Source organism: Hyalella azteca, unplaced genomic scaffold, assembly GCF_000764305.2.
Source record: "Hyalella azteca isolate HAZT.00-mixed unplaced genomic scaffold, Hazt_2.0.2 contig10672, whole genome shotgun sequence".
Classification (NCBI taxonomy): Eukaryota; Metazoa; Arthropoda; class Malacostraca; order Amphipoda; family Hyalellidae; genus Hyalella; species Hyalella azteca.
In genome coordinates this window covers 696,103-767,418 of record NW_025940701.1, presented here as the reverse complement: position 1 = coordinate 767,418, position 71,316 = coordinate 696,103, and the positions used below count along the sequence as shown (strand labels likewise).

The 71,316-nt window shown below is 38.9% G+C and overlaps 6 protein-coding genes across 12 annotated transcripts in view; 1 reads left to right on the top strand and 5 right to left on the bottom strand.

Annotated features, from left to right (window-relative positions):
• LOC108671480 (rho-related GTP-binding protein RhoU) overlaps positions 1–10,244 on the bottom strand; it is an 11,756-nt gene extending 1,512 nt beyond the window's left edge. Inside the window, exons 1-3 of the mRNA XM_018159035.2 lie at positions 9,716–10,244; positions 8,564–8,622; positions 1,024–1,212 (exon numbers count right to left, since the gene is read on the bottom strand). Coding sequence (XP_018014524.1) covers positions 1,024–1,212; positions 8,564–8,622; positions 9,716–9,938 — 471 coding nt within the window. The 5' untranslated portion in view covers positions 9,939–10,244. The remainder of the gene's footprint in view (positions 1–1,023; positions 1,213–8,563; positions 8,623–9,715) is intronic.
• A 9,786-nt stretch (positions 10,245–20,030) lies between these two features.
• LOC108671186 (beta-1,4-glucuronyltransferase 1) lies at positions 20,031–25,668 on the bottom strand. Its single transcript, XM_018158683.2, has 3 exons — positions 25,334–25,668; positions 20,527–21,651; positions 20,031–20,228 (listed from the first exon to the last, which is right to left on the bottom strand). Exons 1-3 carry the CDS (start codon positions 25,334–25,336, stop codon positions 20,031–20,033), a joined length of 1,326 nt encoding a protein of 441 aa, XP_018014172.2. The 5' UTR covers positions 25,337–25,668.
• A 6,449-nt stretch (positions 25,669–32,117) lies between these two features.
• On the top strand, positions 32,118–35,858 carry LOC108671654 (40S ribosomal protein S12, mitochondrial). Its single transcript, XM_018159229.2, has 4 exons — positions 32,118–32,277; positions 33,234–33,481; positions 34,169–34,275; positions 35,515–35,858. The coding sequence occupies exons 1-4, from the start codon at positions 32,181–32,183 to the stop codon at positions 35,699–35,701; spliced, it is 639 nt and encodes a 212-aa protein (XP_018014718.1). The 5' UTR covers positions 32,118–32,180; the 3' UTR covers positions 35,702–35,858.
• Positions 35,859–36,698: 840 nt separating this feature from the next.
• LOC108671264 (dehydrogenase/reductase SDR family member 7) lies at positions 36,699–44,550 on the bottom strand. Of its 2 annotated transcripts, none has more exons than XM_018158764.2 (8): positions 44,313–44,550; positions 42,455–42,519; positions 40,782–40,934; positions 40,301–40,404; positions 39,097–39,240; positions 38,629–38,724; positions 37,738–37,857; positions 36,699–36,950 (listed from the first exon to the last, which is right to left on the bottom strand). In XM_018158764.2, exons 1-8 carry the CDS (start codon positions 44,414–44,416, stop codon positions 36,786–36,788), a joined length of 951 nt encoding a protein of 316 aa, XP_018014253.1. In that variant the 5' UTR covers positions 44,417–44,550; the 3' UTR covers positions 36,699–36,785. The 2 variants fall into 2 exon arrangements, with proteins under 2 accessions (XP_018014253.1, XP_018014261.1); XM_018158772.2 differs by lacking the exon at positions 44,313–44,550 and adding an exon at positions 42,802–43,073.
• A 1,892-nt stretch (positions 44,551–46,442) lies between these two features.
• LOC108671530 (pre-mRNA-splicing factor CWC22 homolog) lies at positions 46,443–60,637 on the bottom strand. Of its 6 annotated transcripts, none has more exons than XM_047882544.1 (7): positions 60,371–60,637; positions 51,551–51,619; positions 49,416–51,115; positions 48,985–49,170; positions 48,565–48,733; positions 47,281–47,473; positions 46,443–47,244 (listed from the first exon to the last, which is right to left on the bottom strand). In XM_047882544.1, exons 2-7 carry the CDS (start codon positions 51,573–51,575, stop codon positions 47,118–47,120), a joined length of 2,400 nt encoding a protein of 799 aa, XP_047738500.1. In that variant the 5' UTR covers positions 51,576–51,619; positions 60,371–60,637; the 3' UTR covers positions 46,443–47,117. The 6 variants fall into 6 exon arrangements, 4 of the variants coding, with proteins under 4 accessions (XP_047738500.1, XP_047738499.1, XP_047738497.1 ...); XM_047882543.1 differs by having other exon boundaries at positions 46,443–47,268; positions 47,305–47,473; XR_001930817.2 differs by lacking the exon at positions 46,443–47,244 and adding an exon at positions 47,708–47,817 and having other exon boundaries at positions 47,407–47,473; positions 60,371–60,634.
• Positions 60,638–64,631: 3,994 nt separating this feature from the next.
• The window catches only part of LOC108671609 (pre-mRNA-splicing factor CWC22 homolog), an 11,639-nt gene continuing 4,954 nt past the window's right edge, over positions 64,632–71,316 (bottom strand). The window contains exons 2-6 of the mRNA XM_018159186.2: positions 69,524–69,592; positions 67,530–69,229; positions 67,051–67,236; positions 66,644–66,803; positions 64,632–65,379 (exon numbers count right to left, since the gene is read on the bottom strand). Coding sequence (XP_018014675.1) covers positions 65,180–65,379; positions 66,644–66,803; positions 67,051–67,236; positions 67,530–69,229; positions 69,524–69,548 — 2,271 coding nt within the window. The 5' untranslated portion in view covers positions 69,549–69,592 and the 3' untranslated portion in view covers positions 64,632–65,179. The remainder of the gene's footprint in view (positions 65,380–66,643; positions 66,804–67,050; positions 67,237–67,529; positions 69,230–69,523; positions 69,593–71,316) is intronic.

The window sequence follows — 71,316 nt, the reverse complement described above, 5'->3', positions numbered from 1 at the left end:
ATTTCTAATGCAATGTAATGTTCTAAGAAAGAGATTATCGGTTAAACTGTACCCTTAACATGTTCTGGGTCATATAATAAGCACAATTAAAATAGGAATATACAACATTTAATGCTATGCATTTCAACCGCAGTTCCTCTTCAACAGGCCATAGAATGACAAAAATCCTGTGATAATATCGTGTAGGATTAACACATCATAACTGCATAATTAACTTGCTGCCATGTCCACCCCTACAGATCAATATCACTGCCAGTTCTATCTACTCAAGTTAGTGGAAGCAATGTTCAAGGATGAAAAGTAGGTATGTATGATAGGGGCAGAATTGTAGGTGTACTATTTTGTGTAATGACATGAACGCTGAGTGCGAATGGTTCCCATGGGAGAAAGAGGTTTGATCAGAGGGGAAGTAGGATGAACAAATGATGAGTGTTTTATGTTCGTTATTCGTTATTAACAAAGCTGTACAAAAGGCACAATAATAGAACATCTTAATTTTTAAAACGACACAAAGCTTCCTAATTAATATAAGCTAAGAAGAAGCTTCTCAGGCAACATAGGTGATAGCAGCGATTGTTGGCTTGTCGCAGGAGCAAGAACTGTAGAGGTGCAAAGGCAGAATTTTCAATCATTATTGAGAATTCTTATTTTATTCTTGCAATGAGAAATCCAAGCACGGCTAGCGTGTGACACCATCGATGGTGAATGCCATCATCATTATAAGCACGTACGAGCTTATGCTTACGGAAGATGAGTCAAGAGAATGAGTTATTCTCAGAAATTTACCAATAGCAAGACTTTATTCAGCAATTTGAGAGTTATGACTAGAAAAAAATTGCGTATTAGATAAGGTATTAAAAACTTAAAACCTTAAATTACTCAGAAGTGTATCGAAGTTCAAACGATTATATAATCAACAATGAATTAATAAGGATCATTGAATCAATTAATTAATCAACAATGAATTAATGAGGATCATTGAATGACTTAATTAATCAACAATGAATTAAATAATTAATCAACCTTAACGTCAGTACGGAGATCACTCTGTGTGCCGACGAGCAAGACGGGAGCGCTGGGCCAGTGTCGCTGCAGTTCGGGCAGCCATTTCTCCTTGACGTTGAGGAACGATGTGGGCGACACGACGCTGAAGCACACTAGGAACACGTCGCTGCCGGGGTAGCATAGCGGACGCAGCGAGTCAAAGTCGTCCTGTACAAGGGGTTTAATTTAGTAGTGGTTGTAACATTGAGGTGATTTAAGAGAGTATAGTGTTAGTAAAGAGCAGATAAAGAGAGTATAGATAAAGACGCTGAAGCACACTAGGAACACGTCGCTGCCGGGGTAGCATAGCGGACGCAGCGAGTCAAAGTCGTCCTGTACAAGGGGTTTAATTAGTAGTGGTTACATTGAGGCGATTTAAGAGAGTATAGTGTTAGTAAAGAGCAGATAAAGGGAGTATAGATAAAGACGCTGAAGCAAACTAGGAACACGTCGCTGCCGGGGTAGCATAGCGGACGTAGCGAGTCAAAGTCGTCCTGTACAAGGGGTTTAATTTAGTAGTGGTTACATTGAGGCGATTTAAGAGAGTATAGTATTAGTAAAGAGCAGATAAAGAGAGCCCGATGTTAGCAAATAGCAGATAAAGAGAGCCGGCTAATCAAAGAATGTCAGTTAAGTTTATTAACTAAGAGGCTGATGGTTAAAAAAGACGCTAGCGAGCATAACGAGAAGCTGTTAGGCAAATAGAAGCGTTATTAAGTAAGAAAGTCTGTGAGATGCCGGTAGGTAATAAAAATAAAGGCAAGTAGGGAAAGAGAAGCCTAAAACTAAAGTTAGGTAGGTAAATAAAGAAAATAATAAAGGCAAGTAGGGAAAGAGTTGGCGCTTCAAGTATAAACGCGTTCAAGAACAGACTAGACTATGGAAAAATTCAGACTTGAAATGCCTAGCACCATATCGTACCTGGTGGAAGTCTAGTAGCTATTTCAAACTATCGTTAGTCATGAAAAGATCCGGTCAAATGACACGATTTTAAATCTTCTGTGAACAAGGCACGAAAAATTCAAGATTCGGCGACAGGCCACATCAGGCCTACACATACGCGCCGACATCACTATGTTATGTTATGTTAAGAGAAACCTAAAACTAAAGTTAGGCTGTGAATAAATAAAAACTAAACCAAACAAAAGGAACAAACAAATGTAGCATGAGAGAGGGCGACGAGTACAGCTCTGCTACACCAAACGCAGCCCACGAGCAGGAGGCGGACCACAAGACCAAGTTAGGAGCGGTATTCCTTTTAGGGATACTGCAACATTCTTTATTATTGTTCCTCGCCTTTATTTATTACCATTTTTGTTCATTCTTTCTCATGAGAACAATCTTTAGTATTTTTTCTTGATAAGAACATTAGTTATTATTCTTCCTTATGATAACATTCTTTGTTATTTCTTCTTGATAAGAACATTAGTTATTATACTTCCTTTAAGTTCATTATGATAACATTATTTTTATTTCTTCTTGATAAGAACATTAATTATTATTCTTCCTTGTGAAAACAGTCTTCATTATTTCTTCCTGACATGAACATTAGTTATTATTTTCCTTATGATAACAGTTCTAATCATAGTCGGGAAGGATTAGAGCCATGATCTTCGGATATTTTGTAAGATGTGTAGGTACGCACAAATTCTCACGGCAATCCCACAACACAAACTAAAACCATGGACTCGCTTGAATTGAATATCTTCTTTTTTGTTTCTTAGCAAGTGAATATTCTACGATATTTCATGGATTATAATGCGAACTTGAGAGTATAAATTCTCTTATATAAAATTGAGAATTTTTAGTCATCAGAAGACAATAATAATAAGGCATTAATAGACGAAAATCAAGATCCAGCCTTTGATAACTTTATCACCCACTCCATTGAGTGTTTAAAAATGAATAATAATAATAAGAAAAATACGATATGTTCTTTTCTTAATATTCTTAATTTTAATAAGAAAAATACGATATGTTATAGATATGTTCTGGTATAGACTAGACACCGCCTCCGCATCGCGGCGCTCGCGTGACCTTCGCGCGACAAACGAAGCGCTACACTCAGTCGGGGCAACCGCAGCTCTCAAACAATACAACTTAGGGTGTCAAACACTCTAGTCTAAGAGTTATTTAAGCTTTAAATTCTCTAATTCCTATTGCTATGAATAATTTAAAATTATATACATCTAGTCTAAGAGTTATTTAAGCTTTAAATTCTCTAATTCCTATTGCTATGAATAATTTAAAATTATATACATCTAGTTTAAGAGTTATTTAAGCTTTAAATTTTCACATCCCCATTGCCACTAATAATTTAAAATTATATACATCTAGTCTAAGAGTTATTTAAGCCTTAAATTTTCTCATTCCCATTGCCATTAATAATTTAAAATTATATACAGCTCTTGAAGTGGCGGCTGGAAGTCATTTAGATATAATAAATAAAATTTAAGATGGAACATTATGTCTACTAATTCTTCGTTCTTTTTTGGAACTGTTTTTGTCTCAATAGAAGATACAAGAGCTTATAGTAAAATCGATTATTTAAGTTCGTTAACACACGCGACATACGAGTAATGTATTAATTAACTACTCTAGTCTAAGAGTTATTTAAGCTTTAATTTCTTACATTCACATTGCCATTAATTATTCAAAATTATATCCAGCTTTTGAAGTGGCGCTTGCCACTAATTTAAATAGAATTAAATAAATCAAATTAGTATTAATAAATAAATAAAATCTAGGATGGAACATTATGTCTACTAATTCTTCGTTCATTTTGGACAGTTTTTAGCTTGTGAGGAGATATAAGAGCTTATAGTAAAATCGATTATTTAAGTTCGTTAACACACGCGACATACGAGTAATGTAGGTATCAACTAAACTATGTCTTGATTAATTATTTATTTACTTACTGTCAAGATTAATTAGTTATTTAACTATAGCTTAAAGTTTTGAAGTTTCGAGAATAAAATTCATAAGACAATTCTTTGCAGAAATTAGCAATTTTTACATTTTTAAAATTGACCAATTTAGGCAAATTTCTGATTGACAGTGAAATCCCGATGAAACAAGCGTTTCATATTGAAAGCCAAATGGTCTCTTCCTAAACATTTTGAAAAAAACGTATCTCGCATAGGAACATCGTCTATATTTAACAGACATGTGAAACTCGCTTCAGTTACAGTGACGTGTGAGACTCACGTCAGTCACAGTGACGTGTGAGACTCACGTCAGAGCTGTTCGTCATGCTGTTCGTCATGCTGTTCGTCATGCTGTTCGTCATGCTGTTCGTCATGCTGTTCGTCATGCTGTTCGTCATGCTGTTCGTCATGCTCCAGACTCGATCGTCGCTTCTCGTCGGCTGGAGTCATAGAAGTTCTCACGTGATTTGTGATTCATCAGTGCGATTCAAAATCATGAAAAAATCAAATCAAAATCAAGAATCACCGTAATTCTTATGTGCGGTTCACAAAATATGGGATTATTCTGTGCAATTTGCGAAATAACTTATTAAACTGAACAGTTCTTCATCTTTCATTCTTTCTTCATGGTACTGTGGATAGTTGAAAAAAAAAATAGTTGAAAAAATAACTCCCCAACAACTCCGCAACTAAAATTAGCTAGGAATCTGGCCAGGCTAGGTATTCTCGAACTTAAAGCACGCTATCGCTATAGGTTTACAGTACAGTGCACTAATTCCCGTGTAAAGAGTTCAATGGCTGACAGACAAAACCTAAAAGGGAGCCGCAGCAATTTCGCCCCCAATAGGAAATTCCAGGGGTTCCTGCCTGCGATACCGGCACGACGACGCCAGACTTTATAAACCATGGCTTACAATGTGGAAATGTAAGTGGCTGGAATTCAAGTACTTCAGGTTAAGAAGCATGTGCATCATGCGTCATTATAAACAACCACTGGTATCCGAATAGAAGAGTTTCCTTGAAGAACATTATTGTTGAATAAGATATCAGTAAATTTGACCATTTTATACAGTGAAATTGCTAGACAACATTTTGCGTGCGTATCTTTGAAATATAGAGAATGTGAAATTATCTTATGCCGATTTTTCAACATGCTGATACTGCAATAAAATGATTTTACTAAAAATTATGCGGGCACACGACTTGGAATCAAGTCTCGAATAAATATTACTCGGTACGCGCGTACGAGCATAGATTTAAGCTCGCTAGTACATGTTATATATTAATGAAATGCAACTCATTCATGCGCCCGACAGCACTCACATCAGCGCTTCCTTACTGACGTTCCTTATATACTGGGTGGGATTAGCTTACAATAGACAGTATAGCCATGCTACCATCGTAATTCTTTGTCGTTATCATACATTACATGACATACAAACCACAACTGGAATGACGCAGGAGTATCATAGCGAACTAAAATCATGAAAAGAACATCGGTAGCAGATATATTTCAATTGTTAGACTAAAATTTCAGTTAAAATCAGTGCTGTTGAGTATGAGGCAACTGTAACTTTATGACAGTGTATCAGGAGTTATAAAAATTTGTAAAAGTCGTAGGTTTAAATCAGTGGCTCCCAAAGTGGGCGATATCGCCCCCCTGGGTGCGGTGGAAAGATCAGGGGGGGCGGTGAGGAAGAAAGGGGCAGTAGAGGGGCGGAAGTCCGCGAAGTCGAAGTTCGTACGTTTGACGATTTGTACACAAGACGTGCAGAACATGACTCCGACTCGAATAAATTTTCACGAGCTAGAAATCACCGTTTGTGAGTTAGGAATTTATATCCAAAATTTCGTTAATATCTGTTCAGTAGTTTGGAAGAAATTCTTTGATCACTGCGAATTTCGGCCCGTATCGCCATATAACTCCCTAATGAAGGTGGAATTTAAATATTTTTTCCCGAGCTAATCATCACCGTTAGTTCCTAATGAATACGTGTTCCAAGTTTTATCGAGCTGCGTTCATTAGTTTGGGAGATATTCCTTGGCCACTGAATTTGGAGATTGGCCGTGAGACCGGCCACGAGTCCGGCCGTAAATTTGTCCGAGCCGTCTTGAATTTCTAGTGCTCAAACAGTTAAAACTGTAAAAATATATATTGGTTTACGAAATGGGGTTCTATTTGTGAAATACACATTTGTGTTTAACCTTTCACTTTTAAAATTGCAGCATACTAAATATTAAGAAGGAGGCGTTTGTTTTTGTTTTTATATGTATCTGTCGGGGGGTGGGGCTAAGGATTCACTGGGGAGCCAAAGGGAGCGCCAGCCTGAAAAAGTTTGGGAACCACTGGTTTAAATAATCAACTCCATCGCCCTCGTAACGGTTTTCGCATGCGGCCATTAATTTATGTCGCAAATTTACACCTCGCAATTCGACTATCTTGCAGCCCCACAGAAGATGGCTGCAGGGGATCTTTCTATTGACTTTGTTAACCTGTGAATAGGGAAGGGAATCTGTGTTAATTAACGATCCTCAGGCTATGAAATCAGTCTTGGAACGCGGACGAATGACTGGGACCCGCTCACGTTGCATGTAAAAGAGGCAAAAACGAAGTGCAATTTAAGTTGCTTGTAATGTAATACTTGCGACTTTTTTAAATAAACTTGTTCTTCACATCCCGTTAGCTTAAACTTCCACGATAAACTGGTTAATAATTTCATCGTTCACGTTCTCTTACGCTGAACAGGCGAGCATCGTAATACCCTGGCATCATCTTTTGCTTGGCTTAACTTTACCTTGCTTCATCATTAATGGTTCCCTTTTATATTATATGACCTTTCCTTTTTATATGAAATGAATAATGCTATGCCTATACTTGTGCAGTTGTGCTCGACAAGCCATATACACTGCAAATTATTTTCAATTTAATTCAATAATATTCAACAATTTACAAGTTTTCCTCCTGCATACAATCTTAATTAATCGAATAGATCCTCTTCCTGGACAGCGCCATCTCAATCGACATTAAGTCATTTTTTTTTATATTACGAATTAAGCTGGTCGGATATTATTATAAATTAGATCTATTGTTCATAACATAACTTGAGATCTGGCTGATCATTAAAAAATGCAGTTAATTTGGACCGAAAACAAATTCATTCATCCAATTCAATTCACACGGAAAGAAGATGAATCGAGCACAAAAAATTATCTCAATGTACATGATGCAAGACGCGACAATTCACATAATGCAGTCAACTTGGCAGATGAGCGTCTTGGCATGAGACCAGCTCCCCCTGAGGCGTCATCGTTTGTTTACTGCCTCGACTTACTGACGGCGAACTGAATGATGTCGGCGGTAGGTAATACTACGACTGAGGATACGGACTGCATCGGTGGCAACGATGCCTGCTACATCGTCACTAGCGTCATGTGCTGCATCGGTGGCAACGATGTCTGCTACATCGTCACTAGCGTCATGTGCTGCATCGGTGGCAACGATGCCTGCTACATCGTCACTAGCGTCATGTGCTGCATCGGTGGCAACGATGCGTGCTACATCGTCACTAGAGATATTTACTTCATCGGTGACCACTACGCATACATTTCATCGTGACCAGCATCGTCAATCGAAGTTATCAAGAATGAAGATCTGCTTTCAGGGGCGAGTCACGAAAATATTCAACAGGCTTGAGAATCTTTCATACTATATGAGTAGTTTTCAGTAATATTCATTCATGACAGAGATCAGGTAATAAAGCCTTAAAAATGATCAATTTAATTACAGCGATGAAAGCACAATTTAATTTCCGAACAAGATACGAATATCATTATTCAGGAAAGAACACTACATGACAGTAACATGCCAGGTTGTTAAATTAAACGAATGAACATGCCAGGTTGTGACCGAAAAAATATAACTCAGTACTCACTGCAGTGAGTGACAGAGAGCGCATTTTCACGTCGACGAAAACTTGAGGTCACGGACGGACGGACAGACAGACGGACATGGCGAGCACATTAGTGCATTTTTTCCACAAATGAGAAAATGCGCTAAAAAGAGAGGTCAAAGCAGGAAGTAACGCAATTTAGTCTCCACAAGCGACTGAAGAAAAAGTGCACATTATAATTCGGGTATAAGTTCATTTATCTCGTGTTTATTACATGCAGCTCTTGCGCTGCCTACATATAATTGGTTTCACTAGGTAATCTAAATATAACTTATAATAATATATACACCGACAATAGTGATAACCACTCGTGTACATGCAATTATTGTATGCTCTTTGTGTGCTAATGGTCTTAGTTATGAGAGATTGAAAGTAAAATTGATAGATCCCTTCAAGTGATCCGTTAGTAGACAAGAAAGCTCGGTTAGAGTGAACACATAAAATTCAATCGTGTAAAGCGGTTCTCTGTGTAAATTAAGCTTTTTGTTTAGTCCTGCTTATGCAATTTTCAGTTACGGTTTATTTAGCATAAAAGAGCATACAACCCTAAAATGTTTTGACAATATATAAGCAGGTAAGGAATATTACTCTTATTATTAATATATATATATATATATATAATATATTATTAATACCACCCACCTGTCCAGCTGTGTCGCAGAGCTGTAATCGTATAGGGCGAGAGTCCACCGTTACAACCACTGTAATAAACATACAACAGTCAATTGTATTCACCATACAACCACTGTAATAAACATACAACAGTCAATTGTATTCACTATACAACAACTGTAGGTAATAAACATACGTTCGTCAATTGCATTCACCATACAACCACTGTAATAAACATACAACGGTCAATTGCATTCACCATACAACCACTGTAATAAACATACAACAGTGAATCACATTCACCATACCACTGTAATAAACATACGTCCATCAATTGTATTCAGCAACTGCACACGTAGGAAACGTTCAATATCAGACATGTTACTGTAAAAGTAGCTTCTACTCCCACTACGTAACACCGCAGCCGGGTACATTTACATGAATCAAAATGCACGGAATTCTTTTAACGGTATGAATCGTATCTCAGCATAGCCTTGGGTTGCAGTGAATAAGAACTTACACATATACATATGGTACGTGCTTATGGTCGCAAATCGTCTCTAAATATGCAATATTGACACCTAACAGTTTTAAATGTTAAACATTGTTTTGATTTTTACAATGTATTTGATCTAGGTATCTTACTGAATCTTGATATCGTATATATTAGATCATGATTTTATAATGAATTTTATCCATTGTTAACTTCAACAGCTCACGCCCTGCATAATAAAAAACTGAAAGAAGATAATAAGAAAGAGAAGGTCGTCTTAATTTACTAATTATTATCACGCCACGACACTGAATTGGTTCGTGACATACACATGAAACAATATATCATTTCATCGGTGCTTTCAAAACTCTTGAATTTTACCACGTAAATTGACCAATCGATTGCAGCAAAGGTAAATTTGAAATTACGAAAAAACTTGAAGATTGAAAGTGCAGCCTGTAAAAATACTAGCAAATAATACCAGTAGCTACCTAAGTTTTCAGAGCGATAAAGATTTTAAATCTCTTTAATCGGCGCACTAACAAATTCTACGAATATCTTGCTTAATTTAGCCTTGGGCTCCTAGCCATGATTCGTGAAAGAAATATCATATTCTTCAAGGTGTATAAATTAATTATTCAAATTCTTCAAACCCTAAAAGCTCATGCCTCCACAAGGCCACCACTCACCACTGTAGTTGTCGAAGGCAGTGGGTACATACTCCGTGGGGTAGCCGTTAGTCGTGTAAGATACAATAAGCGAGGTTTTTCCCACAGCACCATCACCGATCAGGACGCACTTAATCTTCTCTGTCTGCTGGTCAAAAGGATCACGGAACACAAGTGGCTGCTGCATAGCATCACCACAATTGGACAGCCATTCACCGTCTCCCTGACGTGCCAACGGTGACATTATTTATACAAGGACTCGAGCAGTCAAATTTCATATTTTCTATCAACTCACAGACTGTTTGGTAACCTAAACTTTAAATATTTAGACCATATTTAATTACCTTAAAAATGAAGCAAAATCATTACCAAGACGGTCGTTTATTGCTCATGAATGTCTGAAATATCTAAAGAGTTTTCAAGTGTGACTTGGGTGTTGTTGCAAGCCTTGAAGTCGAGTCGTCATACCACACGCAAACTCAACGCGTCGCACGAGAAGCCACAACGGCATGGCTGATAGGAGTAATAGCTCTGAGGCAAAACAATGAGTCAATTACGATATATATTCTCATCAATCTTTGCCGAGTGCTTTCTTGGATAATTATAAATATCCTTACTTTATCTATGAATATATTTAATGAATTTGTGGGCGAATGATTATTATTCCAGTATTGATTACAGTATTAGTACTACATATTGACTATAGTATAGTCAAGCCAACGCCAACGCTAAGCTAAGCTTTTAAAACATGAATTAATGAAATAAATGGTCCATTTAAAGGATATCCATACGTAGAGAATCATAAACAACAAAGAGTTCACAGTGAGCTGCAAGTTGTCTAATTGACAACGATAACTATGGGAGTGAAAATTTATCCTTCATAAACGTTTTCAATACTTCTCATGACGCAGCAGCTAACACCAGCCTGACTGTTCCTGCTCAGCTTACTCAAGTCTAACCTAACAAGGCAGGCGCAGTTCACACACCTAATTTTATTCATCAATCACTTCTGCCAAAAACTCTTAATAGTATATCAAGGTCAATTAGAATACGTTTTAGGAAGACATTGCTATAATAAAAATACTGAGATGAGTTTTGTTCAATAAAAATCTCATGAAAATGGTTTCTTCTAAATCACTTCGAAATTCCAACCACTTGCTGCCACCACAACCAGAGACACACCTACCCTAACAACAGCTGAGCAGACACTGACTTTGTCAGCTGCTCACTGCTGCCTGCTGCAGCTGCAGCAGCTGTGGTGAATGACGCTGTGTTGTCTGACAGCCCGCATAGACCCGAGCCGCAGCCGCTCAGTCGGGCTATCAGTCCATGACGTCCTTCGATTCGTAACCGCTGCATGTACACATACAGTATGTATGCACAATTGCTGGATAATTTCGTTATATTACTTCCAATAAAGCCGGCCGACTCCAGGGCGATAATATAATAACAATGTGAAATACAACTTTCAGGCAGGGCCTCTTTTTCTGGCTTATTGGCATCGAAGAGGTTAAGCATGATGAGTGAATTCTAATTTTCTATTTTTACAATTCCAAAAATGTAAACGTTACCTGAGGGTATCAATACGAATACGAGCGAAGCGTTGAATGACCGAGATTTCGATTCAAATTCATGGAAGCATGGGTACCATTCTAATTCGCGTCCTCCAAATTACGCAAGAGAAGTTAGATTAAGAAGAACGGAGAAGTTAGGTAGATTTTTGACAAATTATTGCTACAACACTGTAGCATGGCGTTAAGTTGATTATGTATGATAAATAAAATGCATTGTTTAACAAACTATTTATTCAGTGCAAGCGCTGTTCTCAATTATTGCTTACAATATCACTAATTTCCATTGGCGTTCAAAGAGACTCCCTTGATGCAAATCATGCACTCGATGTCTCCGAATGATTCGTCGCTATCCATACAAAATGACAAACATTAATTAATATTTAATAACAAAAATTAACTTTTTCAGCAAAATTAGAACATAAAGGAAATTTTCTTCTTGTATAAGATCGCAGGTGCATTTGGAGTCTGCTTCCGAAGATGTTGTCGCGCACAATCTAGATAAGAAGTCCACAGATGATCGATAAGCCAAAAAGAGACATGAATAACAGAGTGCACGATTTGCACCACCGAACAAGTTCGTCCGAACTGAATTCATAAGTCACATCCCGTTCCGTTTTAGGTATGGTGGTCTTCCAGTTGTTTGACAATCATTACAATAAACTTTACGACTGTGAAAGGCAGACAGAATTCATTGGTAAATCGACTGGCGACCTTGTCAACACTTAAAAACTTAAGTCTCAGATTATATTACGAAGGCTGGAGCTTAAACCAATTTTCATCGATATTTTAGTGAAACCTTCCAGCAGCTGAGACGCATGCCTTCTTAGGAGCACTTTAAAACTCACGATGACCGTTAGTTTTGTTAGTAAATTAACCTGTCCTTGAAGTTGTTTTAATTGTGGAATTGAGACGTGGAATTGTAATTTTTCAGTTCGAGCAGAACACGGCTGTTCTGCTTCATACTTTTATTATACATAACGAGCTAATTAATAACAATTATGGTAAGACTAATTGGAGGTGTCTAATTCATCTTATTTACGGTAGAAATCTTGAGTGGTGTGGGGTAGTTAGCTTTAATATTTACTTGTTTTTTTCCTTAATGGCGAATAATTTCGTTTGTTTGGAAGAATAATTCTAAATGAATTTGCATCCGGTTTATCAATAAAGTTTCGGATGATCCATTTTAATTTTGTTACAATTAGAAAATGATACGAAAAATCATCAACAAGGCTCTCACTCTCTCCTTCCACCGTACACGTGTGAATAACAATAAGCATGATGGCATTATCTATGTGGAAGCAGACAATGAACATTAAATGGAGAATAATAACGATTGTGCATAGATTATTGTAGCAATCCCTTATTGCTATTGGTCCTATTTTGTTGACTACATTATTCTAGAGGACGATTGATAGCTTATCGGTGCTCGTTGCCGCGAACAACCGTTCGCCCCCAGTCAAAAGAACTGATGCCGCAGACCGGGCCTTCAACGCGAACCTGGTTTTGAAATTAATGACCTGTTTGAGGCTGGTGCAGAACCTCAATAATAGTCGTATAAATTACAATCATCGTCAGAATTAACAATCATACTCGAGATTGCATCGTCTGCGGAACTTACGACCGTCATAGAACTTAAATCTTTGTCAAAACGATCACAGGAGAATTGGGATCGTCGGTGAAGCTAACCACAAAACTAACAACCATGGTAGAATTTAATCATCGCTAGAACTGATGGCCACCGTAGGACTTGAGAACTTTAAATCGTCGTTGATTGTTCTGATTATGTGCCGTAGGCAATTAAAACAAATATCGCGTTGCAGACTTAACTTAATTGTTATCTTGAATTCGCCTTATTAGCCAATGCGCATATTGAAATTTATATGCACAGTCTATAGTTCTTCAATTATTACCTTCAATGAAGGTTATTATATACACAAAAGTAAAATTAAAATCAACGTTAAACAATCAGCCAAAGGTGAAAACTCGTTAATTGCAGCTATTATCAATTAGATCATCATGGACTTTTTCAAGCTGAATCAACGCCACGTTGAACCCGCCACATCATCACATGATAATCATCATCAACCTAATCATAATAACATAACATTACTACCATGAAAGCCTTACTCATCACCAGTTGTCTCCATAACCTTTTGATTTTCTGATTTTGTGTGCAAGCCAATCGTCATCAGTCTTGGGGCCGGATTATGAAAACTTCGTAACTTTTTGTACTTACGACAAAAAAGTTACGTGCTACGTAAGTACATCCTAATTTTGATATTATCAAAACTTTTGTACGCAAGACTTAGCGTATTATCAAAACCATCTGCTTGTCAGCAGATCGAGGCTAGTTCCAAGGCTAGTTCCATTAACTTGTAACACTCGGCTCCTTTGTGACTCAAGATAAGCTGCATGACGAGTGACACTTCCAAGATGAGTCACAAAATAGGTTCTTCATGAGATGTTAAAGTAATTATGATCAAAAACGAATGGTTGATGATGATAAGAAGGTTATGCGCACTCCACAACACCGCTTCAAGATAAGACTCTTGCGCAAGCAGGAATGTGTCAAACATATCGAGTGTTTGCTATACGCAACATACAAATTCAATAAATGTTTCAGATATAAGCTATTCAGAGGCATAAAATACGATAAACGTATTGATGAGATACTCAATTGTATCATCAATTATTTGCCTATTGCTTTCACGGTATACATAAAAACTGATTAAAGATGGCCCATGAAGACATGATTGCAATGCGGTAGTTACGAACAGTTATTATTAGTTAGTTAGATTAGGCATTATACCAAGCAGCGATGCCTTATTTAACTCTAATTAATAGTATATTTGCTGGAAGCCTGAGTTCTACGCGAAAGATATTATCACTATAGCATAAGATACGCTGCCTAATATCGTAATAACTAATATCCTACGCAGTTGATTATGCACTATAGAAAGCGTAACTTCATATGCTAACATGTACTATGTATGTCTACGATTTCATTCTATGCATTTCGAACGGTTCATGCAAAAGCTCTTTAAAGCTACGAAGTAAATCCCAACATTTAAATTCTTACGTCGCAAAAAAGCCGTTATGATTGACTGGTTTGTTACAAAGTTCACGGGCGCGCGGTTACACAGAATTAGCGAAAAATATTTTGGATCAGAATCTTGCATCGAAGATTGATTAGTGCCGTGCTTGAAACATGAATTAAAATTAGGCAGGATGTCTGCGGTATAGTTGCTACAATAAGTTGTTAGAAGAACGCTGACTAGACTTCAACACAGATTGGTCCGTAAATCGCCACGAACATTTAAATTATTATTTTTAAATACGTCAAATAAGGAATGATCTTTGTTGTTGACTACACGAACTGTATGACTTTGGAGCATTGAGTTGAATCCTCATTTAAACCTTTGAAAAATTAAAAATTACTTCGAGTTAGTTTGCTTCGGTCCCTCGGCAAACAATTCGATCGGCGGCGGATGTACATTAGTTTAGCTTCTCAAACTTCGTATCCTGACCATACATCTGTTTCTGAACGGTATTCAAGTGCAGCTCAATTCTTAACAGTTATAGTAACAAAATAACTCTCATTTTCTCTGGTTTGCAAGAACTTCATTCACTTTAAAGCGATAAAAAAAATCTTATAATTCCACGAGCATCAATTCAGCCGTTTGTAAAATAGAATTAGTATTCATAACTCCTCAAATTCAACCCAAAAGTTCTCGCAAATCTAGAAATTTATTCACGACCGAGTCATAGGTTACTACAGAGACTACGCAGTAAAAATTTACGTACGCGGCAGCTTCTCATTCAGATTACCAGAAGCTGGGGCGACTCTAAATTTTGTTAGGATAGGAGTTCTTCCCAGTGAAAATTTACAGACGCGGCAGCTTCTGATTCGGATTACCAGTATAGGAGTTCTTCCCAGTGAAAATTTACGGACGCGGCAGCTTCTGATTCGGATTACCAGAAGCTGGGGCGACTCTAAATTTTGTAAGGGTAGGTTATTCCTGGCGACAGCCATAGATTTCTTGCAATTCTTATGACTACAGGACACGAACAGACACGAGGACGATATTCTTGGCCCCTTATTACATGTATTGTAGGATGTAGCTAGGAATATATTTTATATATTTCATGCATTCACAAACTTTGCGAAGTATGTGAATCGCATGGCTTCGTTGAAGCTTCAGATAGTTTCACTTGACACGCATTTCGGGTCATGTCAGAACATATTATTCTTCTTAGCTTGCTTGAAGGTAATTCGAACTCGTTTGAGTTTGAATTACAAGCCTATAAACACGGCAATAGTGCAACAATAATCCAATGTTTATGGGGTTTCAAAATATTTGAGTTAGCCTTGCTAGTGCACCATGTCCACTCCACATGACATGTCTATTGTCTAGTGAGTACTGAGCAGGTTAACTGTCACGCGCATAATGACGGATGGTGGATAAACCAGAGTGCATAAGGTAAGATACCCGATCATTAGTGCTCTTTACTTTAACGCAATATAAATATATTACTCTAAAGCGCAATATATTTATAACCTCAACTAATATCCCACTGTAATGTTTGCAATCTTGAACCAAAGTTTGAATAAACACATGTATACAGCACTACCAGCAATCAATCAGTTACATGGTTCCCGCGATACTCAGTAGAATATAGAAGTCGCGTCATCGGTGGCCAACTGAAAAATACTCATCGGCCACTGAAAATTTTTCAAGTAAATTAATTAATGTCGTTGACATGAATTCGTCAACTGACGAGTCCTCGAAAATAACAGTAAACGAAAAATGCATGAATATGGAAACAGGTACATGAATGATTTAGCATAAATTAAAACAAGACCTTCTTTTAATAAAGTAGGAGGAATAGAGAAAAATGAAACAAGACCATTAATATAGTCTTCATATGTAAAAAAACTAGATCGTCTCTGGTAGCAGGTCAAGCATATATAATCAGATTTGGTTCAGCGTCAACAAATTTAAGATAATATAGTACACCAAAACAAGACGTACGAACTATCTAATAATTTTTACATAATTAAAGCTGTTTTTTTCTATTATATTTGGTTTTCCGGTAATTTTGAGAATTACGAAAGAGACCAACAGAAATCCTTCCAACAATTCAATTCAACAACAACAATTCAATCCAACAATGCAATTAAACAAATATTCAAGCAAACATCAATTCAATTCAACAGCAATTGAATTCATCTCTTTATAAGTCAGAAGTATATCAACAACAATTGCTTTGCACATGAACTTAATTACGTCTGTATTGAAATGGCGTCGGCTATTGAGAAGAGCTCCGTTTTACAGCAGTCTCATTTTTATGAAATTGCGCAGAATTTTTCGTCCAAATTGCGTTACAGTCAGCTTATAATTCGGAATACTACTTCTATTTGAACAAAGTATTTGAATATGTCTATCAAGGTCCAGATTTCGACACAATTGTGCTGTGAGAGTGAGAACGCTCTGAGATATAAATTGTTTCTGCATGGTTAGCTAACGGCGAAGCTCCTTCGAAGTTGTTCTTCCGCGTACTTATTAACAATATATTTCCTCGCTGTACACGTCAATCAACTTTACAAGTTGTACCGATAATTAATCCATTCCGTGCCTCTTCTATAAGTCTACAGTAATGAAATTGTTAGCATTAAGCATTAGAACATCTTGAAACTATTGTCAATTATTCTAGCACGATCTGTCTATCATTAGACTAGAAACTAAGGGAAGACCCGAGAATATGCTCTTTATTATCTTTATAGTTTATAGCAGCTGCCAGAAGGTTTGCGAAAATACTATGCATCATTAGACTGCAATATTCACTGCGCGAGACTGGATGTTATCTACGGAGTTTAGGGGATGACTTGATTTTTTTTCATAATACAACAGAATTTGCACCGATTACTTAATTTCATTAATAAATTTCAACAAAATGATTATTAATAAAACACATTTCTCTGCCCCCTCTGGCACATCCATGCACACATACGGACACTCTATATCTTTAAGCATAGATGGATAAACTTGACAGTTTCCAACTAGAAAGCCTTCACTTGGACGTCCATAAACAACAGCACAACATCCATTCTTCTACTATCTCCACCACGAAGAAAAATCATTCCTTTACCGCCGTATGTCACTCTCCGGGAACACAACTTTCAGCTTAAATTATACGTAAACTATTGAGTGAAGCAACCTGAGGACGTTTGTACGCAACAGAGAACATTTTAAAGTTGTCGTACGTGGCGGCAACCATCAGTGCAAGTCATTTTGCGCTCACTAGAACGTATCCTTTTTGGGTAGACTTGGGTGACAATATTGCTCCGGTTACTCGTGTCAGGCAGTAGAGGGTATACCATCACCACGAAACAAAGTACAGTGCAAAACAAGGAAGAAGCTGCCTAGAGCGGATGTTAGGCAAGTGGCTTGCTGCTAGTACGGCAGAGCAGGAGTAACTAAAGCAAAATGCACAGGCGGTTCGCCCGCTTTTTCTAAAAATGTGTCGGGGCTTCGAGAGCTTATAAAATAATCCGTTGCGCTGAAGATTAATAATAATTATTCTGCTCATCGATTTATGAGATATAATGCAACATTTGCGCTATATTTTCACCTCTACACGTTTAAAGCTATAAAAACCTCGGCGTGACAACAGTTTCCGGCTTTCGCTCGAGCAGCGAAAACAACAGTCGATCGGACCGCGGCGACTGTACGTTTGTTCCCTGTTAGCATTGAAATACGAGGCGTTCGCGCGTTGCTCTAAGTTCCACGAACTAGCGAATTGTCGTGCTAAAATTAAATTCTAAATAGTACTGGTAGCCATAGAGATTCACCGTAGTTATTATTATTTTTTTTTTTTGCGTGAACGACTGCCGCGTGGTCGCCCGCCATCACTAAACAAGAGACAGCATAACTGACATTTTTGTCGTCGGATTCAGCATAAGGATCGTCAGTAATGGAAAGATCGGGTTCCAAAGGCCGGATCTCTTGTGAATCAAGTCACGAAAAGTACAAAAATCAGCAACAGGCCATGGGCCTATTTCTTCAGTGCCGACATTTCTATTCTATAGGACGATATAGGAGTGGCGCGACAAGATGTGTCGACACTCGATGACTAAAACAAAACTCGACGAGAACAGGCTGCGTCACCGGTATATCTATTTGAATAAGATTACAGAAGCAACAATAACAAGTCTTATCATATGGAGACATGGTTGGTCCTGTCACTCGTGGTTCAATGATAATTATCATACGATTACAAGACAAAGTTAATAGAATACAATTAATAACCGTAGGGGTGGTCCAAGAGTTGATCTTAATTTAAATATAACTTAATGTGAGCAATCAGATCAGATATCATCAATACGTGTTATATTGATACTTATCTCATTAGGGACTTTCAGTTATATGTGAACAACTTATACATAAGTGTCTGAACAGACACTCAAATTCAGAGAGCGTCTTATACATACAAGTCAACATCTGGTTTCACAACCAGAAATTACGCTCCTCACTAAACTGAGTAATCAGACAGCCTGAACATTCGGGTGCTGAAACGACATTAATAACGCTTAAAGTAATAACAATTAGACGTTACAACGGCTCATGGTTGAACTATATAAGGTTGACCCACGAAGATTTCCGTCTTTCAGTTCAGCTTTCTTGTTACGTCACTGAGATCGAGAAACGTTAACAATCCCGTCATTCCCATGACGGATTGGTTGACTGGTTTGATCGCATTTCGGTGATTGGTTAATGCCTGTGACGTCACTGAGATCAGTGACGTCACAGGCGAACAACGAACTCCATCCGTAAAAAAAAGCTTCTCATGGGTCAACCTTATACTAGTTCTACATGGTAACAGCCCAAGTCTTCAACGATAATTTGAATATTGTCCCGCAGACTCGATGGAAGCATGGAACTTTTTAGGAACTGGCAACTCATTGAGGGCATTAAAAGTATACCATGGAACAGCGTCACCGTGAGACTGAAAAACAGTGATGCTGGAAAACAATTTGACAGTGTAATCTAAAAGCCGTATATCACTGTGGCTGGAAAAAAACGTGATGGAGAAATAGTGTAACAGCTATAAGACGGTCAGTTAACGAGCTGCTTAACGAGCTGCTGGACGTTAAGCATTGAAAAAGAACATGCAGCTATATGACAGCTGCTGGACGCTGGGTGTTGAAGGAGAACATGCAGCTATATGACAGCTGCTGGACGCTGGGTGTTGAAGGAGAACATGCAGCTATATGACAGCTGCTGGACGCTGGGTGTTGAAGGAGAACATGCAGCTATATGACAGCTGCTGGACGCTGGGTGTTGAAGGAGAACATGCAGCTATATGACAGCTGCTGGACGCTGGGTGTTGAAGGAGAACATGCAGCTATATGACAGCTGCTGGACGCTGGGTGTTGAAGGAGAACATGCAGCTATATGACAGCTGCTGGACGCTGGGTGTTGAAGGAGAACATGCAGCTATATGACAGCTGCTGGACGCTGGGTGTTGAAGGAGAACATGCAGCTATATGACAGCTGCTGGACGCTGGGTGTTGAAGGAGAACATGCAGCTATATGACAGCTGCTGGACGCTGGGTGTTGAAGGAGAACATGCAGCTATATGACAGCTGCTGGACGCTGGGTGTTGANCACCCCTATAGGACGCAGTACTCACCCCTATAGGACGCAGTACTCACCCCTATAGGACGCAGTACTCACCCCTATAGGACGCAGTACTCACCCCTATAGGACGCAGTGAGGTCGGGTGCCGTATATAAGCTGCAGTTCAGGAGTGATTGTGTTGGACAGAAGCGCGTTCTGCGCGGCGGTTTGTTCGTCGCGGCGCCGGTCTTTGCGCAGCCTTTTGATGCCGGGCCGGTGCACCAGGAACGCGTTGTCCAGCACGTGGAACTCGTAGTCCAGTACGCACATAATGTACATCTGCAACATGTTATGTACATCTGTAACACTTTATGTGCATCGGTTAGGCGTTATGTGTATCGGTTAGGCGTTATGTGCATCGGCAACACGTTATGTACATCTGCAACACGTTATCTACATCTGCAACACGTTATCTACATCTGTAACACTTTATGTGCATCGGTTAGGCGTTATGTGCATCGGCAACACGTTATGTACATCTGTAACACCTTATGTATCACACAATATCGCCTAACTAAAACTACTTTATTACTAGGGGTGACCCCTCTATTTACTAGCACGTAGAACAATAACTGACCTGAGTCATTTTATCGGATCGTCCTTCCCAAGACAACCTCTCCTCGTAGAGCGGCTCGAGATTAGTTCCGACGTAAATAGGCTCCCAGCGAGTGTAGGGCGCATGTCTTTTAGCCACTGTCGTGACGGTTAAAGTTTCCCCTAAACCAGACTCGGCCCAAGCCCTAAGACCAGGCACTAAATGGCATTGAGGACACACAAATTTATGGAAGGGGATTGCAGCTCCCCGTCTTAGCAGTCGCACCAAGCTGGTCTTTGTGGCCGGTGGACGTATGCCAGACTTCACCTCAAAGATTGGCAAGACGTAGACTCGTCGGTGAGGTTTGGTCTCGCGAGATGCGTCTCGAGTTGACATCAAAGCCAGGAAACGAGAGATGAAGTTCAACGAAGGGTAGAGTTCGACGTCACTAGCTAGCACGAAGTACGTCGCAGCGGCTATGCGTGCGACGTTACGAGCGACGTTGACTGGATACGTGAGGTTGTGGCTACTTTTATATGTTGGACCATTCGTGGACGGCGGGGGAAGTGAGCAAGAAGGAACCAAAACGTCTTCTATTTTAGGGATAGAAGACGGAAGATGGTCTACGGGGAAAAAAATATGGAATGTAGTGAACTGAGCAACAAGAGGTCTGCATGCTCTTAGGAACGCAATCGTATTGAGCGTGGCGTTAAAATCCTCCCCTGGAGCGAACACCGCAACACTGATCGGTCCCCGCCATCTTTCCACCAGGGGGGACAGGTTGTGCAGGTACGTGTAATCTGCGTGTGTGGTATACGTGACGGAAGCGTTACACGCAGGTTGTTCAATGGCAGTTAAGTGGTTGAAGAGAACCCAATGGTTTCCATGAAACGAAGCTCGGGGCAAGAGTTGCGGTGTACTGCAGAGATGAAGGTCAGGATGTGCTCGCTCTTGTACAGACGCCCATTGCAGGGGTCCATCCAAGTCTGAATCAGGAGAGTATTCCCCAGCTTCCCCTTGCTGAGTCAAGTTGTCATGTGGTCCGTGGGGAGGAGAGACGCTGTTGCCACGGGGAGGCGAAAGATGTAGCAACACGTACAACGCAAAGACGATGTTGAGGAAAACACTGCCACGCACCAGCGCTGAGCGACGGGTCCCAACCATTACCTACAAACCACAGCAAAATTATTTCGATATAGCACTGAAAAAAATACCAACATAGTTTCCTTAACCAAAAACCACAATAAAATTACTTTGTCATTGCATCGAAAAAAATCCACCTATTCCCCTTATAAATATCACTGAAAATTTGTAGAGTTAAAATTCAGTTATAAAGCATGTAATTTAGAGCTTCATACCAAGGACTCTGCCCAGAGCGCCGTACCGGCACCGCTGCACAGAGCGCCGTACCGGCACCGCTGCACAGAGCCCGGTACCGGCATCGCTGCACAGAGCGCCGTACCGGTACCGCTGCCCAGAGCGCCGTACCGGCACCGCTGCCCAGAGCGCCGTACCGGCACCGCTGCCCAGAGCGCCGTACCGGTATCGTTGCAAAGAGAGCGCGGTACCGGTACCGCTACACAGAGCGCCGTACCGGTACCGCTGCACAGAGCGCCGTACCGGCACCGCTGCACAGAGCGCCGTACCGGCACCGCTGCCCAGAGCGCCGTACCGGCACCGCTGCACAGAGCGCCGTACCGGCACCGCTGCACAGAGCGCCGTACCGGCACCGCTGCACAGAGCGCCGTACCGGCACCGCTGCACAGAGCGCCGTACCGGCACCGCTGCACAGAGCGCCGTACCGGCACCGCTGCACAGAGCGCCGTACCGGCACCGCTGCACAGAGCGCCGTACCGGCACCGCTGCACAGAGCGCCGTACCGGCACCGCTGCACAGAGCGCCGTACCGGCACCGCTGCACAGAGCGCCGTACCGGCACCGCTGCACAGAGCGCCGTACCGGCACCGCTGCACAGAGCGCCGTACCGGCACCGCTGCACAGAGCGCCGTACCGGCACCGCTGCACAGAGCGCCGTACCGGCACCGCTGCACAGAGCGCCGTACCGGCACCGCTGCACAGAGCGCCGTACCGGCACCGCTGCACAGAGCGCCGTACCGGCACCGCTGCACAGAGCGCCGTACCGGCACCGCTGCACAGAGCGCCGTACCGGCACCGCTGCACAGAGCGCCGTACCGGCACCGCTGCACAGAGCGCCGTACCGGCACCGCTGCACAGAGCGCCGTACCGGCACCGCTGCACAGAGCGCCGTNGTACATAAAGAGCTGCTAGCGGACAGCAGCTGTACATAAAGAGCTGCTAGAGTACAGCAGCTGTACATAAAGAGCTGCTAGCGAACAGCAGCTGTACATAAAGAGCTGCTAGCGTACAGCAGCTGTACATAAAGAGCTGCTAGCGTACAGCAGCTGTACATAAAGAGCTGCTAGCGCACAGCAGCTGTACATAAATGAGCTGCTAGCGTATAGAAGCTATACATATAAAAATACAAGAGTTGAGTATGAAATGTGAAGTTGGTGACGTAAAGCTCATGGATTGTTCTTGTCATCCGAAATAATCAGAGAAATAGGCACATATGCGTTAATGCATGCTCATTATATAAACATGCACTGATTTGTGTACATGCAAAATGTTGATAGTTTTGATACAACATTAATGCCATGCTGCGCTCTGGCTTGCGAAATCTGCTTCTCAACCGCAAGACCGCGGTAATCTACGGGCTCTGAGTCTAATATTACAGTATTGAAATAAATTTTATATCTGGGCTTTGCCTTCCACAAAACAAGAGCGGTAAAATTGGCGAAGAGGAGGAGAGCAGATGGTGTACGACTCGGAGGAATTGTTATTAGAAATGTTCAGGGAGAAACAATTAATAATTAAAAAAAATTGCGCTGCAACTTCTCCACGCGACAAAATTTCTTCTCGCTTCGAATCACCGACATGTGGAACAGCCTCCCCGATGACATCGTTGGCGCTCCAAGTATGAACGCGTTCAAGAACAGACTAGATAAGGCTATGGAAAAATATATGTTCAGATTTGAAATGCCTAGCACCATATCGAACCTGGTGGAAGTCTAGTAGCTACTTCAAACTATCGTCAGTCATGAAAAGATCCGGTCAAATGACACGAGTTTAGATCTATGAACAAGGCACGAAAAGGAAAAGAATCGGCGACAGGCCACATCAGGCCTACACTTCAGCGCCGACATCACTATGTTATGTTATGTTATGTTAATATGTGGTTTAGTCTTACGGTAAATAGAGCAGCAATAAAGCGGAGAGGTAAGGACTGGTCTAGTCCGGTGGAGACAGCAGCAATGTTGGGGGAAAGATGTCGTGCACGGTAAAGAAAGCAGCAATGTTGGGGGAAAGCTGTCGTGCACGGTAAAGAAAGCAGCAATGTTGGGGGAAAGACGTCGTGCACGGTAAAGAAAGCAGCATTACTGGGTGAGGGCGGAGGTAAAAAGGAAGAGTCAGTGAAAGTGGTAGGTAGAGAAAGGCAATGTAAAGTAGGTTAGAAGGAAAAGAGTCACGGTGAGTGGAAGAAATTGGCAATATTAGAGAGGAGATTATGGAGAAGATTTAGGACTGGAAGAGAGTGACGATATTAGGAAGAAGGTTAGGCGGACGAGTCACGGGGAGTGAGAGTGTTAATATTAGAAAGGAGTTTACACGGAAAAAGAGTCAGGGGGAGGGGAAGAGAGAACAGCAAAATTAGAGAGGAAGTTAGGAGGAAAAGTCAGGGGGAGGGGAAAAGAGTGTAAATATTAGAAAGGAGTTTAGACGGAAAAGAATCAGGAGGAGGGGAAGAGAGCGGCAATATTAGGGAGTAGGTTAGACGGAAAAGAGTCAGGAGGAGGGGAAGAGAGCGGCAATATTAGGGAGGAGGTTAGACGGAAAAGAGTCAGGGAAGAAGGGAAGAAAACAGCAAAATTAGGGAGGAAGATACACGGAAAAGAGTCAGGGGGAGGGGAAGAGAGCGGCAATATTAGGGAGGAGGTTAGACGAAAAAGAGTCAGGGGGGAGTGGATGAGATGTGATGCCGCAGTGCAGTGCCCCGGCTGCCCGCCGGGGGAAAGGCCAAAGGGGAGGAGGAGAAAAAGAGTTTAGTGAGAGTTTGGGTGAAATGAGTGGAAGAATAATGTGGTGAGGAGATTATACGATGTATACGTGACACCGTATATACCTAACTCAGATTACAAGATGTCAGAGTATGATAACCAAACATCTCATGCGAAAGGGATACCTACACTTAAATTAGTACAACCATAAAAAAAATAGATGAAATAATACATTTTTTCAGGTATCGAGTTAAATAGTTCTTAGGTACCTATATTCATTAAATGATATACTTATAAACAACACAATGTAAGGATTATAATTCGTAATATTACTGTAGAAACAACACAGTTCGTCAGAAAGCACAAGAAATAGTATAAAATTCTAGAAAATACATCAATCGCGCTTTCAGGGAAAGAACTGAAGTAATAAGAGGTGTAAGTAAACACCTAATGTCATGTACCTAACTCTGCTCACTCAATCAGTAAGAAAACTGCTCAGAACCTCAAGTCAACTAAATCTAAATGTCGTCCATGACTTAATTAACCTTTTAGCTTAACTCCAGCCAACTCGAAGTCTTCTGTTAAATTCTTGAAAGGAAAGAGATTATGATGAATATTTCGGCCAGGTATCTTATAAATTTTGAATGGTCTCTAATGATAGAATTTGCCAAGGTCACCGCAATCTTATTTTTGAAATGTAAGCTCAAATTGACTAAAAAAAGGCTAGTACATATTCCCTGAAATGCGAGGGCAGAGATTACATATCTCACTCACCATGAGGCAATAACAGACAACTGAGAAGAGTGTAAGATCACGATTTCGTAACGCCAACTCCTAGACGGGAGCTATAAAGTTTTCAATTCGTTCTCTTTAGTTGTGGGCAAAAGTGCAACGAAACTGCGTTTTTCCGGTAAAATCCACTCCAGAAAGTTCATCAGGTTGTAAGTTATCGGAGATCGTAGAAGATTTAAGGTTGTACCTTTAGATAAGAGACAACAAACATGATAAGTCGCTTCACTGGATAGAGTATTAGAGGTGCATGAAGGAGAAGCCATGTCTACTCCAGCACGCAAGGCTGGCCGAAGGCTACGAGGGAGCTACACCACACATCCTTCTTTCCTGCGTCACGGCACGCAACTGAATCCAGTATTCCAGAATCCAGTTGAATCTCTCATCTGCAGTCCTTCCAAGCGACAGTTCAAAGAGGGGTTTAAGCTCTTCTTTTGGCCATATTGATGACATTTCTCGTTTTTTACAACGTTTTAACTCAGCAATGGGTTAAGCTTGTGAAGGATTTCAAAGCTCCCCCACAAAATAAAGTCATTTGTTTGTAGTATAATTGTTTAATAAATTTTGTGTATGAGATCAGAAAAAGTTTCCACATATGTGAGAATTCTTTTTAATGTTTTTTACTTATAAACTTGAAATGCATAGTATAAAACGGCTTTGCAAGTACTAAATGTTAGCAAAAATTCAATATCGGAATCTTTTTACATTTCTATATGATACGAAGGAAAACACATAACATTACAATGTAAATTTGCTTTTTCATTCATTGAACATGCGGATCTATTGGCATTGTATATCGCTGTATTCCAAGATCCAAGTAGGAAAGAGACTTTCCCTGAACCAAAATTGCCAATGCGACTCCCATAGCGCCAGATGAGGTTTACGATTCGTTTCACTTGAATGTATAATATCAACTCATCTTTAAAAAAATGTACTCACTGCAGTGAGTGACAGAGAGCGCATTTTCTCGTCGACGAAATCGTGAAGTCACGGACGGACAGACGAGCACAATAGCGCTTTTTTCTCCATAAATGAGAAAATGCGCTTAAAATAAACCCATTTGATTAAAAAATGTAGCCAAGAACAATTTATGCAATAAAGCAGTTCATCCAGTCTTTATTATAGATGATTCTTGATTCACCGACACATTCAAATTTGTTCACGTCGGCAAACATGATTCAGGGTAGAGTTGCCTGAAAAGTTAAATGTTTAGGGGCATAGGTGATAGAATAGAAATGTCGGCACTGAAGAAATAGGCCCATGGCCTGTTGCCGATTCTTGTGCTTTTCGTGGCTTGATTGCACAAGGGATCCGGCCTTATGAACCCGATCTTTCCATAACTGACGAATTGATTGATTGAGATAGCTGCTGGACTTATTGCAAGGCTCGTAAGGTGCTTGGCATTTCATGAATGAACATATGCTCTTTAGCTCAAGTCAGCCGCAGCTCAGGTCAGCAAAGTTTTCATGGATGTTACATTACATCAAAGCATTAGATTACCTCCACAGTTAATCCGACTCTCCACCCTAATAAAGTTATAAACCCTTCCGGATCCAGCCTACCCTCATTGGCTTTGGCAAGGTGGAGAAGCGTTCCCAGTAAGGGGTGCTGGAGCCGATTATTGGCTGCAGAAAGGTGGAGAGACAAGGTAGTTGCGTGGGAAAGTCCATGATATAGTGTTGACTCCATGAAGACTTTGATATAGTGTTGACCCCATGAAGACTTTGTTGGCTCCGTATGTCCTGAGCGGTGGCTGCGGACATACGGCGCTATGGCTTTACGCTGTTTCGGAACTTGTATGCGTTCTGCAACACCGTATTAGTGACACTAAATGTAGATGTCCGGCTAGAGTTTCGGTAACTTATTGGCAGTTGAAGACGGGCGTTGGTAAGTGTCACTAAGGGACTCTACATCTCACGTTCGAATCTGATTACTTGCAATTCGTCGTGAACTCTACTTCGGTTTGTTAGTAGGAAATCTTTGAAATACATCAATAGCAATGGGACTCTAAGCTAATCTTGAATATGTTGCGCCATTGTTGGCTGAGCCCGGAATCCAGTATCACCTGCTTCCTGCTTGGCTGCTTCAACTAGGTATGTGCACAAAAAATTTTTTTTCCTTTTATCGTAATGAAAATTACACCACTGAAAAGAGAAAAATTTTTAGAAAAATATCATATAAGTATGAGTGAAGTAGGTCGAAAAATGAAAAAGATATGAATTTTTTCGTATTTCCTATTTCACCCCAAAAATGGACCAACTTCTGTCACTTTTTTTGGAAAAACTATCATTTGTAGGTTTCCTATGAGCCAATTTCAAAGTTTTTAGTACCATTGGAAAGCTCATGTTGTAGGCTATCTATTCTAACTAGAATAAAATACTTAAAAAAAAACTTTTTAAAAAACCACGTTTTTCTTGTGGACTAAAAAGTAGAAAATAAATTGTGGCTCGCCCCAAAAAACGTGTGTCGGGCAGATTTATGATTAAAGCGAAAAGCACACAACACATGAAAAACGTTGTTGCGAGCCAATTTACTTGCCCTGACCGCCTGACGTATGTATCGATGATACGCAGCGTAAGCGCCTGCTGGTCTATAACGTCAGCGCCCGCACGTCATACTATATATATACTATTTATATATACTTTACTCAATTAAGCTAATTTAGGTCTCTAATTGCTAGTTTTTATGATTTTATCTGAAATTGTTAGGCGAAAATAGCCTGCATGCCGAATTTCAGATCTCTAGAGCAATCAGAAGTGGGCTAATTTTCATTGTCAATTTTAACAACAAACAAACAAACAAACAAACGCGAAGCTAAGCTAAGAAAAACGTGTTAATAAAACATTTTGGTTGAGACTTTGACTGCAGGTGGGTGGGGGAAATGGGTGCAACTGCTAGATATGAATGCTATAACTTAACTTAAAGGCAGAATTGGATGGAATAAATTTCAGCTTCATGGCCTTGGCACCATAATTGAGCTTAAAAATATGAAATTAAATAGAATACGCAAATAAAATTTACTAGTAATAATAATATTAATTATTTTTGTTAATATTAATTCTTAACTAATTATAATAAATATTAATGAATATTGATATTTAATAATATTAAATATGATCATCATCGTCATGTCACATCTCATCTCGTCTCATGCCTCGTCTCATCTTGTCTCATCTCGTCTCATGCCTCGTCTCATCTTGTCTCATGCCTCGTCTCGTGCCTTGTCTCATCTCGTCCCATGCCTCGTCTCATCTCTTCTCATGCCTCGTCTCATCTCATCTCGTGCCTTGTCTCATCTTGTCTTGTGCCTCGTCTCATCTCATCTTGTGCCTCGTCTCATCTCATCTTGTGCCTCGTCTCATCTCATCTTGGGCCTTGTCTCATCTCGTCTCGTGCCTCGTCTCATCTCGTCTCATGCCTTGTCTCATCTCGTCTTATGCCTCGTCTCATCTCGTCTCGTGCCTTGTCTCATCTCGTCTTGTGCCTCGTCTCATCTCATCTCGTGTCTCGTCTCATGCCTCGTCTTGTGCCTCGTCTCATGCCTCGTCTCATGCCTTGTCTCGTGCCTCGTCTCGTCTCGTATCTCGTCTCGTCTCGTGTCTCGTCTCGTCTCGTGTTTCGTCTCGTGTCTTGTCTTGTGTTTTGTCTCATGCCTTGTCTCGTGTCTCATCTCATGTTCAATCTCATTTCTTGTCTCACGTCTCATCTCATGCTTATCTCCTTGTCTCATGCCTTGTATCATGTCCAATCTCACATCTCGTCTCATGTCTCATCTCATCTCATGTCCAATCTCATGTCTCGTCTCGCATCTCATCTCACATCTCGTCTCGCGTCTCATCTCGCATCTTGTCTTGCGTTTCATCTCACATCTCGTCTCACGTCTCATCTCACATCTCGTCTCATGTCTCGTCTCGTAGCTTGTCTCATGCATCATCTCATGTCCCCTCTCATGTCTTGTCTCATGTCTCATCTCATGTCTTAGTCTCGGCAGTAGTTCAGGACCAGCGTACCTCACTGGCTCATGACTGAACTGAACGTAAACAGCGTGACAGGACATGGTAGAAAAACTGTCCGAATGGCTGCAAAGATCTGAAATTTCGAGAGCATGCTTTAAAAACTATAATCTTGATTTCAAATTATCTTTTATTAATTTCAAAATACGATATCCATGTTTATTTCCCGCCCAAATGTTACCTCTTGCACATCCCAGCTAAGCAGGTACTTGATAGACATTTCTCAAAAAAAAAAAAAAAATGATGTCATCATAGTTCAAGTTTTTTTAGTTCGTTTCCAAACAAAAATCAATCAAATTAAGCTAACATTTTGGCGGGACTTTCAAAATTAAATACCTTACGCGCGCCGATGCGGAAAGTGGCTGTCCGCCATTTTGCCAGCATTGTTTACATTCGAGCGTACTTTGTGCACATACCTACTTCAACCTGCTTGTCCTGTCATAATGATAATAGGCCTACTTCAACCATTATACTTCACACTTCACTGGTCGTGGCCGACTCGTGGTCGTGGGAGGGCGGTGGGACGTGGTCTACCATCAATGACAGTTATGACACATAGCCTCATAGGTAGCCTAGGTTGAATTTGAAACTCAGCAGCTACTGTCTACTGAACAGTCTGAACTTAACTTGCTGCACGTCTATAGTCTATACTATATATAATACTATCCAGTATCCACTAGTATCCAGAATTACAATTTGTAGACTGTATTTTCTGTAGAGTTTGAAAACCACATCAATGACATAATAACTAGCTACTAAGCTTTTTTGATCATGCTAGAAAGTTGTATCTTGTGTGTTTGAAAATTAGGTAGGTTCTATTGAAAGCTGGTATCATCTTACTATCATAAGTGCTCTAACAACATTAGTGATTAGTCTTTAGTGGCAACTGGCAACTGTGGCATTGACTTATTGACAGTACTCATTAGACACTAGACAGTTGGACTCAAAAAATGAAGTCCAAAAAAGTCTCTGCTTTACTAAATGCCAATTGCCACTGCACTTGGCACAGGGCACTTAGATTATTTGTCTAGTACTTATAAGGCTTAATAAGGGTCCAAGGGGATTTAGCAAAGAGTCTTTTTTTTGCATTTTCTCATTTATGGAAAAAAAGGCGCTATTGTGCTTGCCTTGTCCATCCGTGGATCCGTCCGTCTGTCTGTCTGTCCGTGACTTAACGTTTTCGTCGACGAGAAAATGCGCGCTGTCACTCACTGCAGTGAGTACTGAGTTGTATTTTTTCTAACATAGCCACAGCTTTCTTACCATTATCGGAAATTCGGAACCATGCTGCATTTTGCTACAAGCCTGTAACTGCAAGTTGCCTGTTGCATTATTTTCATTGGATGTATTATTCTAAACTGATTTTTAATAAATGTGTATTGTCAAGCCAAAAAACTCTAAAGTTATTTGAAAATATTAAAATAACCGTGGCTTACTGTGCACAAGCAGTGGATCCCAAAGTAATGCAAGTGGCCTGTGGCAGCACTACTGTTTGCCAGTGCATGTAATGATTGACATGATCTCTCTGAAGGCTGCCAGCTCTATGGCTGAGCTGTTGTTGTTAGTGTTGTTGTTGTAATCGCCCATCCTGGTACTGGTAGTGGCGACTAGCCAGGGCGCAGAAGATGGAAGCAGCGTCGCCAATATATGGGTTTTTAAGCTCAAAGCGTCGCCGACCATTTTTAAGATGCATCGCCGGGTAATTTTTAATGAAAAGCCATTTATGCTGAGTAATGACAAACTATTTACAAGCCACGAACTTATTTACAAGGTTGCATGCACATGTTACCCCAAATAACTAATTTTACCCTAAAAACAGTCCGATTGTACAGCAAGTATCAACTGAACATGTAATAAAGCAGTCTGACCGCTCTAATGTGACCAAAACTATGCAATCGAAAAAACTTTGTTTACATTTTTTTGCGGGAACTCATTGCAACTGATTTCCGGACAAGCTTCGCTGCAACGTAATCCATCCAACGTACCGGGAACCTTACTTTTTTTCTAAATAGTTGGAGACGAGAAGACTGAGAAATATATTAAATGCAAGAATTTCAATCTAAATGTGTCGGCAAGATTTTCTGAAGGTGAAAATTTGGCTACTGAAGCGTCGCCAAAGATCTTGCAATATTCATCCACTCTGCACAGTGGGTGACTAGGGACTCAGGGAGGGGGGGTGATAGGTCAGTTTTTCTGGGCACTTGGTGCTACTGGTAGTTCTACGACCATAACTGGCTTGCTGACTTGCCAGAACCATTTTATTGCATTACACAACACCCTGGACAAGCCGGGGTACTCGTTTATCAACCAGAGTTGGATGAATGGCTGAGTTAGCCATGAGCTGAGCTTCCCGGTAGAACTTGTCATCAGTGGGACTTGAACCCGGGCGCTGGGTGCGAGGGACAGAGTCTCTCACCACTGCACCACCACAGCTCTATGGCTGAGCTGACTCTATTCAGGGCCCCAGGGGAACTGGAATTGCTAAGCAAGCTATCAAAACAATTTTTCAAACCTGCTGCTGAATTTTTCTTTCTCATACTATCCCCAGGCACATGCTGATTTGATATGGTTTCTCCTTGCTCTACTGTGTCAGTGCATCTAAGTCTCAAAATATTAATTATTAGACCATAATACCTATTTGCACATGTGCATATAATTCCTTGTTAGAAGTGCCAATGACTGCCCTGCCACTCATAAATGGTGCATTACTTCTGTCCTTCTTAGTTTTACAACTAAAGTTGCCGTTTTACCAACAGGATTTGACCTTGGCTGAGGAAAATTTTCAATTTCATCTCTTTTATTGTAAAATTATAGTAGTTATGCTGAAATTCTCTCAATTATTGTCTTCAGTCACTGCAGGACTTGGTCAACTTAGTTTTAAATCTAACTTAAATCTTAGTACATCTACACTCAGAGGTAAGTTGACATCTTGTCATATTTGTCTTAGTTGAAATTTTGTCCATATCAAATTTCCATAATCTTCTTATATTTTCTGCTACTATTATGTTCAAAATTAATTTTCTGTGCATTCATGGTGTGAAATTGATGGTTACCTACATTTTTAGGCTAAATTCATTTGTGTATCGATTATATAGAAATAATAAATTGCATTATTTACCATGCATTAACTTCTATTTTTGCAGGTTTTGACTGAACACGTTCTGAAAGTGTTCTTAATAAGAAGATTGTGTCTCATTGTTGTTTGTATGATGTTTGCTTGTGAAGGATGGAGATCATGCACTATTATCAGTTTTCTTTTTCATTTAATAATTTCATGTGGGTATATTTTTATTAATGGACCAAGAGTGTAATTTTAGCAACTTCTGAAGTTGTTCCCATCCATCTCAATCATAAAACGTTGGTAATGCTGAACAAAGTACACTTTTTTGCTATTTCAAGGGAATCAGAAACTTGCAATGACTGTTTTGTTAAAATCTTTTTTCAAACCATTTTTATTCACCTGTGTGAATGATATTATGGGTTCCTACTAGATGAATAAATAACAATGTCTGTTTGTAAAATGTCAGTTTGAAAAATTTTATTAATGAACTTCATTCTGTGATCATTGCTTAACCACTTTGACTGCTAATGCTGAAAGCAACTGATTGTAAGAAGATTCAGGTTGTTACTGTTTGACTTGTACAGAAATAGATTACTGGTAAGCTAAGAATTTAACCAGAACCTACTTCAAACCTATAAATAATTGTAAAACAGAGTATAGTACGTAGCATTCATGCCAGTTATGTTTGATGAGGTAATGTTGACTGAATGTTATCATTGTTAACTCACAATGAGTGCGAGATATTGGAATAGCTTTATGTGAATTGTGTTCTTGGAATTTCAAATTAATTTGACCTTTAACTAATTTTCAGGATTTTCTGGTCTACACTTGCTTGGCAAAGGTCCAAGAACAGATGGGTCAAATGCTGCTCTCCTCCCAGCCACCTGCTTGAACTTAGCACAGCCACTAGGTGGCAGGCTATGCAACTCTCATATTCCTACAAATGACCTCAAACTCACAAGTTTATGTGCTGAATTAAGCAGGAGAACACTGCACACATCTTCCTCTTTTGCTGTGAATTCTTTTCTAAGAATTCACATCATGGGTCCAATTATCAAGGTATGGTATTTTTCATGGTCTTGGTATAAATTTATGTCATTACTCTCCTAGTTATGATTCATTTACAAGTTTACCAGTAGTAGTCCAAAAATGCAAGGAGTGCCAATTCAAAGTAATTTAGAACTTACATTTTCTAATTGCCACTTTCCCTTGTAAAAATATATTTGTAAGTAAGTATAGATAATCTCATTGAATTCATATTTTGAGAAATACAATTAAAATTAAATACCAGTATCAATTAAAACAGAGTATATTTTTATCAACGAGTTTCATATCCCAAAGCAGACACTTTAATCAAACTTAGTTTTTTGACTAATTTGGCAATATTGGCATCCAAAACTACTGTCTCGCTTTCTAATATATGATAAGATAATATGATATTCTTCAAAAGTCATTTGATTGCCAAGATTTGAAAATCGAAAAATGCCAAGAAAATTCACCATACTAATTTCATTCAAAATGGTTGGAGACCAGCTTTGTCAAAGCTTCCATCATTATATATATATTCTTTATACCTTTAACTGATGACAAAGCTAATCCCTGACAAGCTTTACCTATATTAATACATGGCAAATTTTCTTTGCCTTTGCATAATATTTTAGCCTATTAATACATGGAAAATTTTCTTTGCCTCTGAATTCTTTGTATTAAATTTTAGCTTATTTTAATTCTTAATCCATGTTGCAGCCTCCAAGGAAGAAGAACCCGCTGGGGTATGGCGTTCCATTCAGGAAGGGGGTGGTGCTCAAAACAGTCATCAAGAAGCCCAGGAAGCCTAACTCTGCCAACAGAAAGTGAGCCTACTTTACTTGTATAAAGCCCAAAAACTTTTTGAAAAAAAAATAACTTAATTATCGTTAAATTTTTCTTATCTAATGAGTTTTTTTCAACCATTTTCAGATTACTTGTTCAAGATAATTTCAATAATAGTCTCCGTTCTTTAATTTTTAATGAGTTTGATAACACTGAAGCATCACTAGGTATTTGCAAGTAGGATCTATATATATGCAGAAATATTTGTCTTCGACTATTCATGACCTTGGACTTCATCTAGATTCTAGCCTTTCAACTATTTCAATTGAAAAATGTTATTCATATCAATATGCTTGAAATTTTTTGCCTGGCTAGATCAAGACAGCAAAATGTTGGCGAACTATGTACTCTAACTCATACGACAAGGATAATTTGCCAAAGTCCCAGTTATGTCCAATGCTAAGAATCTTGTAACCTTTTTTTGCCGATTTGGAGCTATTCAGGTCAATCAAATGAGAAATCTTTAAAGATAATCAATAGTCCAGTTACCTAGTTGAAATGAGAATTATTTTGAGATAATCAATAGTCCAGGTACCTAGTTCAAATGAGAATTATTTTGAGATAATCAATAGTCCAGGTACCTAGTTCAAATGAGAATTATTTTGAGATAATCAATAGTCCAGGTACCTAGTACAAATGAGAATTATTTTGAGATAATCAATAGTCCAGGTACCTAGTTCAAATGAGAAATCTTTTAAGATAATCAATAGGAAACTGTTGATATCAGTGAAGTTCTTCTTATTGTGAGATGAGCTTCATGAATTTAGACTGATAGTTGCGCGTGTTTTTTACATGCAGCTGTCACGATCTCCCATTGTTGCAGCTGTGTAACTCCTTTTTTTGCTGCAGGTGCGTTTTCTTGCAGCTGTGTAACGTTTTTCTTTTGCTGCATGTGTATTTTGCTGCAGCTGTGTAACGGCTTTTTTACTGCAGGTGTGTTTTGTTGCGGCTGTGTAACTTTTTTTTTTGCTGCAGGTGCGTTTGGTGCATCTGTGTAACGGCTTTTTTTGCTGCATGTGCGTTTTGGTGCAGCTGTGTAACGGCTTTTTTCTGCATGTGTATTTTGGTGCAGCTGTGTAACTTTTTTTCTGCAGGTGCGTTTTCTTGCAGCTGTGTAACGTTTTTCTTTTGCTGCATGTGTATTTTGCTGCAGCTGTGTAACGGCTTTTTTTCTGCATGTGTATTTTGTTGCAGCTGTGTAACAGCTTTTTTTTCTGCAGGTGCGTTTTGTTGCGGCTGTCCAACGGCAAGGAGATGACAGCGTTCGTGCCAGGCGAAGGGCACACGTTGCAGGAGCACAACGTCGTACTCGTGCATCCCGGCAGGCTCAGAGACACGCCTGGAGTCAAGATCCGCTGCATGCGTGGCAAATACGACCTCGGCGAGGTCGTCAAGAAGACCATTTAAACTTATAACATCAGCCTTCTCATATCTCACAGTGACTAACATAAAAGTAGAACTGAATTTTTGTATTTAACCCTCTACCGCCCTGTGTCACTCTCTTGAACATACAATTATACGTAAACTATTGAGTGTAGCAACCTGAGGACGTTTGTACGCAACAGAGAACATTTTAAAGTCGTACGTGGCGGCAACCATCAGTGCAAATCATTTTGCGCTCACTAGCAACGTATCTTTTTTGGGAAGTAGGCTTGTGATAATATTGCTTCGGTTACTCTTGAGACGGTAGAGGGTTTAATAATTTATTCACAGTACCAATCAAATCTTTCCATTATTCAGTGTATCAGTTCATATCGAAATTCCTTTAAAACGTTCAGTTTCATTTTCGGGACTCTTAAACAAAAATGAGTACCTATATTGAACAAGAAACGATTATGTATAACAGTTGGGTAGCAAGGTATCATTTACCTAACACCATCATATTTTCTGTATAAAATTGATTTATCTCAGGTACAATTAGTGGTACCTTTGTAAATATCAAGATGCAAGACTAAGAACTGCGTGACGAGAAAGTGGTGGCGACGTATGCATATTTGAAGAAAGAAGACGCAATCGTTTTCCTAGATAACCAAAATTGGGAAACAATAATTCAGGCATATAATAATATGATACAATTTATTTTCAGCTATTAACAGTTAATATCAGGCACATTGATATCTCAAACTTGTAAAAATTACTCTACTTGTAACAATTTATTTTGATTTTATCCTTGCTCATCTCATCTTGAACATGGGTGGGCGTGGAAGGACGGGACCCAAGTACTTGAAATTAGGATCCTAGTAGAACTAGTAGGATCCTACTACTGGATCCCACTAGTTAGGATCCTAGTAGTAGGATCCAGAACGTCCAATTAGAATCCTAGTAGAACTAGTAGGATCCTACTACTGGATCCCACTAGTTAGGATCCTAGTAGTATGATNTAGATGTGTATAAGAGACAGATAGTACACCGTGTACTGCAGCAGAAGTACAGTTTACCTGAAGGCAACATAAGGCAGATAGTACACCGTGTACTGCAGCAGAAGTACAGTTTACCTGAAGGCAACATAAGGCAGGTAGTACACCGTGTACTGCAGCAGAAGTACAGGCTGTTCCACCACCCACGCTTCAGGCAACTTGTACGCGATGGCCGTGGCGCTGAGGTGAGCGCAACGCATGGCGCTCATGCGGCGTCCTGAGCGCTCTCCTGACACGCCCTGATATTATAATCATGTATTATGACAGGAATAATAATCATGTCTGATGTCAGGTATAATCTGGTGACATAATAATCATGTCTGATGTCAGGAATAATCTGGTGACATAATTAATAATCATGTGTTATGCTAGGAATAATCTGGCGACATAATAATCATGTGTTATGTCAGGTATAATCTGGTGACATAATAATCATGTCTGATATCAGGTATAATCTGAAGACATAATAATCATGTGTTATGTCAGGTATAATCTGGTGACATAATAATGATGTATTATGCCAGGAATAATCTGGTGAAATAATAATCATGTAATTAAATTATACGTGTAATTCCAATGTAACTAATATTTGCACAAATAACTGATTATAGCATATTGTCAATAATAACAGGTATATATGATTTTTGTGAGAACAAACAAGCTAGCTCACACCAACTAGCTAGTATGAACTTCAAATTTGACTGAAAAAAACGTAAAATTTGACAGAAATTTAATATCAGAAATATTATCTAGATATTGACATTACTTAAAGACACTTACGAGATAAAGACACTGGATGAACGAGTGGAGATCTGCATAATTTTTAGTCTGGGCCACTGATTATTTTTAAATGCTCATTTTTAATTCTAGAGCGTATCGAGGAATGATTGGTTTTATAAGAAAGGCAGTTGTATGATAATGAAGCATCATAACCTATTTTGGGTGCCAGTTTCAGATACCATTCATGATTTGTTAATGAAAGGTTAGTGATGAACTGATACATAGATAACTTATGACAAGTAGCACCTGTCCAAGCTTTTCAGTGAAAGCATGTTGAAGAAGTTCGCTCTCAACAGGACCAGGGCACAGCATCGTCACGCTGATGTTGTCCTTTAATCCCTCCACTCGCAAGCTCTCAAAATATCCCTGTAATACAAAAGTCCGTAATTAAACCACACACCACAAGACATTATTTAGCCCAACACCGCAGCCCGGGGTTCTCAAGTGACAGGGGGCGTACAAATGTACATTCAATGCACCCCAGATACTACATAGAAATGTCATTTTAATCAAAAGCTAAGACAAACAAGATTCTAGAATTTAAACTAAATATTTTGTTTTAAAGCCAAGCTGGTAAATTGAAATGATATTCACTATAAAAGCACATGAAACAGAAAGATAGATGTGGGGAGCGTGTTATGAGCGGTGCAAAAAGCAAGCTAACTAATTAATTATAATTTTAAATCAGAACAAAGGTTAAAATTAAACAGAACTCAACTGGCATAATATTATCTAGAATCCAGATATTGACATTACTATGTGGGATAAAGCCACTTACTCTATGAACGAACAGAAATCAGAATAGCTTTTGTGAATCTGGTCAAATAATTTTGAAATGATTTTTAGCGCATTTTCTCATTTATGGAAAAAATGCACTATTGTGCTCGCCATGTCCGTCTGCCTGTCTGTCCGTCCGTCCGTGACCTCAAGTTTTCGTCGACGAGAAAATGCGCTCTCTGTCACTCACTGCAGTGAGTACTGAGTTATATTTTTTTCAGAATTAGTTACCAGCTGTCATGAGAGCCACGCTAACAAATATATGCGATAGGTTTGTCATTAATGATATTACTCAGTAAAGAGTACTGAGTTATATATATTTTTTCAATTCTATCCTCTATAACAGCACACAACACAGACGTGGAGCGCGTGCTTAGAAGCGGTGTAGGAAGCAGAGTTTGGACCTCCAAACTTGCCGAGTGTGGACGACGTTACCACGTGATGACCACCGCCAACCTGCATGCAATTGCTTCAATTATTTATCATTCATATTAATTGCTTAAAAGAAATTGCTTTAGAAATTCATTCCTCCAGATTTGTATTAACAGACAAGACAAGTGGATTGGTAGCGCTATTTTTCTATTTTATGTGACCGTTAGACACTGAATCTATTCAGGCAAGCATAAGATCATTTTAAATGAATCAATGAATTTATGAACATAAGAAAAAAATTATTGTCACAAGCAGCACTTTCAGTTAATCAGGAAGCAGTTTGCAAGAGGCATCTAATATCTCATTTACCTCGAGGAATATTGTAAAACAGGAATAGCACTGAAAAAACACCTTGGTATAAATAAGTAACTAACCATCCTGAAATAAGTAACTCACCGTCCTGAAATACTTGTTAACTCGGCGAGCCAGAGCCACCAGGGAGAAGACGTTGAGCTCAAAGAGCTCTTTGTCGACGCTGAGCTCAATATCGTCCCAACGAGCTCTCTGGGACCTGCCTGCATTGTTCAGGAGCACCGATACCTGCCATAAAAACAATATTAATATAGGTACTTTCTATAAAATTTAAAAGGTTTGAAATTCTTGCATACCAATATTGTAACAAAAAGAAACGATAACACATTAATTACTTTAAAGGTGAAACATTGGGAGAAGTTACTTTCTATCAAATGAAAATGGTTTGAAATTCTTGGATATGGTACCAATAATGTAACAAAAAAAAACGATAACAGATTAATTACTCCAGAGGTGAAACATTGGGAGAAGTTACTTCAAGTACCATACATGATGAAACATTTGTGGTGAAAGTGGCTGAAAAGAGCACAAAATAGGAATATCTTCATTATCGTTGTCATGTCAATGGCAACCAAAAAACAGAGCAAACAGCATTACTTAGTTTCTGGTTGAAACATTTATAACTAATACTGTTTCTATGTTCACAGTTATTGGTGAATCCATCAATCAGAATGTAATTAAATATGGTCTTAACGTGCAATAAAGTCGAGAGAAGGAGCTCTATTTTGTTTAAAAGTCAAGTAGGTAAATTGTTTTGAAGCCATGTAGGTAAGTTTAAATGACAACAGCCAGAAAAACCTGCAGCTCAAACACATTCATGTCACTTTTAGAAAGGGGAAATGTCTCTTACGGGAATTATATGTGTCAGTAAGCCTGAATCTGACACTCTGAGCAGCTTAGATATCAAATATCTCATTTCTTAATAAGCCATTAGCAGAGTTCTGTCAATTGCATTGAAGATTATGTGCTTTACAGCATAAAATTCACTTTTATGGAGATGACTCATCAAGCACAGTTTCATTTATGATTGTTTTTGCATTCCAAACTTAACAAATTAAGCACAATCTACCCAGAAATATGCAAAAAATTAACCAAGTCTGTGAACAATTATTATACTTGTGCATTGATTATTGCAAACCCATTTTTAAAATTCATCATTTCCTTGATAAATTCATTTTTCTTTAGAGAATATCATGTTAAATATTCAACATCACATTTGATTATAAAAATGAATTCTGGAGGAATAAGAAGACAGAATGCATTAATTAATTCATTTTGCCATGGTTACCTTGCCAAAATATTGCAAGACTTTGTTGAATGCCTGCTCATGGTCTTCATACTTGACCATGTCAAGAGGCACCAACAAGATATCTTCTTCCCGTGCACCGGCATCTGTGAGGAGCAAATTGAGTAACTTTTGTATAATATTATAAGCTGTCAGAGAAACAAACAGAATTTAATTAGCAGAAAAAAAAACTCAATTTTAGTAACTTTCTTCTTATACTTGATGTTGTGTAAGAATTATTATTTACTTTAGAAGAGAATTGTAAAATGAAGGAAAATATAATTGCAAACTTGTGCACAAAGAATGCTATTCATCATTGATATTGTATCTCAGGAACAAATTTGAAATGATTAAATGTATTTGCACTATAGTAATTCCAAAACACATATGTTTACATTTCTGAGTAGGATTTCATGAAGCAGTATCCTGAATGAAATACTCTATGAATGAAAAAACTATTAAGAAACTATTTCTATCAACATACCAAGACATTTTTGCTTGACTTGTTGCAGCCGCTGCTCATCCCGTGCAGAGAGCGCTAGTTTAGCACCAGACTTGGCCAGCACAATGGCATATGCTTCACCAATTCCACGAGAGGCTCCAGTGATCCATATTACCTGGCCTTGCAGCTTGTTGCCTGTATTAAGTAGAAAATTTTAGTTGTTGCTTGCTATAAACCATTACCTGAAAATCATTTAAATTCTGGTTTATGTGAGTAGAGGATTTCAAAATACATGCATCTGGTATGCCTGCCATGAATTTAGATCCTGAATTAAATTTTATAATCAAATCTTCACACATGTATGTAAGCACACCAGGAAAAATCCAGAATAAAAGTGTTAATCCAGGCTAAACTTGTGCCATGTTACACAGCTGTGTGAGCATGGGATGAGAAGAGCCAAAAGAATTCAGCCTATTTTTATCTTGGCCAGCTGTTTGAAGAAATTACAAGGAATTTATTTTGTCACAAGCAGAAAATGAAACTGCCCACTTCATTATCTTTGCCATTGCTTCTCTGTGTAAAACAAGCATTATTTGTTGGACAAAATTGTAATTTGCTATATTTGTGTACCCATTCCTTTCGTCAGAATAGGCAAGAAGATAAAATTAAACTAATTTCAGGTTGTCCTATTCAATGCCTAGAAGAGGACCTACTACATGCTCACAATTTATCTAGAAATAAATCACCTACCGCAAAATGGGGTAACTTAGACCGGCGGGGTAACTTAGACCACTTTCGTTTTTTTTAACAAAAACCCCCAAAACTCAAAAACTATTTGACATAGAAAAACTTTGTCAATGGGCAGTAAAGGCCTAATACTGAGGCTACATAACACAATAGAAAGATTTAAAAAGTTTGCATATCTAATAGGTTAAAAAATTAAAAATGTGACCCACAAAAAAAAAGCTATTATTTAAAGCCTGTCAGAGTACCCCCTCCAATTTTTTTATTTATTTATGGTGAGTAAAGCTAGAGTATAGACCTGTATTTTGCATATTTCAATTCAAGTTTAATTTAGCTAGTAAAAAAATTGCATCATTTATAAAAAAAAGTGGTCTAAGTTACCCCATTTTACGGTATTTACAATAAAAATGTGCTTAGCATAAAGTGATGGAAGATTTCAATACCTACATGAACAATGATTGGTTCAAAGACATCCTAAAATTTTGATAATATTTCTGCAGTATCAGATTGAAGTCAATTTAGTTGACTTATTAAAAAAACTAAATACTGTCAACTGGGGTGACTGGCCACCAGGGGTGACTTTGGCCACACCACAACTGAAACAAATGGCAGCAAAGCAAAATAATAAACATTGGCCAAAGTCACACCAGTTGACAATATCATGTAAAAAAACAGTTAATCATGTACATAGATGCATGTTCTTTAACCCTGAAGTGACCAGCTAACATGCAAGTGCAAAATACTACATCACATCAATACTACCGCATTGATGAAATTTATGCACTAAAAAAAACCTGACAGGTGGAAAAAACCTGCAGATGCGCATAGTGCAGCCTGAAATTAAGGCAAATATATTTGTCCAATTGGATGAATAGACTTCAAATATAAACAAAAATTGCCTTAATGAAAGGCAACATATTTACAGCTGGTTGCCAAAGGGTTAATTATCAAAAAACCATATATATTCTCACTTGAGTCAGGGAGGAACCAGTTCAACAAAAACAGAACGAAATCTGCATCAGCAGAGGCAGCAACCCTGGAGAAAATTTTTTGAGGACATATATAATATATTCTTAGCAAACTAACCCTTTTTACTACCCTAACCCTATCCTGAAAAGGTTGGTGTTTAAAAGCATGTTGCACAATTGTGTTCATCTTTTCCCTGTGGCACAACTGAATATAAACTAATCGCCAAAAATATAGTGTGATGAAATTTTGTTGCACAATTACCTTGAATTGCGGAATTTCATAAAAAACATTGCACTATTGACTGACTTATGTATATAATATATATATATACATAGATAGAGCTACTCACATAACTTGGGTAATAGCATGACATGTTATCAAATTCTCAGGAAAGCATGTTCTGGAATGGTTTGCTTGAAAAGTTAGTCACACTTTTCACAATAGTGCACCATTATTGGCATATTTATGATATTATGTGACCAAATGTTGCACAATTATGGTCTTGGAATGTACCATACCCTGGTAATGTAATGGTGGAATTTACATATGATTAGTAAATGCTAATTATACAAGAACTCAATTCTGCAGAACTCAATTCTCAGAGGTAGGAAGTAGCGTGCTACACATAGCGGCTACTACATTTTTAGTAGCAGTAACAGTAGCAGCGCTACATGTAAGCCACTGTAGCAGTAGCGGTAGTGCCCGCTACATATTCAAGTAGCGATACGAGGTTTTGCGGCTACAGCGCTACCACTACATTTATAGATGAAGCCTTTGGATTTTACTTAATAGTATTAAATATTATTTAAAAACCAGCATGATAATACATAATACCGTATAAATTATGGAATAAAACTTTATGAAAGAGTTTGGTGCAATATCGTCAACCTCAGCCAGGGTCAGCCTGTTACTAGTGTCAACATGTAGTTGTTACCAGAGGTGGGCAGTAGCGCGCTACATGTAGTGGCCGCTACATTTTCAGTAGCGGTAGCACCCGCTACATTTAAGAGCATGTAGTGGTAGCGCAGTAACGGTAACGGCCGCTACATTTCACAGTAGCGCTGCCCAGCTCTGTCAATTCTAATTAACATGAACCTTGTTAAGTTAGGCTTAGCACTAGGGTTAGAAGCATAAAAAAACATTTACAATATATTACAAACCCTTTTACAATTCTACTACTACTAGTGTCAAGTAAAATTAGCAAAGATTTTTTAGCGCAAATATCTTGTTTAAAAATGTCAACTAGGATCATAGTTGCAGATTCATGATATTACCAATTTTATATATGTAGTAAAAGGAAAAAGATACACAAATTCATTCTCATTTTACAGGAGGCAGATTGAGCCTTGAATCAGTATTTTTTTCAAATAATTTAATATGGCTTTAAAGGCTATTAATTTTCTCTCCATTTCTCAAAGTAGGATACATATTAAGACAGTTTTTGTCACTAGAACAACTGAACCAAGTCTCAGCTCAAAGTTCCATATAATATAGCGATAGCCTAGGCTTATATAGCGATAGCCTAGGCTTACAAAATAATAATATGTACTTAATAGCAGCAAGGAAACATTGGATTTAAATTTTATCCAATATATTATCTTCATTAAACAATTGAGCAATGAACACTGAACACACCATAATCTACAGAGAGATTAAATAAATGAACCTCATTACCTCAATTTCCTTGAATTCCACCCTGGACTCCTGGGCCTCCTAATCCTGGCCCTCACTCACTCCTGGCCCTGGCCCTGGGTAGCTAAATAAATAATTTAGCAAATTTATGGTATTAGGATCAGCAATGGTAATTGAATCATTTGAAAAACTGTCACTGTGTCGTCTGTGTGTTAAAACAATTCTCACCTCAATATGCCAATAATGATAGTGAGCAGGAATGCTGACTGCAGGCTAAATAATAGATACCATGATGAAACCAATAATATGCAAACAATATCTAAGAAAATCATCTTCGAAATTACGGCAGTTCTGCCAAAACTGAAAAGACGGGAGGCATTAAAAATCTGCAGCTTGCAAGAAATGAACCGAAACTACCGATTCGATCGGTACCGAAACTCATATCGGTACTCAGACCAAAGTCCCAACTAGCCTACCGTAAAAAATAATCAGCTTATCAAGTGATTCACTACACGAAGCCTTTAGTTTAGTATAGTTATTTCGTGCAATACAAGTATAACAATAACTAAAGAAATGTATTTGTAGCACATATAAAAAGGTAACTCCAAAGTTTTATCACTTTTGACTTTCGTTTCGAACTAAACTCGTACCGGTATAAGTTTCAGATTGTTTCTTATCTCGTAGCGCTATATACCTAAGCTACTAGGGCTGCACGGCTGCTAATCTCGACTCTCGATTTATGCGAGTTCAGTGAGAATTAGGAAGTAAACTTTACATATGGAAAAAATACATAATTGAAAATCTTATATGAATCAATGCAAAGCCTGGAGCATTGCCAACTTAGCAGACTCTGAGCCCAACTGGATTTTTGTTGGAACTTTGTTTTACCTTGCCACTTTTGCTTAAATTTTCATTTCTGTCACAATCTCACAGAAGTGGTTGTTGTGTGGAAGAAGAAACGAAAAAATTAGGCTCTGATATTTTTCATAGGATGTTCAGCAAGCTGCATCTCAGCAGGTATTATCCCAGGTGACGAATAACTGCAGTTCTATAACAAAATACAGAGGTTACAGTGTATTAGGCCGTAGGCCTGTCACAGATTATTAACATCGCAGAACATCCACAGCTTCTTGTTGCGGTCTCGACCTCGCAGCTCACTGCTACCATTCTGTTGTGCTTAATCGCCCGACCTCTTTGCAGATTCTGACCAGCTGAAGCTGGCGCACAGAGCTGGGATCGAACCTGTGCCTCTCTGCTCCAATCCTAGTACTCAGTGAGCTGTAACCACTGGGCCGCCCTGTCCAATAGCCTAATAGGGCAGACAAAGTAGCATGACCAGTTATTCTTTTTTGAGGGATATCACTCCCTCCGAGAGCTGTAATGAGGTTCCAACTCCAAGGGAGTGAAAGGTTCTCCAGATTTCAGCGAAACTCTCTCCTCTACCTAGTTGATGAAGAGCTAGCGAACAGTGCAAAATTAAAGTGACCAATTTTGTTTTCTGTGTTGCGTGTAGAGCAGCTGCTGTAATTAGCCAACTTGAAACGGGCCAAGTGGACATTCGCAACAGCATGACTAAGTCACAGACGAGCGACAGCCCATTCAATTGAGTGAGGTAGCGATCCATGGTCTAAATTATTTAATGTTGCTCTCAATCCCAGCATGAGGGTTCCCCTCCCTAAAAACTGCACTGCCCCCTGTCCTGACCACCAGAATGACCAATTTTTCAAGCATTTGGTCTTCAACAAACAGAGCCATTCATGAAAACACAAACTGGATCTTGCAGAGCGATCATTCGTGTGTGCATTATGCAAGGAATGTTGCTATGGCCACAAACCCAATAAATCATCATTCTATCAAGCCCCTTGATTTGCATCAGTTTATGAATTTGAACGATGATCGAGTGATAGGAGCAACAAGACGAGGAAGAAAGAATTTGCAGTGCTGCTCGTGAGTCGTTCAAGATCAGAACTGGCTTATCCGGCAGAGATAAATCAGTGGTGGCGATCTGCATGGCCTTTTAAATAGCAAATAATGGTGGTATGTAATACCCCCAATATGGTGTGCGCTGCATTCAGCAGCCACCCAGTACCCAGGTTGGTTAATGGCAGATAAAGACCAGCAGAAACTGATATAGCAGAAACAACAATGATATGCAATTGTCTATAGAATGATGGTGAGACTCGAGCAAAAATGGCAGCTTCACAGTACACCCTGACAAGCAGAGTAGCCTTAATCTCCTCACAACCAATGAACAGACTTCCACGAAGTGCCGATGCCAGAAGATAAAAAATTAAATTGTTCCTCTGAAGCTCTGATTTTACTAAGTTTGTTAGGGAAATCAGGAGGTAAATCAATTGTTGCTACAATACACCAACTCGGCAAAATTTTATTCGATTTATAGGCAGTCATGAGAACATAGGACATGGCATTGAAAATATTACGAATTCATCCTACCGTGGTAGTGCAGCATTGACAGTGACAGTCATATATTGCGTAGTGCTAAGTTGGGATGACATTTGGAGAATAACTTGTCATTATTTGCAATACAATATGACCGAGAATGGTAAGTTTCGACTACCAATGCATTCAACCCTCAATATATATTATTAATTTCTAGAAACTGAACTTGGAAAAGAGCTCACAAGCCATTTCAAACATTGACTTTATCCAGCATCAGCAGAAAGATAAATTACCTATATAAGGATGAAAAATAGGATACGGATCAAGATTAACGTTGAGGAGCGCAATGCACATAGAAATGTTTATCATACAATTTTGTTCTGCGCACATTCCTGAAAATTACGTCTGCAAAAAATGAGAACTACCGTACCTCACAACTTGTCTGATTAATTAACCTATTTCAGATGAAATTACATATACAATGACTCTAAAAAAAAGTTTTACTAAAAAATTGCAATCGACGAAACGATGCAGTCCTAACAAAATAAGAAGTTGATTGCATGAGTCAAGAATTTAATGATAGATAATTTTCATCTGGGAGGGATGAAAAAACGGCATTCAAGCGCAGGCGCTTCAATGCCTGCGTCTCGCCCTGCTGCCGTCTCTGCTGCGATGCCTGCGACTCGCCCTGCTGCCGTCTCTGCTGTGGTGCCTGCGACTCGCCCTGCTGCCGTCTCTGCTGCGATGCCTGCGACTCGCCCTGCTGCCGTCTCTGCTGCGATGCCTGCGACTCGCCCTGCTACCGTCTCTGCTTCGATGCCTGCGGTCTCGGTGTGTCTCGATGTCAGGGACTCGCTTAGATGCAGAGTCTTGTCTTCGAGGCTGGTCTCGTGCGCTGCCTCGTCGGTCCACGCTCACGTCTCGAGAACGGCGCGTCGACGTGTCCCGTCGTCGCCTGGCATTACCGCCCAGACGGTATTGGGCTGCGTCTACAAGAAAATATGGTGGTAAATTTTAGTTTATTATTTCACGAGGTACAAAGACGAGACTTTCGTTTAAAATCAGTTCTTTTTTCAAAGATACACCTCCTGTTCTTATGTGGTCGTCCTTAGTTTATAAATATATTTATGCGCAGTAGTACGCATCTGCATGTCGGTATGACATCACGTAATTTTAATACTAGGCTGGCGGAGCATAAAGGAAGGAGTTTTAAAATAGGAAACCTGCTTGCGCATCCCCCTCATTCAGCAGTGCGCGATCATGCCGAGTAGTGCAGCGTCCTGGTGTCCGATAGTGATTTTAGAGTTTTAGCCTCCAAACCAATTTTTTTGACCTGCAAATTTTGGAGTTCCTGTATATTTTTAAACAGTCTAAATGCAACCTACAGTTCATATACCCTCGAAATTGCAAACAGATAAATTAATCTGCCTCATTATTATTTGTTTTCATTTGACAATTCATGTTTTAATATGTGAAATGTGAATTTTAGTTTGCTAATTGTTTGTACATGTGTTTTAGGTTTTTGAACTGACGATGGAGCTGGACTCCGAAAGGTTTTCTCGCGTAAGAAATTATGAATTTTCTGACTTTTTTCTTTGCTTTCAAAGTCTTCAGTATCTTTTATTTACTCAAAGAACCTTTATATACAAAAAATGTATAATGTTTTGGGAGTGAGCATCAATTATTAGCCGCTGAAAGAATTATACCAATTTTACGTTTATGTTTGAGCTGTTTAACCTGAAAAATTTGGAAAGATTTGAAAATAAATAAAGTCACAACACGAGGGTTCGTGAGAATTCTCTGTCTATAAGAGAATGTTCCACGCACACAATGCTAATACGCGTTAACTTCTATTATTATTTTCGGCTGATCTAAGCACACCAATGTTAGTAATCAATTATCTAAATGCATTGTCCTGCTACCATTTATGATGCGATAGTAAACTATCTCCACCGACAGATGAATAGAAATACAAACGGTAGGTTTCAGTATCTTTCAGCAGAGGCTGAGCGAGTCACAATCATACAACACAAAGCGCGTTTTTTCCATAGTATAAGTAATCAAACAGAACAGAATTTACCTGACGCACCACTTGACGAATCATCGTCAGAAGAACTGCTGTCACTGCTGCTGCTACTGCTGCTGCTACTGCTGCTGCTGCTACTGCTGCTGCTGCTGCTGCTGCTGCTCGAGCTGTCTTCACCATCCCCCGTTTGGATGACGCGTGCGACGATGGCGTTTGGTTTTGGCTGAAAGCAATAAATCACCAGTAATTAATCATTCTATTCCTCGCAAGTTTTCAGTAAATAATAAGACGTTATATTTTCCATGCACAACTATTTTCCACAAACCATTACGACTCATGGAAGTCAGACCCACAGGCACACTGGTCTGGAATTTCTACATTCAAGTTATTGACCAGAAATGACGAGGGATTTTACTGTATCTAAAAAAGCAAGATCAGGCTCACCGCATAACTTGAGGTGATGTTCAGTCTTACTTGTGTGCGTAGGAACTCCCGAAGGCCGTCGGTGAGGCCACCGAGGCCAATGGAGGTGAAGTAGTTGATTGCGAAGCGCGTGTTACGGGGATTGTCGCGCGGCAGGAGGCCCTCGAACGCGCAGCTCATCGTCGGGTCACCAAGTCGGTCGTTCAATTTGCTCAGACCGAGAAATTCAACCATTTCCTGCACAAATATCAAGCACATGACTACATTTATACTCTGATTCGTTTCTTAGTTAAGCGACAGCAACCATGAAAATAATTGCTAAAAGTATTGGGCCAGAATTGCAGCCAAACCTAACAAAAATCAACTTGAAAAAGTTGAAGAACCAATTTTGAATAACGGTACATGATGAATTTTCTACAAGCATCTGATACAGAAAATTCACATTCGTATTTGAATGGAAGGCTAAGAACCGAGAGACTTACTTGAAAGAGGATTTTGAGGAAGACTCTGGATGAGCTTGTGGTGTTGTCTTCGTTGAGCAGAACAATGCTGAAAACCTCCCATGAGATGGCGTCCGTCACAAAGAGATGGGCGAACAACCGCACAACATTGCGCATCTTGTCGGTGTCAAGTCTGTGGCAAGTCTCGTAGGCGGTCTTGAATATCTCCTGAAAACAGTCCCGATACATGCGGTTGATGCCACAGAAACGCTGGGCTATGAGAGCAAAAAACTTCATAAACGTGCGCTCTTGAGCACAGCAATCCAGAATCATGTTACCAAGCTCCATCTCCCATCCAGGTTTGATATTCCCTTTGAGAATTTTGTGCGTAGCTTCGTCGACTGTCAGAGATGACCTTAGAGTGAGGTAGATAGTGCGTCTGAAGGCCAGCATATTGCTCTCAGTTTGGTCCAAAATATCTTGACCAGCATTTTCTTTGTCTTCATCTTCTTCATCGTCGCTATCCGACCCAGATGACTCACTGCCATCCTCACCGTCTTCCCCGTCGCTGGACTCGCCCAAAAGGCTAGCTCGAATTTCCTTGTACTTCTCTTCGTTAACCTCAAATTCGGGATCGTGCTTGAATACATTGAGAATGTCTTCGCTATCCAACTTGCCATCCAACTCGGCTACGTGTGTGACTTGATCATCCTCTTCCACCAAATCAAGCTCTTCCAGAATGGCAGGATTGTCCTTAAAACCATTCCTTCCTTCAGTCCAGATAGCTTCAAACATATACTTGACTCTCTCTTCAAGTTTGCCTTCATTGATGATGTTTTTCAAACTTTCAAATATCCGAACCATGCATCGTGGACTAAGTTCCTGAAGCTTCTGCCCGCACTCTCTAAGAAACGCCGCGGCTAGCTCAGCGCAGCTGTTCCGGGATTTATCTCCGAGTTCTGAGTCATCAGTTGCGTCCTGAACTTTTTCAAGCAGAAAAGTCAATATTTCAAGAGCAACAACTTCATGTGCCACCTGCTGGTTCATTAGATGGGCAATGAAACGGCTGGAAGAGAGGCAGATGCTTTTGTCATTGCGTCTGATGCCCCGACGGAACTGAATGATCAGCCTATTGAGCAGCAGCAAGCCTATTTGCGGGAACTTGCTGTTGAGGACTGCGACAAGGGCAGCGTAGACGTGCGTGAACGTTAAAGAAAATGATTGAGCTTGCATGAGAGACTGACACAAAATACCGCGTCCACGCACCACATTTTCCTTGAGCAACTCACGCACGATGACTCCAATGTTAGAAACGTTCACTTTATTGACAAGGCCATTGATGGACTTTTTGAGAGCTTCCCACGCCAGCCTTTGGAATGCAGCCGACGACTTGTCAGAAATTTCTGCCTGCATCATGCGTAACTTGGCTGGAGGAATATAAGCACCGCCAGTTCGGGTCTGCAAGGGGTCAACTACTGGCTTTTTGATGGCTGGCGCAGCTATCTTGTCATTCTTGGCAGACTCATCAGGTCTGGACCGCTTGGGAGCTGGCCCCCTGTCATCTCTCGTGTTGCGTTCAGTGCTGCGATCTGAACAAGTCTTGTCCGTCTTGAATTGCTTGCGAGCTGGCCTCCTATGATCTCTTGTGTTGCGGTTAGCACCGCTATCTGATGTATAGTCCATCTTGAATTGCTTGCAAGCCGGCCCTCTGTCATCTCTTGTGTTGCGGTCAGTGCTGCGATCTGAACATGAATGACCCAGGCAAATTAGTTTTAAAAATATAACCAAGTACTCACTGCAGTGAGTGACATAGGGCATTTTTTCATTGACGAAAATGTGAAGTCACGGACAGACATGACGAGCACAATAAGGCATTTTTTCTATAAATGAGCAAATGCGCTAAAAAGAGCTTAATCTTTTTTATAATATGTGAAAGCACATGAATAAAAGTTATTACTGATCAAAATGACAACTGACTGATTAATTGTCAATGCATTATAACAAATGCAACATGAACAGAACTAATGATGAGCATTGTATGAAATGAATAATAAACACATCATTACAATTCAAATTCTGGTTTCATTATCACAGAAACTGAAGTAATCCTGTATATACATATCTCATCAAAAATTTTGAAATTAGATCTAGAAATGAGAAGGTACAAATCAGCTTACCGTCATTATAGTGATTGTATAACATTTTCTGATGATCCTTCTCAGCAATGCTAATCACCTCAGCTAAAACTGTAGAAGAGAAGTTAAAATAAATGTAAGTCTTCACCCTGGACTGAAATATGATCAATAAATCAAGATCAAGATTTAAATGAAGATAAATCAGGAATCAAGATTTAAATGCTTGATTTATCCTTAGAAAAGAGGTTCAGGATCAAAACAGTTGATATTATTCAACACATCACTCAACAATTTTACTTTCATTTTTCATTACTCTTGCATCATTTACTTAGTGAAATGAACTTAGGATCTGAGGCCAGTTTACTATGAAAATAGAAATTAGTCCCATTCACTATAAATAAAGATCTATCAGGAAAGATTAAGGATCTTTATAAAATTAATAACATTTTTGAACTAATCTATTTTAATTAAGGATTAGAGATAGAGATTGAGCAATTAGAGATAGAGATTGGCACAGATTCTCAAAAATTGCTACCAAAGTTCCTGAGTTCTAAATAAGGTACACAGTTCCTAAATTTCAATTACATCAAAGTAAAAATACTTCAGCTCCAAAGTTATTTTTGTTCAATCAGAAATAGCTTAGCTTGGGGATATTTTGTTGAAAAAATTTGATAACTTTAGTTCTGCACAAAGCCATGCAATGCAATTTTTGAGCATGCACTCTTCTTTGCACTTATTCATAGTGCTAAGGTTAAATAATGAACAACATTTTAAGGAAAAGAGATATGAAAGTTGTTTTCTATAATCTTTTGCAAAAATGCAAACAAATATATTTCAACAGTTTACTATTGCCATTCATGAACTTTCACTGAAACACAGGAGCTCTACTAATGTTTACAAAAGCCTTGTTAATAGGTTAACATCTGTAAAATGGTACCTGCTGTTAGTTTTGATTGGTACTGAGCCTAACTGGAAAATTAGACAGAAGCCACCCATGAATTCTGAATTGGATAAAAATGCCAGTAAATTTGGCCAATTTCACCCATTCCTATGGCCTTCTTCCAACTGGAAAAACAGGATATTAGATGTATTAATACAGGTGTTACTACGTTACATGCTTTTTAAGCAAAAATATTGCCACTATTTTTGCAGAATGCCTAAAATATCATTTTGAATATGCACTCCAACTATATGCCTTAACTTGGTATTATTTTATATTGCCCTGCAAATCTGAATGAATCATGAGATGGTAAATGAAATGCCTAATAATGTAGACCTAATTTTTCATTATATCATGGACTGATGTCCAATCTGTTATATATGTAAAAGGGTTGTCATCCAGGTTTCAGAAATTAAAGGCAGTTGCCCAAATGTGATACATGTGCCCAGCTCAGAGAATGTTGTGGCTTGTGAGGTAGCATAGATGTAAACATAAGTTATAAGGCAATAGTAGACTGTAGATTTATTGTATTATTTGACTAATCCAACAACGTTTAATCACTTTTACATCGTATCTATAATCCATTCAACTATGAAAATAACTTTTTTAAAAATTTCATAGTAATGACCTAAGGACCATTGCTTCAAAAGTTATCAATGGGAAAACCTACCAACTAGCATATCTTAACAACCAGTGATGGGGACAACCAGTCTTCAACTTAACCAACCAGTCTTAACAACTTAACAACCAGTGATGGGGATTAGGACTTTTATGCCACACTATGAAACCTGGGTGATGTGAATGTGGCCAATTACACTCATTCCTATGGGCAATGGCCCTTTCCCTTTTCCGTTAGCAAAAAAATGAGGAAAATCACCTATTTTCCATACAATTTTTAAAAAATCATCCAAGAAGTGCTGATTTTAACCCATAATTTTAAGAATATTCTACCACATATTCCAGATTTTAACTCCAGTCTGCCAAGCTGCAAGCCCAACAGGCAACTAGTAAGTGAGAGTGCAGAGTTTGTTAACAGACATACTACCTGTTTGTTAACAGTCACTGCCACATAAGTCACCACTTCCAAAAACCCTGCTGGAATATAATAAATTTCAAAACACCAAGAAGCTAAAAATTAAATGTAACACTTGAGCAGTGTTGACTTATGTTTAATTTTGAGAAAAAAGTCACTCCATTTTTTTATTGCTTGACCATATAATAATCTGGAAGTTATTGAAACTCATCAGGAGTGGTGAGGTATAGGTATAGTACCTACTTTTTAGTTGCCAACAATATTGACAAAGGGTTCAATAAAGCTGCCATAGCCTGGTGAGGTTATTGAAGCCTTTGCGTGAGTAGCACCTACGTGAGGTACAGTATAGGAAGCCTCAAATTCATGTGGAACCAATTCTAAAACTTTGCTCTTTCTTCAACAAATTAATGAAAAAATTTAAATATTGCTTCTGTTCCAAATAAATGGAACCCCAAGAAATATATCTTTCTTCTAGCTACCATATTTTAGTGGGTTTGCACTAAGATTGAATTTTGTGATTGGTAGAAGCTATACTTTTCACTGCAGCAATTTTGGGAGGGCTGTTTGGTGTTCATTCCTTTCATATGATTCCATTTTATAAAAAAATGCACTTCATGAATAAGCATTCCATATGAAAACTTAGTCTGTTACCAACCATGTTCTCACAAGGAGCATAATTAAGCTAGGTTTTAGCACATCCCTTACTGCCTTCACCCATTTACCTGATTTTAACCAATAAATCGTTTTTAACATTGCCATTTTCTCTCTTAGTTCATTCCAGCATCAATTTATTTTTCATTGCCAGTGTCATTGCCTTGATGTGAAGCTATGGTAATTTGTCTGATCAATTGGGAATTCAGAAGGCTATTATTACTAGTTAGGACTATTGCCTAGGTGAGTTGACTGCTGATGTTGTCCCTTCAGGCTAATGGTAAGATGATGTTGTCTGAGAGTTACTGTTTTAACATAACATATTGATCTCGGCACTGAAGTGTAGGCCTGATGTCGCCTGTTGCCAATTCTTTTCCTTTTCGTGCCTTGTTCACAGAAGATCTAATATCGTTTCATTTGACCGGATCTTTCATGACTGCCAATAGTTTCAAGTAGCTACTAGACTTCCACCGGGTTTGATATGGTGCTAGGCATTTCAAATCTTACTTAAACTTCATTTTCACAATTTTCAACAGAGGCTTTTGGTTCTTAATTTAACTGCGGTCATTGCAAGGTTTTTCTGAATGTGCATTTTGTTATGTGCTGGTTTTATGTGTTTATTTAGTATGCCAGCCATTCGAATCCATGCTTAGTGATGCTCTTCTAAAGTGCCAATATGATTCATTAACATTTTTAGTCAAGTTATATTATTTGTTTGGTTAATTATCTACAGTCATTAAGTTCAGAGTTTAAAGCTTGAAATTTTAATTTGTTCGTTGTACCTTGAATATGATTCTGTGTTCTGTTCCACTAATTGATGCTTCAAGCATGTTTATTGTCTTAATTGGCATTATGGCCATGAGTGGTTAAATTACATTAAAATATTTCTCATATACCAAAGTCTTGTCATGAGGGTTGCCGATTTAATTTCTGTCAATTAATTTTAGTTATGCTTTTCAGTTAACTGGCACATGAACCATCTCCACCTGCCCATGCTCTAATTTCTAGTTCATTATTAGCATAACCACTCACAATCCACACATCACTTTTATTAGTCATTATTACCCATAGTTTTTTTTTTTTTTTGCTTACTTCAGTCACTTGTTTTGATTAATTTTGTACAAGATCCCTTAATTAATTCCATTGAAAAATTGTTTCATTACATATTCACTTTAATAGTTACCTCTAAATTCATAAGCAGACAAGTTTGTCTCACCCGCTAGAGACATGCGGTAACAATGTATCTAGTGTAGCGCACTAGTCAGCAATTCAAACAGAATTCACTTTGAGTGCAAATTTCTTTGTAAGCAGAATGAACAATTTTTTTTAACCTCAAAAATGTGATTCCCAACCCATTTTATAGCTCAGGGGCTAATATTATGGCCAAAGGAAAGAGCGTATTGCCAACAAATATGAGATCTTGAAAGCTGAAATGCTTCTGTTGAGTCTGCTGCCAGACACTGTAATATTAACACTTTGACTGCGACGTGCGCCGTATATGGTACACGCATGCATGTCCCAAACTGCGATGTGCACCATATATGGCGTACGCTTAAAAATTTCAATTTTTTAAAAAAAGCTCTTTAAAATATCAGCCAGATCATAAACTTGTGAAAAATATGATGGATAATTGAAAATAATGTTTTCAAAAACCTATATGAACGTCGTGCAATCAAATCATAAGAAACTTAGTAGTGTGAATGTAGCCTGAAATAATGAGTGGGTACAAAAAAGAAAAAGTATTAAATAAAGGGGGTTATCCTGTTCCAATATGTTGAAAATCATTTTTTCGGTATTGGTATGGATTATAGCAGTTGAAAAATAAGTATTAGTCATTCAAAAGTTGACTAAGCTCACACAGAAACAGAATGGCACTGCAAAAATCAAGATGAACAGTGATACAGATTCCGAGTACTGGGCTAGCAATTGATAGTTACTTTTCTAGCTTTTCGTCTCACTTTAGCACCAACTAACTTCCTTTTTTTGCAATTATGTTAAAGCATACGGTAGCTCGTCATGGCATGAAGTTCAGATCCTCAGCTTCAAATACTTTAGAGCTGGAATGTCAACATCTAAAATCATTGTGATTTGGTTATAAACATTTCTTCATGTGTCTGACCTATAACTAGTGAAAATACATTCAGTAATCTACAACGAATTCAGCAATTCACATCGATTTTTGCTGACTATAGAGCTGATCACCAAGCACCCAGGCATTTGCTACAGTTTTTGCCAATAACTTGAACAGTTGTTGGTACCACTTCATGCTTTGCTTAGAGCAGTTTTGTAAGAAATCATCTAGATGAATTATAAACTTCCCATTTAGCAGCATTTTACCCCAGAATGATTTGTAGTTTGATTATTGCAGTCACAATCCGATTTCATTTGAACAGAAATGTTTTTTTCAAGCGTTAGTACCTGTGTGTTGCAAATTTTTTATTGTAGTTGAATAATAAATGCAGTGTACCTCATATGGCGCACATTGCCTATAAAGATGAAAGTTTCCATCCCAGGCGACCTGCACCAATAGAGGCTCACGGTTTTTATGTCAGAAGCTTGTAGAACTCGCTCAGACAAGAGCAGCGCACTAGCCCTGATCTTGCTGCCTTGTCTGTAACTTTAGTTATTCAAGTTTGAATGAGTCGCACCACTGGAAAACAGGCTATTTTGCGAGTCGCAGTCAACGTGTTAAAGGCAAGTATCTACACTCACAAAACTATGTCGCAGACTTGCAAGAGCTGAAAAGAAAGACAATGTATTCATTCCATTTACTTCATCAACTTGCCAAAATAATTATATTTTGTATAAAATTTGTATATAAAATGCATGTCCCACATTGATCACACAAAATAATGTATATAAATATTTATTATCTGATGTAGGTTTTATCCTTTCAAGTTTGTTTATGTGCCTGAAATTGTTTTTATTTGTATTTATCTGTTCATTTTAAGGGATTCAACAAGGTAGGTTGCCATATTAAGATTATTTATAAGAAAGAAAACTTGTGTCAGGCTTATTCATACAAGCTCAGAAACATCTATGCAGTGCCACACTTTGTATGCGTAACTCCAATTGATGCACGAGTGTTGTGTAAGACTTCTGAAGTCATTTTAAAACGTTTTTAAAACAAATTGCTAATTATGTGGGAAAGAACAAGAATAGGGAATGATTCTTAAATTATTTTAGGCAACACTTAGACACAATTATTGCATTGTTACTTGTTAGTATAAATTAGCAATGAAAATTATCCTTCAAGTCCTGCCTCATGAAACAAACATCCTACACAAATCTCACCATTTATCCCAAATTTGTATGCACTTAGGTTGCCAGTTATACTTAAAATAAATTAATGACTACCGGTATAGTACAATGTCTGTAAAATTTCTAACCTCTTTTTACTGCATTTCAGCCAGGAATGACCCCGGGCTGGTACATTAAAACATTTTCCCGGTAATAGAGCATTGCCCAAACGCAGTTCAGACAGGAGAAGGAAAAAATTTGTTTTACTTGCAGAATTTTTGTCATGTTGATTTAGAATCTCAGAACTGTTTACAAATTGTCAGAAATGCATTATACTATCTTAAAGCAATATTTATATCTATTCTAGTATTTTCCTATGATAATGATATGTTTGTATTGAGTTCATTTTAAGAAATACCCATTTCCTTTTCCCTGTAGTGTGACAACTGACAACTTTGATGAGGTGGCAACTTGAGTTCCATTGACAGTAGTTCTTCTAATATCCCATTTTTTTCAGTTGGAATTGTAAGTAGAACCTCAAAAACAAAACAAACTAGGAAACTGTACCGTACTTAACATAAACATAAAGCATTGTAAGATTGTTTCATATCAAAGTATAATACAATAAAATGTAAATGTGAGATATCAATTTATAAAGAGTTGTGATAAATGTATCTTTCATATTTCATTGTGTTTTTGGATGTCTCATGTATTTTAGAAAATGTTTTTTATATCTGAGCAGGAATTATGTTATTTTAATAAATCAAAAAGTGCTTAGGCAATAGGCATGTGCCATGTGGTGTATTAAAATGTTTAATGTAATAATGTTCAATGTTGACAATTTCAATCTCAAAAATTCTTATATAAACATTTAGAATTCGTAAATTGACATATAAACAAAACAGATAGATAAATAATTTTAAAGCTAGAAAAATAGGATGCAAAAATTATTGATCAATTATGAACAATAGAAACATTATTATGAATAAAGTAGGTAATATTGAACATAGGTAATATTGAACATGTATTATGAATAGATGTTAAGAATGCTAAGAATGCGGCGCCGTTGTTTCGAGACCGTGGGAAAGGTTAGTTTACATTGAACCTTGGCGCTCAGCGCGAGGGAAATTCCATTCGAAGGAATGTAGCGTCAGTTCGAGGGTTAGGCTTAAGTGTGCGCGACTCTAGCGTATATAAGGACCTCAGATTTCGCGCCAAGGGTTGTTTGTTCTACGGCGGAGACCGTCACGCAGGTGCGGTCTGCAGCTGCGGCTGTGAGGCCGCGGTGTTACCGTTTTCGAACATTGACGGTCGCGACTTGCGAGAAACTTAGACTCACCGAGGCAGCGGTGGCAAGGCAGTTACGACTTCAACATATTATATATACATATATAATATATTATACGGTCAACATCATCACTACGGCTGCGACTCAGCCGTGAGACAATGCGAGCAGCCACGAGATGTACAACGATAATAACGCACGTCATCAGAAGATCCAAGTTTCGAGCTCTACACCAAGAATCATCAGTATGATACGGTCACGAATTCCATCAAGAAGAAGCAGTATGATTGTATTCATCTTCAACCGCCGAAGCACCGCATTGAGCCAAAGTAACATCATCGACGATGAAGACTACGCCACTATTCTGAAGTACTGTCGTTGTAAAACAACCTACGGCCAGACTGGCTGTGTGGCATCTATATCAACGAGATACGACAGCTATGAAGAAAGAGCAACTGTGAAGAGAGACGCTTGCGGTACAGCTACAGTACGGCCACTTGAAATACGGCTGCGATGCGCAGTGACAGCCGCGGTACGGTTGCGGAAAGTACAGCCATAAATATGTGCGCAAGTTATGGTCGTTTATAACAGTCATACGGCTCAACGGAACTGCAACGGATCACACGCTTTTTCCGGCAAATTAGGTGATTTTACATGATGATGATTTAACTGTTAGATTTCGACTTTGGGTATTATTGCAGATTAACTACATCCAAAAAAAAAGGGTGTTTTTTTTTAATTATATGTTTTTTGGGGTGTAGATTACGAATCTGAAATCCATTTTTGGCGGTCGGCATCGGAAAACCGATTTTTTTGTGATCGGTATTATTGCAAAAAATCGGTTTTCCGATGCCGACCGCCAAAAATGGATTTCAGATTCGTAATCTACACCCCAAAAAACATATAATTAAAAAAAAAAACACCCTTTTTTTTGGATGTAGTTAATCTGCAATAATACCCGACTTTGATTATGTTCAGCTCACCTTTTTCATGTACTAGAGATTTTTTGTTAACACAGGATGTGAACTTAAATTTCTCAATTTAATATGAAATGTATCAGTGTTTTCATTAAAACCCTCTCTTTGTACTATATTTTGCCGGAACCTGTCCAAAAAGAGAACCTTATTCACGCGCCAATTATCAAGTGTCACTCAGCAAACCACCTGACAAAACAATAAGTAATGAATACCAGTATCTTGAACCTGAACCTGAACGTAACGTAAAATTGGTGGAGTAATCACTCTGAGTCTCCAACTTTAAAATATATGAGACGAGAAGAAACTAAATGTCTCTCTTTCTTTTATTTTTTCCTATTTAATCAATTATAATGATTATTATTTAATAATGATTTCACAATTAATAGGACCAGCCCAGCAGTCCAGCACCTAATTTCCTAAAGTCCTAAACGAGTAAAACAACTAAGCAACTTAAAGCAAGAGGTAGGCTAATCCTGATTTTAATGCTCAACGATATACGACAACGTTTGTTGAGGTTATATTGACCAATCTATGCTGGTGGGCTGCCCGGCTGAGGCCAATGGGGGATTGGGGTTGGGCTTAGCCGCTTAGGCTTAAAGGGCAACAAAAAAAACCTATAAAATGAAATTGAAATGAAGGAACGCCAGCAGATTGAATCCTAGTATCCTACTCTTACACTCCTACTTGAAATCTATCTAATTATCCAACCTACTAATGACCAAATCAAAATACTCACCAGTCACCACGTAGTTCTAGCAGATTGTTCAAATACGTAGGTCACTACTCCGTCGCACACCGCAGTTCAAACCGGAATGCAAGTACACTTTATCACGACTTGTCGACTTCGACAGAAGCAAATGACTATGAGAAATTGTAAACAAAAGCGTAATCGGAAGTTTAGTACAGCAACACTTAAATTCTGATTTAGACACTTGATTGCGGTTATGGTAAAATTTGCGATCACTGAAATAACTAACAATGAAAACCTATTGACAAGCAAACCATGGCATCTTTTATTTAGAATTAGATTGTTTTGAATATTTTTTCAGAATTAGATTTTTGTGTTTGATCTCTCGTTTGTCGTAATTTTGTTAACGCTATACAAAATTTACCAGACAACTGTATTTGATATTGATCAAGCGTTTTTACTGTAAATAAGTGACAGAACCCTCAGTTATTTCAAAATAAATTTTGATTAAACTAAGACCAACAAAAAGGAGAATGCTAAATTTTTTCCTGTTGTGAAGGAATGACTAAAACAAATTATCTTTGCCCCCATGCATGACAGTCTATCACACTCAGTGTCTCTTTTGAGGAAGGAAATGTTGTTGGATAAAACATTTGACAAAAATGGAACGATTTTTATTTCATAGTGTTTTCAAGTTAAAACTGTTCATCTGTAAAGAATTTTTATAATTATAGAATTTGATGTTTTGCTTGACTCATCTTGAGTCGTCTCAACCCTGATATAATGGCACATATATTATAAACTCCCATGTTCTATGTGAAGTTTCATCTTATTTAGAATAAACACAATAAGATGTCTATTTCTTAAAAATTATTCTAAGAAATTTAGTACTTTGCAACCTGCAACACTAACCTCTTGTCTACTCTGAATAAATGTACCCGCCTGCTGGACGAAAGGAAGCCAGTAGATGCAGTGTACTATTTTTGCAGGCGTTTGACACTGTCCCACATGAGCTTGAGCGGTTGTTGCGTAAATTGAAGTCTTTGGGAATAGAGGGTAATGTACCCAAAAAAATGGTTCAGAGATTTTCTAGTAGGTAGACGACAACGTGTCAGTTTAAACGGAACCTTGTCAGACTGGGTATTAGTGCGCAGTGGCGTGCCACACAGAAGCGTTCTTGGGCATATTTTGTTCGTTACTTTTAACATTACATAACATAGCGATGTCGGTGCTAAAGAGTAGGCCTGATGGGGCCTGTCGCCAATTCTTACTTATCGTGACTTGTTCACAGAAAATCTAAAATCGTGTCATTTGACCGGATCTTTTCAGGACTGAAGATAGTTTGAAACATCTACTAGACTTCAACCGGGTTCGATATGGTGCTAGGCATTTAAAATCTGAACATATATTTTTCCATAGCTATATCTAGTCTGTTCTTGAACACGTTCATACTGGGAGCGCTAACGACGTAACCGGGAGGCTGTTCCCCATGTCGGTGATTCGAAGCGAGAAGAAATGTTGTCGCGTGGATAAGTTGCAGCGCAGTTTTTCTAGTTTATAGTCGTGGCCCCTGGTGTTGGTTCTTCTTTCAAATTCTAGTAATCCTTCGGAGACCTTGTATAAATCATGAGTATACTTGTATGCTTCAATGAATTCTCCACGCAGACGTCGATAACTGTGGCTTGGAAGCTTCATAATTTTTTAATTTTTAATCTTTCCTCACAGGACGTGCCTTTCAATCCCGGAATTATTCTTGTCGCACGTCTTTGAACACCCTCTATTAAATTTTTGTCCTTTTCAAGTTTCGGTGACAACACGACGTTTCCAAATTCTGGGTTCGGGCGCACGACAGCAACAAACTGCTTCATCGCTTCTGCATCTAGGAACTCGAAAGAGCGTCTGATCAGTCCAAGTCGTTTATTGGCTTTATTAACTTGACCTTCAATATGCTTAGAAAATTTCAACTCATTATCGATATTAACTCCTAAATCTTTTTCCATTGTCAACTTCGACATCATAACTCTGTCGTTGCAATCGTGTCTTCTCATACTGTAATCTTGCTGTTCATTATTCTTGCAAGGTGGATTACTTTACATTTGTCAGCGTTAAAACGCAGCTGCCACTTATCAGTCAAGCAGCCTGTCAAGATCACATTGTAACTGTACTATATCTGCATTCTTATGCTGTCATTTTTGCGCGATACTTTCGTAAATATTTTTTTAATATTTCTCATAGAGAGACTTTAAGTCTCCGAATGTTATTTTCTATTGTACTTGGTGGATAAAATGTACTTTCAATAAACCGGCCGCGAATCCGGCCGTAAAATGGTCGGAGACGTGCAGGTGTGTGGAGGGTAGAACACGATACTCAGTGCTCCAATCTTGCTGTTCACGAACTCGCCCGGCCACATCGTTGATTTTTGCCAGAACAGCATTATTGACGGTCTTTCAGAACATATTTCCGGCGATAAAATTTCTGACAAAAAATACGTTCCATGCAGAAAAACAATTTCTAAAGAGATGTCGATTGATGGAAAAGTTCAAGTTTAAAGATAGCAAAACTATCGTTCACTGCATGGAAACAATCAAATGAAAGCAAGTTTCTTTCACTTCATTACAATACAATATATAGAACATGTAGAAAGAATCGCTTTCGGAATCTTTGAAATTTCTATTTTTTATTAATCATCACTCACAATGTATAAAATTTGCAGATAAACTGCAAGATTTGCATGGGATACCACATTTTCACATGGAATGCAACACTGGCAAAGAATGCACTCGCTATTTTCAATACTTAATTGTCATACTTTATGCCACACACAATTTCAAACTAACCTCTACAGGGTCCACCATATTGATGGCAACGCATGTTTTTTGTCGTTTCTCAATGAAACAAACAGGTGCATTGTTTTTTTATTGGATGAGCTAGTAGCCAAGAATTACCTAAACAATTCTCAGACATATTTATTCAGTATGACCACCCTTATTTTTAATGACGGCCTCCAATCTACGCGGGAAAGCTTCACAGGAGACACGCAGCACTTCTTGAGGGATCAAGTCCCTTTCTCATGTCAATTTAGACTTCAAACTATCCAAAGAATCATGAGGTGTTCTGCAGACCCAATTCTCTAAGAAAGCAGACACAGAAAAGTCGAGAGAATTCAAATCAGGGCTTCTTGCGGGCCATTCATTTTTGCTAATGAATGCTGGAATGTGACCCTGAATCTAGTTTTGGGTCACATTTGAGCCATGTGATGGGGCAGAGCCTTGCTGAAAACTCCATGGTGAGCCGTTGAAGTGTTTACGGGCCCAAGGTAACAACACAGCTTCCAAAATGTCCGAAATGTATCGCTTCAGTTTCACTCCTGAGGGGACAAAAACGAGTAGGGACCTCCCAGTGGCGGTTACCGCGGCCCAAACCATCACGGACATGGGATTTTGACGTCGTGTTGCTGTTCTGGTTGCCACAGATCCATCCTGACTCCAAACTCTTCATTTTGACGGTAAACGCTTTGTTCAATGTCAATTTTTTTCTCGTCACTGAACACCAAGTTGGGCAGCGTGCCATCCTCAATGAGATCCAGAATGTGCTGGCATCTTTCGAGCCTCATTCGTTCATGACGGTCTGTTAGTTCATGCCTTGTTTGCATCTTGTAAGGGGAGGTTTTGAGGTCATCTTTGAGGACTCGATGCATTGATGTCTGACTGACTCCTGCTTCTGCAGCCAATGCTGCAGCTGAGCGAAGAGGGTTTCTCTTCAACTTTTCCCTCGTGTTTTTGACCAATTGTTGTGTTCGGACACTTCGTTTCCTTCCTTGGCCAGATCGATTGTATGTTTCACCAGTTTCCTTGAATTTTTTTCACGCGGTTTCACGACGAATTTGAAGCTTGTTTGCAATGACTGAATTACTCTTGACCTTTTCATGAAGGGTTGCAGTTGCATTTCTATCAACTGCCATAAATTATTAGTAAATTTAGACACCTTAGACTTCTGCAATATAAAATAGATGAATAAATAGATGAAATTAGGCTTTATTATGAAAGAAAAGCCTCCTAGAAACCAATCTATTTTTATATAGCAAACATCCGTTGCCATAAATATGGCGGACCCTGTACACACTTACTGCTTTCACCGAGGAGAATTTCAAGGATCCAAGTTGACAATGTCAATGGGTAAAAGTATGTTCCACAAGACCTGGCTCATGATGGATACTACCATTACTACGTAATAGAAACAAATAGTTCCACAATTCATTTCTCGGAGATGTCACGTTAAATTTCAATGCCAAACGCATAAATAAACAACATTGATATACAATTTTTAATAGAATGATGGTGAGACACAAGCAAAAATGGCAGCTTCAGAGTACACCCTGACAAGCAGAGTAGCCGTGATCTCCTCTCAATCAAAGAACAGATTTCCACGACGTGCCAATGACCGATGACAAAAATTTAAATCGTAGCTGTGATCACCGTTTCCTATATTTGTTAGCGCAATCAGAGGGTAAATTAACTGTTATTACAATACACCAACACGGGGAAATTTTACTGAAAAATTGCAATCGACTGAACAATGCAGTCCTAACAAAATAAGAAGTTGATTGCAGAAATCAAGAATTTAATGATAGATAATTTTCATCTGAGAGGGATGAAAAAACGGCATTGAAGCACAGACGCTTCAATGCCTGCGTCTCGCCCTGCTGCCGTCTCTGCTGCGATGCCTGCGTCTCGCCCTGCTGCCGTCTCTGCTGCGATGCCTGCGGTCTCGGTGAGTCTCGATGTCAGAGACTCGCTTAGAAGCAGACTCCTGTCGTCGAGACTGGTCTCGTACGCTGCCTCGTCGGTTCACGCTCACTTATCGTTGAGAACGGAGCGGCGAAGCGGTGAATAACGAATCGTTGAGAACGGCGCGGCGAATCGCTGAATAACGAACCCGAAGCGGTGAATAACGAAGGGAACGACCCCGAAGCGGTGAATAACGAAGGGTTCGTTGAGAAGGGTCGCGTCGTCGCCTGGCATTGCTGCCCTGACGATCTGGCAGCGCTGGGGCCGAGGCTGCAAGAAAATATGGTGGTAAATTTTAGTTTATTTTAATCAGTTTATTTCACGAGAAACAAAGACAAGACTTCCAATTATTACAATCATCCAAGCTTCGTCGCAATTGGTATATACTCAAATTCAAAACTTTTTGTCTAAACAATATTCTGAGGTTGTTCCCGAACATGACAATATGAATGATGTTTATTGTTTGTTTCCTTACTTCGGTCACGCTTCAGAGACTATGGCGAAGAAGTTGAAAGTATTGTTTTCTAAATACCTCAGAAATTTAAATCTTCATAGGTTACTTTACTTCTGAATAATTTTAAAATCAGTTCTTTCTTCAGGTACAGAGATACACTCCCTGTTCATATGCGATCGTCCCTAGTATATTAATATATTTATAAAGGAAGGAGTTTCAGAACAGGAAACCTGCTTGCGCATCCCCCTCATTCAGCAGTGCGCGTTCATGCCGAGTAGTCCAGCGTCCCGGTGTCCGATAGTGATTTAAGAGTTTTAGCCTCCAAACCGGTTCTTTTTACCTGCGAATTTTGGAGTTCCTGTATATTTTTAAACGGTTTAAATGCAACCTACAGTTCATATACCCTCGAAATTGCAAATAGATAGATTTGTCTGCTCATGTTTACTTCATTCTTATTTGTTTTCATTTGACAATTTATGTTTTAATATCTTCAATGTGAATTTTAGTTTGCTAATTGTTGGTACTTTTGTCTTAGAGATTTTTGAACTGACGGTGGAGCTGGACTCCGAAACATTTTCTCGCGTAAGAAATGATTAATTTTCTGACTGTCTTCTTTGCTTTTAAAGTCTTTGATTTGCTCAAAGAACCTTTAGATACGAAAAAATGTATAATGTTTAGGAAGAAAGCATCAATTATTAGTCGTTGAAAGAATTATACAAATTTCACGTTGATATTTGAGCTATTTATACTGGAAAATTTGAAAATAAATGAAGTCACAACACGAGGGTTTGTGAGAATTCTCTGTCTATAAGAGACCGCTTCACGCGCACAATGCTGATACGCGTTAGCTTCTATTATTACTTTCGGTTGATTAACGCACACCAATGTTAGTAATTAATTATCTAAATAGGTTGTCCAGCTACCATTTATGATGCGACAGTAAACTATCTCCACAGAACAGATGAATAGAAATGTAAACGGTAAGTTTCAGTATCTTTCAGCAGAAGTTGAGCAAGTCACAATTATACATCACAAAGCGCGTTTTTCATGTTTAAAGTAATCAAACAGAACAGAATTTACCTGATGCACCACTTGACGAATCATCGTCAGAAGAACTGCTGTCACCGCTGCTACTAATACTGCTCTCATTGTTATAACTGCTTCTTTCACTGCTGCTGCTCGAGCTGTCTTCACCATCCACCTTTTGGATGACGGGTGCGACGATGGCGGTTGGTTTCGGCTGAAAGCAATAAGTCACCAATAATCGACCATTCTAATACTCGCAAGTTTTCAGTAAGAAATTAGACGCTATACTTTTCATGCATTTCTCAATTGTTCACAAACCATTACTACTCATGGGAGTCAGACCCACCGCCACAGTACTCTAGAATTTATGCATTCAAGTTATTGACACAAATGACGGAGGATTTACTGCATCTAAAATGCATGATCAGGCTCAGCGCATAACTTGTGATGTTCAGTCTTACCTGCTTGCGTAGGAGCTCCTGAAGGCCGTTGGTGAGGCCACCGAGGCCAATGGAGGTGAAGAAGTTGATTGCGAAGCGCGTGTTATGGGGATTGTTGCGCGGCAGGATGCCCTCGAACGCGCAGCTCATCGTCGGGTCACGGAGTCGGTCGTTCAATTTGCTCAGACCGAGAAATTCAACCATTTCCTGTACGAAATATTTCATGTATTATTACGAGAAAGAGAAAAAGGAAGAGCTAAATGCTTAGAAAACACATAGAAAGCATATGACTACGTTGTACTCATGATTCATTTCTTAGTTAAGCGACAGCAAGCGTGAAAACAATTGTTCAAAGTATTGGGCCAGATATGCAGCCAAACCTAACAAAAATAAACTTAGAAAAGTTCAAGAATCTATTTCGAATACATGATGAATTTACTACACGCATCTGATACAGACAATTCGTATTCGATTGGGCGGCTAAGAACCGAGAGACGTACTTGAAAGAGGATTTTGAGGAAGACACTGGACGAGATGGTGGTGTTGTCTTTGTTGAGCAGAACTACGCTGAAAACTTCCCATGAGATGGCGTCCGTCACAAAGAGATGGGCGAACAACCGCACAACATTGCGCATCTTGTCGGTGTCAAGTCTGTGGCAAGTCTTGTAGGCGGTCTTGAATATCTCCTGAAAACAGTCCCGATACACGCGGTTGATGCCACAGAAACGCTGGGCGATGAGAGCAAAAAACTTCATAAACGTGCGCTCTTGAGCACAGCAATCCAGAATCATGTTACCAAGCTCCATCTCCCATCCAAGTTTGATATTACCTTTGAGAATTTTGTGCGTAGCTTCGTCGACTGTCAGAGATGACCGTAGAGTGAGGTAGATAGTGCGTCTGAAGGCCAGCATATTGCTCTCGGTTTGGTCCAAAATATCTTGACCAACATTTTCTTTGTCTTCACTTTCTTCTTCATCGTTGCTATCCGCCCCAGAAGACTCACTGCCATTTTCACCGTCTTCCCCGGCGCTGGACTCACCCAAAATACTAGCTCGCATTTCCATGTATCTCCCTACGTTAACCTTAAATTCGGGGTCGTGCTTGAATACATTGAGAATGTTTTCGCTATCTAACTTACCAACCAACTCGGCTACGTGTGTGATCTGATCATACTTTTCCACCAAATCAAGCTCTACTAGAACGGCAGGATTGTCCTTAAAACCATTCTTTCCTTCAATCAAGATAGCTTCAAACATATACTTGACTCTCTCTTCAAGTTTTCCTTTCTTGATAATGTTTTTCAAACTATTAAATATCTGAACCATGGTTCGCGGACATAATTTCTGAAGCTTCTGTCCGCACTCTCTAAGAAAAGCCGCGGCTAGCTCAGCGCAGCTGTTCCGGGATTTATCGCCGACTTCTGAGTCATCAGTCAAGTCCTCAACTTTTCCACGCAGAAAATAAAATATTTCAAGAGCAATGAGTTCATGCGCCACCTGCTGGTTCACTAAATGGGCGATGAAACGGCTGGAAGAGAGGCAGATGCTCTTGTCATTGCGTCTGATGCCCCGACGGAACTGAATGATCAGCCTGTTGAGCAGCAGCAAGCCTATTTGTGGGAACTTGCTGTTGAGGACTGCGACGAGGGCAGCGTAGACATGCGTGAAAGTTAAAGAAATCGATTGAGCTTGCATGAGAGACCGACACAAAATACCACGTCCACGCACCATGTTTTCCATGTGCAACTGACGCACGATGACTCCAATGTTAGAAACGTTTACTTTATTGACAAGACCATTGATGGACTTTTTTAGAGCTTCCCATGCCAGCCTTTGGAATGCGGACGATGAGCATGGTGCGCCCTTCATCAAGCTCAACTTGGCTGGAGGAATATAGGCACCGCATGTTTGGGTCTGCAAGGGGTCAGCTACTGGTTTTTTTATGACTGGAGCAGCTATCTTGTCATTCTTGGCGGACTCGTCAGGTCTGGATCGCTTGGGCGCTGGCCTCCTATAATTTCTCGTGTTGCGTTCAGTGCTGCGATCTGAACATGTCTTGTCCTTCTTGAATTGCTTGCGAGCTGGCCTCCTATCATCTCTTATATCACAGTCAGCACTGCGATCTGAACATGTCTTGTCCTTCTTGAATCGCTTGCGAGCTGGCCCCCTGTCATTTCTTGTGTTGCGGTCAGCGCTGCGATCTGATCATAAATGACCAAGGCAAATTACTTTAAAAAAGAGCATAACCCTTTTTTATAACATGTGAAAGCACATAAATAAAAGAGTTATTACTGATCAAAATGACAACCGACTGAAAAATTGTCAATGCATTATAAGAATGCAACATGAACAGAATTAATGACGAGCATTGTATGGAATGAATAATAAACATACATCATTACATTTCGAAGTCTGGTTTCAATATCATAGTAACTGAAGTACTACTCCTGTACATATCTCTTTAAAAATTTGAAAGTAGATCTTTGAGAGCTTACCGTCATCATAGTGAATGCGAAACATTTTCTGATGATCCTTCTCAGCAATGCTAATCACCTCAGCCGAAACTGTAGAAGAGAAGTTAAAATATGCTCAAGTTTTCACCCTGGACTGAAGCATGATCAATAAATCAAGATCTTAAGATCTAAATACCTACTTGATTTATCCTTAGAAAAGAGGTACAGGATGATCAAAATAGTTGATATTATAGTTTTTCATTACTCTTGCATTTACTTAGTGAAATGAACTTAGGACCTGAGGCCAGTTTACTAGGAAAATATAAATTAGTCCCATTCACTATAAATAAAGACCTATCAGGAGATTAAGGATCATTATAAAACTAATAAAATTTTCTAACTAATCTATCTTAATTAAGGTACGGTACTTGGCCTCAAGCAATTAGAGATAGAAATCCTGCACAGATTCTCAAAAATTGCTACCAAAGTTTCTGAGTTATAAATAAGGTAGGTACACAGTTCGAAGATTTCAATTACATAAAACTGATAAATTTGAGCTCCAAAGTTATTTTTGTTCAGTCAGAAATTGCTTAGCTTGGGGATATTTTGTTGAAAAATATGATAACTTTATTTCTGCACCAAGCCATGCAAAGTCATTTTTTTGAGGATTAATAAACATTTTTATGTTGCAGTCACCATGCCACATATTTTCTCATTATCATGTTACTGAACTGCAAAATTTTAAAAAATTTTATGGTATAGCATATTAGTGAGCTGGAATTTTTCCAACCCAACAAAATTTCATGACTTTGGAGCCATGAAATTTCATACCAATCGGAATTACAAATCTGATTTTTGGAGCTCTGTTATCTAAGCATCTATGGAAAAAGAGAACTTTTCTAATATTGAACAAAGTGAGGTTACTATTCATTAAAAAATCTGTTCTCTGCCTTTCACTTGTTCACAGAACTAAGGTTAAATGATGAATGACAAGATATGACTTTACAACAAGAGGTATGAAAGCTATTCTCAAAAATCTTATGCAGAAATGCAAACAGATTTATTTCAACAGTTTGCTATTGCCATTCATTAACTTTCACTGAAACACACGAGCTCTACTAATGTTTACAAAAGCTTTGTCAATAGATTAACATCTGTAAAACGGTACCTGCTGTTAGTTTTGATTGGTACAGAGCCTAATTGGAAAATTAGACAGAAGCCACCCATGATTTCTGAATTGAATATAAATATCAGTAAATTGGGTCAATTTTGCCCATTCATATGGCTTTTCTCCAACTGGAAGAAACAGGATATTAGATGTTTTAATATGGGTGTTACTCCATTACATGCTTCTTAAGTGGAGTGTCTGGGCAAAATTTTATCTTAGCGATTTACAGACGGATCAGTTTGAAACTTGGTACACATGTGTAAAACCAAAAGAGAAATTTTTTGTGATGTAAATTTTGTGAATAAATTAAAGAAAACGTGAAATTCTTAGAAAACGGACTAAAAAGGTGATACGTTAGAATTCTATCTCCTCCTAGGGTTTTCAAGCTACAACATCAAACCACATATCATTCAATGCGTAAAGACCAGATCTATAAAATGTCGCATACATTTTTTGAAATTTTCATCTTTGTGGGTGTGGAAGCATTTGTGTAAAATTTTCTAAATTTTTCTATTTTACCCCCACCAACCCCCCTTTTTTTGCATTATAAAATCCAAACTATAATGAAATTAGAAAAGTGTATGCAACGTTTTGTAGATCTTTTTATTTGCAAATTGAATGATATATGTCTCATTGTTGTAGCTTCAAAACTCTAGGAGGAGATCAG

What these genes read in the sequence shown, in the direction of transcription:
- LOC108671264 (XM_018158764.2), bottom strand. Translation starts at nt 44,416, where the DNA reads ATGATTTTCTTAGATATTGTTTGCATATTATTGGTTTCATCATGGTAT. An exon ending in ATCATTATTGGCATATTGAG is followed by an intron (nt 42,520 to 44,312) that starts GTGAGAATTGTT and finishes AATTTTCTCCAG; the next exon opens with GGTTGCTGCCTCTGCTGATG. An exon ending in TTAACAAGTATTTCAGGACG is followed by an intron (nt 38,725 to 39,096) that starts GTGAGTTACTTA and finishes AATTGCATGCAG; the next exon opens with GTTGGCGGTGGTCATCACGT.
- LOC108671654 (XM_018159229.2), top strand. Translation starts at nt 32,181, where the DNA reads ATGCTGAAATTCTCTCAATTATTGTCTTCAGTCACTGCAGGACTTGGT. An exon ending in TAGTACATCTACACTCAGAG is followed by an intron (nt 32,278 to 33,233) that starts GTAAGTTGACAT and finishes ACTAATTTTCAG; the next exon opens with GATTTTCTGGTCTACACTTG. An exon ending in TCATGGGTCCAATTATCAAG is followed by an intron (nt 33,482 to 34,168) that starts GTATGGTATTTT and finishes TCCATGTTGCAG; the next exon opens with CCTCCAAGGAAGAAGAACCC.
- LOC108671186 (XM_018158683.2), bottom strand. An exon ending in GATCCGATAAAATGACTCAG is followed by an intron (nt 20,229 to 20,526) that starts GTCAGTTATTGT and finishes AACATGTTGCAG; the next exon opens with ATGTACATTATGTGCGTACT.
- LOC108671530 (XM_047882541.1), bottom strand. Translation starts at nt 51,575, where the DNA reads ATGTTATACAATCACTATAATGACG. An exon ending in ATACAATCACTATAATGACG is followed by an intron (nt 51,116 to 51,550) that starts GTAAGCTGATTT and finishes ATTCATGTTCAG; the next exon opens with ATCGCAGCACTGACCGCAAC. An exon ending in TTCGTCAAGTGGTGCGTCAG is followed by an intron (nt 47,474 to 48,564) that starts GTAAATTCTGTT and finishes ATTTTCTTGTAG; the next exon opens with ACGCAGCCCAATACCGTCTG.